This window comes from Nicotiana tomentosiformis, chromosome 7 (genome assembly GCF_000390325.3).
Source record: "Nicotiana tomentosiformis chromosome 7, ASM39032v3, whole genome shotgun sequence".
Lineage (NCBI taxonomy): Eukaryota > Viridiplantae > Streptophyta > Magnoliopsida > Solanales > Solanaceae > Nicotiana > Nicotiana tomentosiformis.
This window is the reverse complement of record NC_090818.1, coordinates 123,122,067-123,194,155: the sequence shown is the minus strand read 5'-3', so window position 1 is coordinate 123,194,155 and position 72,089 is coordinate 123,122,067. Positions and strand designations below refer to the sequence as shown.

At 38.6% G+C, this 72,089-nt stretch overlaps 1 protein-coding gene, 1 non-coding gene and 1 pseudogene across 2 annotated transcripts; 1 reads left to right on the top strand and 2 right to left on the bottom strand.

The window, feature by feature from the left end:
* Nucleotides 1-31,016: 31,016 nt before the first annotated feature.
* Nucleotides 31,017-37,654, bottom strand: LOC104109878 (uncharacterized; annotated as a pseudogene).
* A 9,277-nt stretch (nucleotides 37,655-46,931) lies between these two features.
* TRNAA-AGC (transfer RNA alanine (anticodon AGC)) lies at nucleotides 46,932-47,004 on the bottom strand. The gene has a single exon. It is a non-coding gene; the product is annotated as a tRNA-Ala (tRNA).
* Nucleotides 47,005-55,086: 8,082 nt separating this feature from the next.
* On the top strand, nucleotides 55,087-56,725 carry LOC138896303 (uncharacterized). The gene is made up of 4 exons (XM_070181102.1): nucleotides 55,087-55,168; nucleotides 55,250-55,378; nucleotides 55,468-55,769; nucleotides 56,369-56,725. The coding sequence occupies exons 1-4, from the start codon at nucleotides 55,087-55,089 to the stop codon at nucleotides 56,723-56,725; spliced, it is 870 nt and encodes a 289-aa protein (XP_070037203.1).
* Nucleotides 56,726-72,089: the final 15,364 nt, after the last annotated feature.

The following is a 72,089-nucleotide window of genomic DNA, read 5'->3' as shown; positions in this document are numbered from 1 at the left end:
CGGACCTTTTTCCATTGAAAGGCGCATCGGGAAATCCACATACCAGCTGAACACACCAGCCTGGTGGAAATTCCATCCAGTCTTCCATGTCAGCCGCCTCAGGCTATTTCAGAAATGCATGGAAGATCATTCAGAAAGACATCTCACAGGACCAAGGGGAACAGACCTCCCAGCCATCAAGAGCCTGACCAACCATCATCATCCTGCAGGTAAGGCTCCGAGGACGTCGCCAACTCAAGGGAGAATGTCATGGGCTGCTTTCCATCATCGACCCATGACCCCTTGGACGCGCCCCGTGGCGTCCCGGCAAGCCTCCCAACGCCTAGCTCCACGGTCGGCCCCGTGGTCTCGGCAGCGCCAAGTGACAAGCGAGCATGCGCCTCTGTCGCCCCACCGATATTTAATGCCAGCGCCCAGCGGCTGGCCAATGCCATCAGTGCCGCGTGCACCGACAATACCACGCGCACAAATCATCATGTTGCCATCAGCGCTGCACACCCAGACAGTGCCCCGCGCGCAGACCCAATGCCAAGCACCAGCGCCCAGCCGCTGGCAGATCCAAATAGTGCCGCGCGCGCCCACAGCAATGCGCGCGCAGACCCTGCTGCTCAAGATAAAGTTGCTGCCATCGGACTTGCTTCCAAGAAGACTAAGTCCTTTTCATTGTAATTATAGAGTATTTTTACTTCATTCCGACTCTCATCTTGTTAACTGACTTAACCGCAATACTTATCCAAAGATAGGACAAGTTGAAAGAGCTTCGGTAGTTACACTTTCTGTCTCACGTCATTTTCAGTGTGCTTCTACAGCTTTCTTAGGTCAACTCATGTAACTTTGGTTTATTTTTTTTAAGCATTATTAAGGGGGACCAAAGCATTCAAACATTCAAGCATTCAAACAATTCTCTGTACTGGTGTATCTCTCCCCCGACACCGCATTTCATCTTGTAATAGCTTTCATCATCATCAATGCAATCATCAACTTTCATCATCAATTGCTCATTTTCCGCTACTCAATTGCTCACGATATTGGTTTTCCCGTACGGCACTGACAATCTAGTCTAGCGTACGGCGAGGGCCTCAGTTGGCGCATAGCAACTGCACTGACATCGGTTGCTTAGCCTTACGTCGCCCTTTCAAGGAACTTCAGGAAGGCGCCGCGTAACAAAAGCAACGACCTCTGGCCTGGCAGGCAAAGCATAACATTAAGCATGCCCGCCACCTGATCGGCCTCCCCCTCTAGGGTGACCTCTAGCTACCTGAGCCCCACCCCGAGCTGGCTGAGCGGGCGGTGAAGTAACTATTGTAGAAGTCATAGCATGGGATCTCTGCTGTGGAACCCTACTCAATAATCTGGGGCAATCTCTCTTGGGATAACTCAAATCCCCGCACTCGTAGTTATCCCTCCTATTAGGCTGCTGACCGTGATAACCTAAGGAACCACATGTAGAAACCTGGGAAGACGAACCATGGTAAGAACTCTGTGCTGGTAATGCACTGAATGATGACTGGCCCGAACGAACACTGTAGGAACCATGTCTAACTAATGCACCATGATGAACCAGACAAGCTATCTGAGCACGCCTATAAGAACGACCCCTGCTGTGATGGGACTGTCCTTTTGAAGAAACACTGCTGAAACCACCTAAACCATGAGGCCTCTTGGCCTCCCTCTCCTCGTGCTCCTGGCTACAAATCTGCTCTAGACGCCTAGCAATATCAACCACCTCGTTGAACCTAACACCTGATGCAATCTCCCGAGTCATGATGAAACATAGTTCATAGTTGAGGCCATCAATGAACATCCTGATCCTCTTCCTCTCAGTGGGAACTAACCATATCACGTGATGAGCCAACTCTAAAAATCTCATCTCATACTGGGACACTGACATACCCTCCTGGCGTAGTTGCTAAAATTGCCTACGTAACTCCTCTCTGCAGGTCTATGGAACAAACTTCTCGATGAAGTGAACTGAGAACTCATGCCACGTAAGTGGTGCAATGCCGGCTGGCCTGCTCAACTCATAGGCCTCTTACTATCTAAAGGCTTCCCCCGATAGCTAAAAAGTAGTGAATGAGACTCCACTAGTCTCCAGAATACCCGCCGTGTGAATGATCCGCTAGCATCTGTCTAAGAAATCCTGAGCATCCTCTGACTCAGCCTGGCTGAAAGCTGGAGGCCTGATCCTCCCAAACTTCTCTAGCCTTATCTGCTCCTCTTCACTCATAGGTGGACCCACTTGGGCCTGAGCAACTGCAACCGGTTGGGCTGGTAGGACCCCAAGTCCCTGAACCACCTGCTCTGGAGTACGGGCGGCGGGAGTTCGAGCACCTCCCCCGACCTAGGAAGTGGCTGGTGCGGCCTGAACTGAAACCGCCGGAGCAAGGCAAGTGCATACAGTCAATATCTGGGCCAAAGCTTCCTGAATGCCTAGAATCACAATGGGCATAACTGGTCCTACCAGCTCAACCACATCTGGTATCTGCCTGAGCTGGAGCAACTGGTGGCTCCAAAGGTGTTGCTCTAGCTATTGTACAAGATGCACCTCGGCCTTTACCATGGTCCCGCCCTCTCGCGGCCCTAGCTGGTGGTACTGGTGGCCATTCGCTTGATCCGGTCGCACGTGTCCTCACCATATGTGAGAGAATAGAATAATAAAAGTTTAGTTTCCAGAATCAACAAATCCGCACGACAAGAATACAAGAAAGTGAAGTTTCCTAATGGTTCGATAGCCTCTCGAAGATAAATACAAACGTCTCTATACCGATTCGCAAGACTCTACTAAACCTACTCATGACTCGTAATACGTAGGGCTCTGATACCAACTTGTCACGACCCAAAATCCCTACCCGTCATGATGTCTTCTAACACACCGGATAGGCAAGCTGAAACATGATAACGAAGACAAATAAAATAACAGAATTTATGGAAATAGCATAAGTCTGAAGTTTGAATACAATATAACTGCTAATTCAAAGTAAATCCCCAGAAATTAGTAAATACGGAGTCATGAGATTCTACAATAGAACACAAGTATTAAACTGAACAATAAATACACTGTCTTAACGGTAACAATAGTATGAAAGGAAAAGACAAGTCAAACTGTGACCAAGGATGCAATTCTACCTCGCCTCTAGCAAATAGTCCAACAAGCTAGCCTGTTGCTGATAACTGGTCCCCACACCAGGATCTGCACAATTAAGTGCAGAGTCTAGTATGATAACAACCGACCCAATACACTTAATAAGTATCGTAAATAAACACGGCGAGGTAAGAGAAGCACAAAATGATACTAGCTATCACCTGTGTAGTTTCATCTTTTAAACTAGTAGAGAACAATAATGGAATCAAATCATATAATTTAGTAAGAAAACATATGTGTGTGTATGTGTACAATTTCTCAAATACCCTGCTCAGTCAATACTCAACATATAGAGATGATTAGCAGTTAGGGGATCGCATCACGACCCTAGAAGAGACGGTTGATGCATTATGGCCCATCGTGGATACGTTGCCTGATCTAAAAACTAGCCTAGTGCAAAGGTTGGACGACCTGGACCGCAGAATGCGGCAAGCCAAAAATGACATAGCAAACATCAGTCAAGACTCTGAGGAAGACCGACAAACGGCTGCCGTCGAGCCAACCAAAATTCATGGACAATTCGAGGACCTCTAACAGGAGCGTGCCGAGGATTTAGCCCATCGGGAACTAGAGGCAGACTGACTGACAGTCATGCAGCAAACCATAGACAACTTGACAGGCCAGCTCAATGTTGTCAATGCTACCCTCCAAAGCCTGCTCAAAGGAGGCAAAAACCATATCAGGGGTGCCATGAACATTGCCCCCATGCCACAAAAGCTGAAAATTCCGGAGCCCAAGCCATACAACGGAGCCCGGGATGCTAAAGAAGTGGAAAACTTCATCTTCGACATCGAACAATACTTCGATGCCGTTGGACATTTGGAAGAATCCAAAAAGGTAGCAACTGCTGCCATGTATCTTCAAGGCGATGCAAAACTCTGGTGGCGAGTCAAATATGAAGCCATCAGGGCCGGTGAAGATACTCTCCAGACATGGGCAGAACTGAAGGCCGCCATACGCCTGCAGTTCTTCCCCCAAAACGTGGAATACAATGCACGGAGAAAGTTGCGTGAACTCCGCCACACCAGGTCGGTGCGGACTACGTGCGTGAATTCTCCGCACTCATGCTAAACATACGGGATATGGGGGACAAAGACAAACTGTTCGCATTCATAGAAGGTTTGAAACCTCATGCTCGTATGGAACTGCAAAGACAACGGGCAGATACCCTGCCCAAGGCCATTCAAGCTGCAGAGTGCCTTGGGGATTATCAGTTGGAAACTCAGAAGGATAGGCCCCAGCCGCCTGTCCGAGAGGGATACAACGGGAGCCAACCTAGCAATGGTGGCCCCAACAGAAACGGAGGAGATCGAGGTACATCCAAATCCAAGACTCCTTCCTCAAGCAATAACACTACTGCATCAGTCAACAATCCTCAGGGGAGAAAGCCCCTATCAGAATGCCGTCATTGCGGCGGGGAACATTGGAACAATCAATGCCCCAATACACAAGTCAATGCTCAACAAACTGTTGACGATGATGGGTCAGATACCGACGACTCAGACGGAACCGATCCAGTAGGTGCCTTCAACGCATTTGTCGGCTCCATTCATGATACCTTGGCAGGAACTAGTGATGGCAACCCCAAGAAGAAGGCATTCCCAATCGACAAGAAAGGGAAAGGAAAGGCGGACGAGAGGCCTCCCAAATCACAAAAGAGGAACTTAATGTTCGTTGATATGAAAGTAAACGGCAGACCTATTCGGGCATTGATAGACACGGGTGCTAGCCACAACTACCTGGCCTCAACTCAGGTGCAACGCCTCGGTCTAGCAGTGCAAAAATGCAAGGGTCGTGTCAAGGCTATCAACTCTCCATCTCAGCAAGTGAGTGGAATAGCCAAAGAAGCGCCAATCCAGCTTGGCCCATACAAGGGAATATTCGACCTACGCATAGCTATCATCGATGACTTCGAACTGATAGTGGGATTGGAATTCCTCAGGCAGACCAATACCATCCCGGTACCATATGCCAACATGCTCCTGATGATGGGAGACAACGGGGCCAAACCCCACACCATACCGTGCATATCCAAGAAGATGGCCGCTGGAAACATCACGGCCATGCAGTTTAAGGAGGGAACCAACAGACCTAAACCCACAGTTCCGGCTGCCCTCAACATCATCAAACAGGCATCACATCATCGGGGTCCAACAGCTCATGGCGCCCCTCCTTGTGTGAAGACTTGTCAAGCATTCCCAAAGGACAAGTCGGATCACCCAGCACAAGCGGGACTCTTGGAGCCGCTACCTGTCCCACAGAGACCTTGGGAAAGCATTTTCCTGAATTTCATCACAGGATTACCCAAGGTCGGAAATCATGCAACCATCATGGTGGTAGTAGACCTGTTTTCCAAGTATGCTACCTTCATCGCAGCCCCACAGAACATATCAGCAGAAGATACAGCTCGGCTCTTCTTCTCTCATGTTGTCAAACATTGGGGTATGCCCAGCAACATCATTAGTGACTGCGACCCATGCTTCACTAGCAAGTTTTGGACCCAACTCTTCAGTTGCCTCGGATCCAAATTGCGTTACAACTCAAACCATATAATTTGACCTTGGTTCCACTTATTCATATCTATCATTGTATTTTGCTCATTATTTGGATAAACCTCGTGAGTCCTTAGTTTTGCCTGTTCATGTATCTACATCAGTGGGTGATTCTATTATTGTGGATTGTGTGTATCGGTCGTGTGTGGTGACCATTGGGGGATTGGAGACAAGAGTTGATCTCTTATTGCTTAGTATGGTTTATTTCGACGTGATTCTGGGCATTGATTGGTTGTCCCCATGTCATGCTATTCTGGATTGTCTCACTAAGATCGTGACATTTGCGATGCCGGGGTTACCTAGGATCGAGTAGAGAGGTTCTCTGGACTATGTTCCCAGTATGTTGATTTCATATCTAAAGGCCCAAAGGATGGTTGGGAAGGGGTGTTTGGCATATTTGGCTTTTATGAGGGATGTTGGTACTGCTACTCATCGCGAACGCGAAGAAGGCCTGACCCTTGTGACTTAAAACAGAACCAAAATGGGATTTTTCCCATTTTTCACAAACCCTCAATTATAACTCGGCTTATGGTGATTTCAAAGGAGTTTTTCACGATTTCGAACTGGGTAAGTGTTTGCATTCATAGAAGGTTTGAAACCTCATGCTCGTATGGAACTGCAAAGACAACGGGTAGATACCCTGCCCAACGCCATTCAAGCTGCAAAGTGCCTTGGGGATTATCAGTTGGAAACTCAGAAGGATAGGCCCCAGCCGCCTGTCCAAGGGGGATACAACGGGAGCCAACCTAGCAACGGTGGCCCCAACAGAAACGGAGGAGATCGAGGTACATCCAAATCCAAGACTCCTTCCTCAAGCAATAACACTACTGCATCAGTCAACAATCCTCAGGGGAGAAAGCCCCCATCAGAATGCCGTCATTGCGGCGGGGAACATTGGAACAATCAATGCCCCAATACACAAGTCAATGCTCAACAAACTGTTGACGATGATGGGTCAGATACCGACGACTCAGACGGAATCGATCCAGTAGGTGCCTTCAACGCATTTGTCGGCTCCATTCATGATACCTTGGCAGGAACTAGTGATGGTAACCCCAAGAAGAAGGCATTCCCAATCGACAAGAAAGGGAAAGGAAAGGCGGACGAGAGGCCTCCCAAATCACAAAAGAGGAACTTAATGTTCGTTGATATGAAAGTAAACGGCTGACCTATTCGGGCATTGATAGACACGGGTGCTAGCCACAACTACCTGGCCTCAACTCAGGTGCAACGCCTCGGTCTAGCAGTGCAAAAATGCAAGGGTCGTGTCAAGGCTATCAACTCTCCATCTCAGCAAGTGAGTGGAATAGCCAAAGAAGCGCCAATCCAGCTTGGCCCATACAAGGGAATATTCGACCTACGCATAGCTATCATCGATGACTTCGAACTGATAGTGGGATTGGAATTCCTCAGGCAGACCAATACCATCCCGGTACCATATGCCAACATGCTCCTGATGATGGGAGACAACGGGGCCAAACCCCACACCATACCGTGCATATCCAAGAAGATGGCCGCTAGAAACATCACGGCCAAGCAGTTTAAGGAGGGAACCAACAGACCTGAACCCACAGTTCCGGCTGCCCTCAACATCATCAAACAGGCATCACATCATCGGGGTCCAACAGCTCATGGCGCCCCTCATTGTGTGAAGACTTGTCAAGCATTCCCAAAGGACAAGTCGGATCACCCAGCACAAGCGGGACTCTTGGAGCCGCTACCTGTCCCACAGAGACCTTGGGAAAGCATTTTCCTGAATTTCATCACAGGATTACCCAAGGTCGGAAATCATGCAACCATCATGGTGGTAGTAGACCTATTTTCCAAGTATGCTACCTTCATCGCAGCCCCACAGAACATATCAGCAGAAGATACAGCTCGGCTCTTCTTCTCTCATGTTGTCAAACATTGGGGTATGCCCAGCAACATCATTAGTGACTGCGACCCATGCTTCACTAGCAAGTTTTGGACCCAACTCTTCAGTTGCCTCGGATCCAAATTGAGTTACAACTCAAACCATATAATTTGACCTTGGTTCCACTTATTCATATCTATCATTGTATTTTGCTCATTATTTGGATAAACCCCGTGAGTCCTTAGTTTTGCCTGTTCATGTATCTACATCGGTGGGTGATTCTATTATTGTGGATTGTGTGTATCGGTCGTGTGTGGTGACCATTGGGGGATTGGAGACAAGAGTTGATCTCTTATTGCTTAGTATGGTTTATTTCGACGTGATTCTGGGCATTGATTGGTTGTCCCCATGTCATGCTATTCTGGATTGTCTCACTAAGATCGTGACATTTGCGATGCCGGGGTTACCTAGGATCGATTAGAGAGGTTCTCTGGACTATGTTCCCAGTATGTTGATTTCATATCTAAAGGCCCAAAGGATGGTTGGGAAGGGGTGTTTGGCATATTTGGCTTTTATGAGGGATGTTGGTACTGCTACTCATCGCGAACGCGAAGAAGGCCTGACCTTTGTGACTTAACACAGAACCAAAATGGGATTTTTCCCATTTTTCACAAACCCTCAATTATAACTCGGCTTATGGTGATTTCAAAGGAGTTTTTCACGATTTCGAACTGGGTAAGTGTTCGCATTCATAGAAGGTTTGAAACCTCATGCTCGTATGGAACTGCAAAGACAACGGGTAGATACCCTGCCCAAGGCCATTCAAGCTGCAGAGTGCCTTGGGGATTATCAGTTGGAAACTCAGAAGGATAGGCCCCAGCCGCCTGTCCGAGGGGGATACAACGGGAGCCAACCTAGCAACGGTGGCCCCAACAGAAACGGAAGAGATCGAGGTATATCCAAATCCAAGACTCCTTCCTCAAGCAATAACACTACTGCATCAGTCAACAATCCTCAGGGGAGAAAGCCCCCATCAGAATGCCGTCATTGCGGCGGGGAACATTGGAACAATCAATGCCCCAATACACAAGTCAATGCTCAACAAACTGTTGACGATGATGGGTCAGATACCGACGACTCAGACGGAACCGATCCAGTAGGTGCCTTCAACGCATTTGTCGGCTCCATTCATGATACCTTGGCAGGAACTAGTGATGGCAACCCCAAGAAGAAGGCATTCCCAATCGACAAGAAAGGGAAAGGAAAGGCGGACGAGAGGCCTCCCAAATCATAAAAGAGAAACTTAATGTTCGTTGATATGAAAGTAAACGGCAGACCTATTCGGGCATTGATAGACACGGGTGCTAGCCACAACTACCTGGCCTCAACTCAGGTGCAACGCCTCGGTCTAGCAGTGCAAAAATGCAAGGGTCGTGTCAAGGCTATCAACTCTCCATCTCAGCAAGTGAGTGGAATAGCCAAAGAAGCGCCAATCCAGCTTGGCCCATACAAGGGAATATTCGACCTACGCATAGCTATCATCGATGACTTCGAACTGATAGTGGGATTGGAATTCCTCAGGCAGACCAATACCATCCCGGTACCATATGCCAACATGCTCCTGATGATGGGAGACAACGGGGCCAAACCCCACACCATACCGTGCATATCCAAGAAGATGGCCGCTGGAAACATCACGGCCATGCAGTTTAAGGAGGGAACCAACAGACCTGAACCCACAGTTCCGGCTGCCCTCAACATCATCAAACATGCATCACATCATCGGGGTCCAACAGCTCATGGCGCCCCTCATTGTGTGAAGACTTGTCAAGCATTCCCAAAGGACAAGTCAGATCACCCAGCACAAGCGGGACTCTTGGAGCCGCTACCTGTCCCACAGAGACCTTGGGAAAGCATTTTCCTGAATTTCATCACAGGATTACCCAAGGTCGGAAATCATGCAACCATCATGGTGGTAGTAGACCTGTTTTCCAAGTATGCTACCTTCATCGCAGCCCCACAGAACATATCAGCAGAAGATACAGCTCGGCTCTTCTTCTCTCATGTTGTCAAACATTGGGGTATGCCCAGCAACATCATTAGTGACTGCGACCCATGCTTCACTAGCAAGTTTTGGACCCAACTCTTCAGTTGCCTCGGATCCAAATTGAGTTACAACTCAAACCATATAATTTGACCTTGGTTCCACTTATTCATATCTATCATTGTATTTTGCTCATTATTTGGATAAACCCCGTGAGTCCTTAGTTTTGCCTGTTCATGTATCTACATCGGTGGGTGATTCTATTATTGTGGATTGTGTGTATCGGTCGTGTGTGGTGACCATTGGGGGATTGGAGACAAGAGTTGATCTCTTATTGCTTAGTATGGTTTATTTCGACGTGATTCTGGGCATTGATTGGTTGTCCCCATGTCATGCTATTCTGGATTTTCTCACTAAGATCGTGACATTTGCGATGCCGGGGTTACCTAGGATCGATTAGAGAGGTTCTCTGGACTATGTTCCCAGTATGTTGATTTCATATCTAAAGGCCCAAAGGATGGTTGGGAAGGGGTGTTTGGCATATTTGGCTTTTATGAGGGATGTTGGTACTGCTACTCATCGCGAACGCGAAGAAGGCCTGACCTTTGTGACTTAACACAGAACCAAAATGGGATTTTTCCCATTTTTCACAAACCCTCAATTATAACTCGGCTTATGGTGATTTCAAAGGAGTTTTTCACGATTTCGAACTGGGTAAGTGTTCGCATTCATAGAAGGTTTGAAACCTCATGCTCGTATGGAACTGCAAAGACAACGGGTAGATACCCTGCCCAAGGCCATTCAAGCTGCAGAGTGCCTTGGGGATTATCAGTTGGAAACTCAGAAGGATAGGCCCCAGCCGCCTGTCCGAGGGGGATACAACGGGAGCCAACCTAGCAACGGTGGCCCCAACAGAAACGGAGGAGATCGAGGTATATCCAAATCCAAGACTCCTTCCTCAAGCAATAACACTACTGCATCAGTCAACAATCCTCAGGGGAGAAAGCCCCCATCAGAATGCCGTCATTGCGGCGGGGAACATTGGAACAATCAATGCCCCAATACACAAGTCAATGCTCAACAAACTGTTGACGATGATGGGTCAGATACCGACGACTCAGACGGAACCGATCCAGTAGGTGCCTTCAACGCATTTGTCGGCTCCATTCATGATACCTTGGCAGGAACTAGTGATGGCAACCCCAAGAAGAAGGCATTCCCAATCGACAAGAAAGGGAAAGGAAAGGCGGACGAGAGGCCTCCCAAATCATAAAAGAGAAACTTAATGTTCGTTGATATGAAAGTAAACGGCAGACCTATTCGGGCATTGATAGACACGGGTGCTAGCCACAACTACCTGGCCTCAACTCAGGTGCAACGCCTCGGTCTAGCAGTGCAAAAATGCAAGGGTCGTGTCAAGGCTATCAACTCTCCATCTCAGCAAGTGAGTGGAATAGCCAAAGAAGCGCCAATCCAGCTTGGCCCATACAAGGGAATATTCGACCTACGCATAGCTATCATCGATGACTTCGAACTGATAGTGGGATTGGAATTCCTCAGGCAGACCAATACCATCCCGGTACCATATGCCAACATGCTCCTGATGATGGGAGACAACGGGGCCAAACCCCACACCATACCGTGCATATCCAAGAAGATGGCCGCTGGAAACATCACGGCCATGCAGTTTAAGGAGGGAACCAACAGACCTGAACCCACAGTTCCGGCTGCCCTCAACATCATCAAACATGCATCACATCATCGGGGTCCAACAGCTCATGGCGCCCCTCATTGTGTGAAGACTTGTCAAGCATTCCCAAAGGACAAGTCAGATCACCCAGCACAAGCGGGACTCTTGGAGCCGCTACCTGTCCCACAGAGACCTTGGGAAAGCATTTTCCTGAATTTCATCACAGGATTACCCAAGGTCGGAAATCATGCAACCATCATGGTGGTAGTAGACCTGTTTTCCAAGTATGCTACCTTCATCGCAGCCCCACAGAACATATCAGCAGAAGATACAGCTCGGCTCTTCTTCTCTCATGTTGTCAAACATTGGGGTATGCCCAGCAACATCATTAGTGACTGCGACCCATGCTTCACTAGCAAGTTTTGGACCCAACTCTTCAGTTGCCTCGGATCCAAATTGAGTTACAACTCAAACCATATAATTTGACCTTGGTTCCACTTATTCATATCTATCATTGTATTTTGCTCATTATTTGGATAAACCCCGTGAGTCCTTAGTTTTGCCTGTTCATGTATCTACATCGGTGGGTGATTCTATTATTGTGGATTGTGTGTATCGGTCGTGTGTGGTGACCATTGGGGGATTGGAGACAAGAGTTGATCTCTTATTGCTTAGTATGATTTATTTCGACGTGATTCTGGGCATTGATTGGTTGTCCCCATGTCATGCTATTCTGGATTGTCTCACTAAGATCGTGACATTTGCGATGCCGGGGTTACCTAGGATCGAGTAGAGAGGTTCTCTGGACTATGTTCCCAGTATGTTGATTTCATATCTAAAGGCCCAAAGGATGGTTGGGAAGGGGTGTTTGGCATATTTGGCTTTTATGAGGGATGTTGGTACTGCTACTCATCGCGAACGCGAAGAAGGCCTGACCCTTGTGACTTAAAACAGAACCAAAATGGGATTTTTCCCATTTTTCACAAACCCTCAATTATAACTCGGCTTATGGTGATTTCAAAGGAGTTTTTCACGATTTCGAACTGGGTAAGTGTTCTTTATCATATACTGATTGTATTTCATAAATCTAAGCCTACATTCATCATTTATTTCGGATTTAGATGGAAGAAATTGGAATTTTTGTAAAACTTTCCAAAAATAAAAAATTAAGATTTGAAGATCCATTTGATATCGGAATTGGACAAATTTTATATGGTTGAACTCGTATCGGAATGGGTGTTCGGATTTCGCAAGTTTTTTGGGATTTGAGATATGGGTCCCACTGCCGAATATTTTAATAAATTTCGAATATTTATCCGGAAAATTTGTAAATTCATATGGAATTAATTTCTATGATTCGTATTGAATATATCAAATTGTTTGTGAATAGATTTGAAGCTTTTGGAGGCAAATTTAAAAGAAAAAGTTGTGGTTGAATAATTGATTGGAATTTCCAAAGCGAGGTAAGTGTCAGGATTAACCTTGACTTGAGGGAATAGAACCCTTAAATTATTTGTTATGTGAAATGCATGTGAACGACGTATAGGCGAGGTGACGAGTGTCTATACGTCGTCAAATTGATTGTTTGCCTACTTACTTGAAAAATCATAAATTGTTTTAAATCATGAATTAATTATTATAATAATTGTTTCTCTCCTATTCTTTGTCAAACATTAATCCTTGAATTCTTGCATTAATTGTTACATGCTATTTGAATTATGTGTCTTAATTGTTATTTGACATTTAGCATATTAAATATTAAACTGCCTATTTTCTCCCTGATTTCCATAATAATTTGCTATTTGTCATTATTTGTTTCATAATTATTGTATGCTTATTGTCTTATAGTTTTATATTAATTGTTGCATTTATCGGGAAAATTTCTTCTATAAGAGTTGGTAAATGAATATGTTGGAGGAGCGGGTTGCACGCCGCAACAGAATTGATTGAAATGGATATATATTGGAGGATCGAGTTGCATGCCGCAACAGACTTATTAAAAAGTTAATATTGGAGGATCGGGTTGCACGTCGCAACAGACTTATTAAAAGTCAATATTGGAGAATCGGGTTGCACGCCACAATAGACTTATTAAAAAGTCAATATTTGGGGATCGGGTTACACGCCGCAACAGACTTATTTAAAAGTCTATATATATACTTTATTGAAATAAAAACATGACAGACTTGATTAAAAGGAATATATTGGGACAGCGGGTTGCACGCTGCAACAGAATTGAATGTGAATATATTGTGAGAGCGGATTGTACGCTGCAACAGAATTGGTTGAAATAATAATGGATTATGACTGCTGAGTTGGCTTCAATTATTATAAATGAGTTACTTGATTTATTTTTATTATTTATTGTTGTTATCAATATTGCGTACAGGTTAATATAAGTGAATCACCTTAGCCTCGTCACTACTTCGTCGAGGTTAGGCTCAGCACTTACCAGTACATGGGGTCAATTGTACTGATACTACACTCTGCACTTCTTGTGTAGATTTTGGAGTTGGTCTCAGCGGCGTACCATAGACTTGCTCGGATTTCAGCTACTCAGAGAAAACTTGAGGTATAACTGCACGACGTTCGCAGTTCTGAAGTCCCCGTCTATTTTACTTTAGCTGTGTATTTATTTTCAGAGAGCTTTATTTTATTTCAGACCTTTATTTGTATAATTCTAGAAGCTCGTGCACTTGTGACACTAATTCTGGGATAGTATTTAGACACCGTTATTTTTATGAATTATTCACTATATTTCAGACGTTACATCCACAATTGTTCTCTGTTATTAATAAATTTAAAAATTATTTTAAAAATAGATAATATTATTCTAACGTTGGCTTGCCTAGCAAGTGAAATATTAGGCATCATCACGGTCTAAAGGTGAAAATTTCGGGTCGTGACAGTTTATATCATATATTCATGCATACTGTGTATCCAGCTGTATTAAAAAATACAGACCTTCAAAATATATAAACACAAGCAAAAAAAATATTTATACAAAAATACAATGTGTTTGAGTGAATTTGTGAGAATATAGTGTATTTGTATTATTGTATGTGACTAAATAGCAAAGAAGTGAAGAAAGTTCATCGGAGATGGCATTTTTCGGCCAAGACTACTACTTGTATCGCTTCACTACCTCTTCCATTTCAATTTACAACTCTTCCAATTCGACCGCTTTTTCCTCTTTTCTCTCTTACTTACCGCGCTAAGAATCCCTCTCTTCAATCTCTCTGTCACCCAAGGTTTCTCCGCTTCTTTTTATTTATTATAGGTTTCCTTTCATGTTTTTGATTTTGAGGCTTTCTTTCATGATTCGTTTCTCTTTTGTGTATTTATGATTCGGCCTATATTGCTCGGAGAGAGAGAGAGAAGAACGAGAGAGAAAGAAGAAATATTCTGAGAGAGAATCGTGTGTTAATTGAAAGAAAGAGAGGAAAACATAAATAGCGTATTTCATGCCTCAATGGTAGTATATACCATAAATACATATTTTGCTATAAAATATAAAAGGTAGTTGTAGAAAATAATATTTAAAATAATTTTGGTTTATAATAAATAAAGTGTATACCTTTGCTATAGGAGGTAAAATTTCATTCTTTTAATTCCTAAATTATATCCAAAGTCTTCAATAATCTACTAACATGTGTATTTGACTTTTTTAGCCCATTAATCACTTATTTAATCCCTATATCATCTATCTATACTATATTAAAAGCACGAATGCATTTACAAAATATTATTCGTCTTTTTATCCTATAAATATAACTTTTACATTGGACATAATTGTAATTTAAGTTACTTTCCTAATATTTAGGGTATTTAAATCACCTAAAATTTTGGACATTAAATATTTCCTTATTGAACTAAGTAAGAAGTCTTAATTTTTAGCCTTTGGCCATCATAACATATTAATCAATAAGAAAACATTAGTTTTTTTACAACCAATAGAATACTATTTAATAATACTTTACATGAGTTCTTTATGTTAAATATTATTAGAAACACTTCATTTAATAGTTATTTAATTATATTTTTAATATTTACTAGCTTAAAATTAATTAAAATTTATTTATTAATTTATTTCTTATTTTAAACCATGGAGAAAGTTAAAATTTTGTTTTTATTTTTATTTCTAACTTTGAATAAGTCTTACACATAAATTATATATAATTTATAGAAAACATAAAATAAAGGAAAAATAAAAATATTTAAGAAAGAAGAAGTATGGGTTCTTGGACAATAGCGTAGATAGTTTACTGTTTCAAAATATTGTATACAAGACTAGCACTAATAATATTATTCAATATCATACTTTTAACTTTTAAAAATTTTAAATGCACTACTATAATTATGAGCAATATTGAGCAAAAATCAATAAAGGCACAAAATTAACAAGATAATTTATGTGATTCTTTAATTTTTAATCCACAATACATTTAGCTAAATATGAGTGGGTTTATTAGCTTGCTTTCAATTGTAGATTTTCTAACTAGCTTGCTTTATTTCTTCTTTTTTAATTTCATTTTTTGTTTATTATTGCACTTTAATTTTGTGTTTGTTTAAAGTTCGTGGATTATTAGTTACCTGCTTATATGTTTTAAGTTGTATCCTTCAAGATTATTTAGATTACTAAGGTTCTTGCCCGTGAAACTAAAATTCTGAAATTATAAACTTGGAACAAATTTTAAGTTAAATTATTGATGTTGAGGACTTCTAAGATAGTTTATTTAATTATTTAGTTAGTTATACACAGTCAATATTCATGATCATCTTTAGGAACTTACACTTTTATTTTATAACTTAATACTATTTTTTAAATAAATTTATATTCATTGAAACAGGATTCACGCGCATCGCGCGTACCCTAAGTCTAGTATAATAAAGTAAATTACTTTTTACTCGCTAGTTATATGACCAATAGCTACAATCAAAATTAATTCTCTAATTCCCTAATTAGTAAGTATATAAAAAATAAATCCGAGTTATTACAATTTACGCATGGTAATTAGGCTAAACTATAGTGCTTTACTTCAATGGTACTTGTCTCTTATCAAAGCCAAGTTTAACCGAATATGGTTTAATTTGTAGTTTGTACTTCAATTATATTACTAAATAACGTTATTATGAAAATAAATATTGTTGACCCTTAAAAATGGATAACAATTGAATTTGTACGCGATTTTAAGGATACACGGTTTAATTCGATACGAGTGATTAATGCTCAGACAAAAGATAGAGTAAATAGCCAAACCAATAATGATAATGAATCCGGACTCGGTTAAAGACTTGACAAGAAGCTCGCCTTCGGTTCCGAACCAATGTTGATGAAGAATCTATGAACCAAAACAAGAACTTTCAACCACCTTTAGAAACAGAGAAAAATAGATGTATATTGCCTTGGTATGCGTGTAACAAAAAAATGCTTAATAGATAATCAACTTTCCCTTTATATAGTAGGAGAGTTTTACCCTAAGTGTCATTGGTTGGGCACGGATATCACGTCCCTTTATTAATCGTGCACGGTTGTTTGGCAATGCTTTCTGAGGTCTCGTTATTCAAATCAGGTCCGGGGCCATGATCTCGATGGCTCTGGGGCAGGTGTTTTGTTCGGGCTTTGATACGGGCGGCTCCCGGCATTGATCTCGTTTACACGCAGTTATGTCCTCTCTTCGTTCGTCCCACGGGGAAATCGGGGTGCTCATTACCCTGGTTTTACCCGTATACAGATGCATTATATGCTTTTGACTTTTTTGTTACCTATTTTGCCATAACTTGCAAAAACTTAAGCAATATATTCAAGTTGATGTTTTGCGATAAAGATTTGAGATTAGAACTTAAACATTAAGAGAGAATTATTTCAAGCTGAAACGGGGGTTTGGAAGTGTATTGTCAAGTGAAGTTTTTGTTTTTCCTTTTAAATCTTCAACATACATTCAACTAATTATTTATGCAACTTTTGGAGTTTTTACTTGTAAATTTCCATAAAATACATTCTTAAAATTTTAGTAATTGTAAACTTGTTTAAACAATTCTAGATACTTGTAAAATATTATGTCAGTATATTTTAGAATATAATCCCTTTTTTTTTTGTAAAAGGAATTCTTTAGTTCTTCCTTTAAGAAGTAGGAAAGGCCTTATGACGTCTCCTCTAGTATAATGACTTGCATCCCATGAAAAGATTTTGTTTACAGGCTTATTTACAGTATAACTACGAAAACAATAATAACGAACAAAACCACAAAGAGAAATTCAACAGTTGGAATTGGACGCCAAAATATGTTATTATAAGAAAACTATATATCCTCAACAATAAAGACAAGAACCTTAAAATCAAACAAATTGATCAACTGCATTTGGATGAAGCAATATTTAACCACTAAAACCACGAGCTTGTCTTGCTAACATGTGGACAATGGAGGGATACCGATATACTCTGTTTCAAGATTGAAAACGTAAAGACAATCAGTGAAGTAGATGGAATCTCTCTTAAGATTAGTGCCTCTTGTGGAGCAAGTCCTCCCCCAGGAATTACATAGAAAAATTGCAGTTTTACCAATATTTTTCATCTTTACCCACGTTTTTTTTAACAAAATCAAACCGAAATATAAGAAATCCGTATACCTCCTGCATGAGCCTTCCATAATATAACTTGTGAACATATAACAACATATCATCGTCGTCGTCACATGAGGAATGAATGAGATATCCTCTAGAGCATGGCATGTCTAAGAATTGCCTATAATCATAAACAGGCTGGTTAATTATTGGTGTAACTAATACTATTCCCGAGTCATTATCTAGATCCAAAAGTACTAGAATTAGTCTTTGAAATGTTAATCCGTAGATTTTTTTCTTGAAACTTGTCCAGAGATGCAAATTGTCATCTCCAGCAATTGGTTCCAAATCTTGTCTATGAAATTCTTGATTATAACCCGGTTTGCAGAAGTATAGTGTAGGCTGCTTCACATTCATGTCATAAGGAATCTCAACATCTGTGTCATCAATTAGGAACACAATGCGACATTCAGGATCATAGGGTGGTGCGGATAAGAGGCACTTCAAATTGCCGTATTTAGGGACCGGTGGGAGCTGAATTTTGTCCTTTGAAGTAGGATTCCAAAGGCAACAATCACGAGAATCAAAATCTAGTAACACCAGCCACTCATGCACAAATTCTTTTATTTTGAAGCTCTGGTATAGTGTACACATAATACCGATCCTCCGATATGCTAAAAAATGTTAGCTTTTGCATGTTATTTCCATGAAAAATAACAAGCCAAGGATGTGGTTGTGCAATAAAAGGAGGTCGACCATATTTTGACTCTTCGTTTTTGTATTCTTCCAACCCCATCTTTTATTTTCTCTGCAAAAGAAAAGATAATAATACTGAATGTTCTAAGCCAATCACTAAATATTAGCAAGGAATTTTAATGTTACAAACTTTAACAAATTAAACTCAAATTGTTTTATTGTACATGCTAACAGTCGCTTAGATGGAATATTTCTCTATTTTAAGAAGAGAAAAAAAAGAAGACGAAAGGGTAAACTCAAATCTAGTACAAATTTACTATTTTATTTTAGAATATCAATAGATTTAATTTCTAGAACCGATGTCTTTCAAAATAAAAGATTATTGAAACAAAATTTTGATCTACTACGGGCATGAAGCTGCTAATTTAGAGTTTAAAAGGGGAAAACGTTACATTAGATTTTACTCAAAAGGTAAAAAATCACGTTTAGATTCCACGCAAAACATTAGATTGAAACTTGTAAATACCTCTAAAGAGTTGCTAGGAAGTTAAAGAAAACTAACAAACATCTAGAAATTAACAGCTTGTTTGGATTGTTATTACATGACGTTTCATAATGTATCATATTATATTGTACTGCATTGTATTGCATTGTTTAATAAATACAATGTTTGGATAGATTGTATCATTTGAGGTCGTTTTATGATGTCACACACCAATAATATGAAGAACGGGATACAAAGTAGAATTACTATATAAAAAGTTTGGTAAATGATAAAATATGATTATTTAAATAAGAAAAGACAAGATGAGAGAAAAAATCAAGGAAACAACGCCCTACACCAAATGCGTCGTTCCATAAAGTGATACTTTAACGATGGATTTAACGATACGATATAATAAAATTTAAGTAACAATCAAAACAAATATCGTATTTAAAGTAACAATATGATACAACACAATAGGTAACAACCATCCAAACAAGCTGTAAAGCAAACTCTTTTATTATTGGTCTGCAAAAATAAAATCCGGGTAAGAAATTCTGTTGACCGAGGAGAAAGTGTAAGGCATTCTCCAAGTCCCTGGTTCCAACACGGATGCTTTATTGACTACAACTTGGCTTGAATTAATTTTGGATAAATTGTGATTTATTGGTTTTCATGTTTTATCTATCCGCTTTTAATTATTCAAATATGGAATTATCTTTAAAACGAATCACGTGTATGAATCCGTTTTGTTTATTATGCCAAAATCTTGTCACGCGTACGTGTACACAATTAATAGCATTTTATTATTAAGATTTTTTTGGCCAAATTTAGCACATACTTCGATTTTATTTTTTAAAAATTACAATTATGCCACATGAACGCATACACAATCGCGATAAACTAATTAAAGGCGTGCCTAAAGCATTCTATCGGTGTTCATTTTTTTTCTTGTATTTTTGAGATTATTGTAAGTTCATGAATTATGGAATTACTTGTGGAAGAAGTATATAATTTTAGATATTTAAATAAATAAACCATCATATACCAACACCCTACAATCCAACAATTGAAGCCCAAACTTATTAGGGTCCAAATCTTCCCAATTTTAAAGCAAGTTTGAATACCATATTTCTAGAAACATGATTAAGTATATAGCATTGAAGACTAATTTATATTATTATTTATAAAATTTAAAGGCAAATAAATAAAATCACATGAAATAAGATTAAAAAAATAGAGGAAAGAATAAACCTTTAATGCAAAATTTCTAATTAAATGAGTTTCCAAGAACAGGTACAGTAACTCAAACGAACGCCGAACAAGCATAAGCGAAGAAGAACATCAAAGCTAGTGAACCGAGCTCCAACGGAATCCTCGACCTCGACTATTGACTTCACTTTTTGGCGTGTATAAAGGGATGTTATGAAGTAATTTTGTTGTGTTTTGGTTGATGAATAGCTAGATTTTTCGAAAAGAAGAGACGAATAAAGAATGACACGAATAGAAATTCCCTTAGCATAGAAGAAGTAAACAAAATTCTCTCAATTCCCTCCTCTCTTTTGTTTTCTTCTCCTTCTCCCTCCTTTCTCCTCACATTTCTCTTCTATTTATAGAAAAACTTTCGAAATATTTTCAGATTTCTTTTAATTTATTTTATTATTTTACTATTCTTTAATTAAAAACAATTCCAACTACCGTGTTTTAAAAAACAATACCCACTTTCCTTTACTTTTAGTTTTAAATTTTCTATTTTTCTACTTTTATTATATTTAAATTTCCACTTTTTTTTACTTTTCTTTTTTTATTTTTCACTAATTTTACTTTTCTTTTTTTTAATTTCCACTTACTTTTACTTTTTTTTTAAAACAAAATTCAGCTAACTTTACTTTTCTTTTTTAATTCCAACTTTCTTTTACTTTTCATTTTTTAAATTTCCACTCTTTTACTTTTATTTTTTTAATTTTCCACTTTATTTTACTTTTTTTTTTAAAGAATATTTTCCACCTACTTTTACTTTTACTTTATTATTACATACTTTTAATTTTCCTATTATTTTATTCCCATCCAAAAATTTAAAAAATATTTAATTTTTTCGGATTTTTTTAATTTATTTTATTTTAAAAGAAAACAAAATAAAAATAATAGTAATAGTAATAATTTGACCTTTTAAATTATTTTTAATTCTTACCCTATATAAAAAAAAATTAACAAAGCTAAAAAAAATATATTAAATTTCTAAATATTTAAATAGTAGAAGGTGGTAAAACTTCAAATATAGTCAAAAATTAGGTGCTCACAGCTGCCCCTCTTTGCTTAGAAACATGAAGAGTTTTCAGGCAAAGATTAGGTGAGCCATGTGACTAATTCTTTGACCAAACCGTTATTCAAAAGTAAAAGAAATAAAAGATAGTGTGCAACCGAGCCCTGGTTTTGGACAACCTATATATCCCGGATTATAGGGGAATCATATCGCGTGTAGTTCAAGAAGAATGGTGGAATGATGAGTTGAGGAGTCGAGTGAAGTTCCGTCGAGGCTCCGGTCTGCGGTCCTGCTATTATATCAAAATAAAAAAGAAACTAAACAAGCCTATCAGCTATGAGTTACAAGATTCCTATCTATGAGTCTTCTGAAACTTGATCTTGAGTCTTGACTGGTTCTTCATACAGACTCTGATCTAAACCTTGATGCTCACTAGTTGTAGGTGCTAGTTCATTGTTCTATAGCTTTTTCTAATCAAAAGGGACTCCAATGCTTGTGGCTTCATTCATGTCTTGAGCATTCCACATCTTTCAACTGCTTTTGCATTTTGGATTCACCTATTTTTTCTTTTCTTTTATTCTGAATTGAGACTTCTTCTTTTGGCCATCTCGAACCCTGTGCCTCGAGGTAAAACCTACTCAGACACCAAAACAAACAAACGAACGAATTTTTTCTTCCCCAGTTTGCACTAGGAAAATTTTGTGAGTTATTGTAACAAAATTCTAAACTACTTCTTTATTGAAAGCAATAAAAGGTTGGGAATGGTGTACCCCAAAAATAAATAAAGACTAGGGAATGGAGACCCTATGTCTAAAATGAAAGAAACTAGGGAGTGGAGACCCTATGTTAAAAAAGTGACTAGGGATTGGTGTATCCTGATACTAGTAAGGAAATGTAACCAGGGGTTGGTACCCTGTATTACGGAAAAAGAATGTAATCAGGGGTCGGTACCCTGTATTATTGAAAAGAATATAATCATGGGATGTCGTCCTGTATTACTGAAAGAAAATGTAATCAGGGGATGTCACCCTGTATTACGAAAAAAAAATATAACCAGGGGTTGTTGCCCTGTATTACTGAAATGAAAATGAATCTCCTAGGTGAAAAAGGTTCTACCTTGGTTAAATTGTGAAAAGAGAGCCTGGGTGAAGAGTACTTCTATCCGGAATATGAGATGGATCCCCCTAGGCGAAAAAGTTCTACCTGGGTTAAGCTACGTAATACAACCTGAGCGAAGAGAACTTCTACCCGAAACTATGAGCTGGATCCCCCTAGGCGAAAAGGTTCTACCTTGGTTAAGCTACATAAAATAACCTGAGTGAATAGTACTTCTACCCGGAACTATGAGCTGGATCCCCCTAGGCGAAAAGGTTCTACCTTGGTTAAGCTAAGTAAAACATCATGGGAGAAGAGTACTTCTACACGGAACTATAAGCTGGACCCCCTAGGCGAAAAGGTTCTACCTGAGTTAAGCTACGTAAAACATCTTGGGTGAAGAGTACTTCTACCCGGAACTATGAGCTAGATCCCCCTAGACAAAAAGGTTCGGCCTAGGTTAAGCTACAAAAAACAACCTGAGCGAAGAGTACTTCTATCCGAAACTATAAGCTGGATCCCACTAGGCGAAACGGTTCTACCTGGGTTAAGCTACATAAAACAACCTGAGCGAAGAGTACATCTACCCTGAACTATGAGCTGGATCCCCCTAGGCGAAAAGGTTCTACCTGGGTTAAGCTACGTAAAACAACCTGGGCGAAGAGTACTTCTACCCGGAACTATGAGTTGGATCCCCCTAGGAGAAAAGGTTCTACCTGGGTTAAGCTACGTAAAACATCCTAAACGAAGAGTACTTCTACCCGGAATTATGAGCTGGATCCCCCTAGGCAAAGAAGTTCTATCGGGGATAAGCTACGAAAAATAAGCCTAAGCGAAGAGTACTTCTACCCGGAACTATGAGATGGATCCCCCTAGGAGAAAAGGTTCTACCTAGGTTAAGCTACGTAAAACAACCTGGGTGAAGAGTACTTCTACCCGGAACTATGAGCTGGATCCCCTTACGTGAAAAGGTTCTACCTGGGTTAAGCTCAGAACTATGAGTTGGATCCCCCTAAGCGAAAAGGTTCTACCTGGGTTAAGCTACGTAAAACATCCTGAGCGAAGAGTACTTCTACCCGAAACTTTGAGCTGGATCCCCCTAGGCGAAAAGGTTCTACCTGGGATAAGCTACGAAAAATAAGCCTAGGCAAAGAGTACTTCTACCCGGAACTATGAGCTGGATCCCCCTAGGCGAAAATATTCTACCTGGGTTAAACTACCTAAAACAACCTGAGCGAAGAGTACTTCTATTCGGAACTATGAGTTGGATCCCCCTAGGAGAAAAGGTTCTACCTGGGTTAAGCTACGAAAAATAAGCACGGGCGAAGAGTACTTCTACTCGAAAATATGAGCTAGATCCCCCTAGGCGAAAAAGGTTCTACCTGGGTTAAGCTACGAAAAACAAGCTTGGGCGAAGAGTACTTCTACCCGAAAATATGAGCTAGATCCCCCTAGGTGAAAAAGGTTCTACCTGGGTTAAGCTACGTAAAACAAACTGGGTGAAGAGTACTTCTACTCGGAACTATGAGCTGGATCCCCCTAGGCGAAAAGGTTCTACCTGGGTTAAGCTACGAAAAATAAGCCTGGGTGAAGACTACCTCTACCCAGAAATATGAGCTAGATCCCCATAGGCGAAAAAGGTTCTACTTGGGTTAAGCTATGTAAAATAACTTGAGCGAAGAGTACTTCTACTCGGAACTATGAGTTGGATCCTCCTAGGCGAAAAACAATTCTACCTGGGTTAAGCTACGTAAAACAATCTGAGCGAAGAGTACTTCTACTCAGAACTATGAGCTGGATCCTCCTAGGCGAAAAAGTTCTACATGGGTTACGTTACGAAAATGATTTGTATGAATAATAGTGATGCATGATTAAAATAAAAGAAAATGGAGATTTTGTGGAAACCTACCTTTGGTGACATTCGTCCTTTAGGAATCGCCATTCTGCACTGCTTTGTTCCTGTTGTAAACAAAGAAAAATTGTAAGTTTTAAAAGTAGTGGTCGGTTTATGGCCTTGATGTCTTTGGCAGCTTGGCTTTGTGCCCATCTTCTTTTGATGATGATTTCAACATGCCACCAGATGTTTTGTGAATACCACTTGCATTTCTGGCCCCAGAGAGCCTTTAACTTTTCAAACTTTTACATGATGGTTGGTCGCGTGGGACTTAACCTTTTCAACTTTATTTTGCCTTTGTGGCATTTCACTTTCGACTTCTTTCCTCCAAAACTTTCAATTTCAGAGTATTGGAGAACATTTGGCTTTTCAAACTTTGCCAAAACGGTTAGCCACTTGGTACTTAACCTATTCAACTTCATTTTGCCTTGTAGGCACTTTCAATTTGATTTCCTCCTTTCTAGATTTTTTAATTTCAAAGCATCAGCTACCACGGCCAATCGGGGTTGACTTGATGCCCCTGCCAAGGTTGGGTGCCTCTTGAATATTAGCTTATATCAAACGAAAGCCCTGTAAATCAGTCTTGTTATCCCTTCTTTGCCTTAGTTTTGGAACAGAGTTAGACCGAAAGGGATTCAAAGAGAAACAAACAATGGAATGGATAATGAATTTAGACAAGAGGTATCCCTTTCGAGGGGAAGGAAAGAAGGACTTATCTGGAGTACATGCAGACTTCAATCTTCAATGAACATGACATGCCTTTTGGACTGGATGCCTGATCTGTATAAACCGTCCGACTCTTAGAAATTTATCACAACTTTTGCCTCGAAACCGAGAAACCTTACCCAAGACTGTCAATACTAATGGCTGTGAAGATCCTATTTTCGATCAATAGTGCCCTTTGCGCGTTTTCACTAGCTAATCTCTCTCGTTTCTCTTCTCACCATCGCCTTATAGTGCCATTTGAGGGTTTTCACCAAAAAGACTCTCATTTTAGTTTCTTTACTCACTATTGCCTTACGATGTCCATGAGGGTTTTCACCAATAAGACTCTCTCATTTTATTTCTCTCATTTTGGTTTCACCATATCCAAGTGACTGTATCCTCCAATTTTGACATTCTCGTTGATTGATTAGAAGGACTTGAAAAGGATTTGAGTAAAAAGGATTTGGATTGAATTACAACTTTGGAACCTCTCAGCCGAGACCATCGTCGAACCATTATAACATCTGCCCCAGTTTCAACTTTTGGGGGAATGCAAATTTTTGTTTTGGTGTGACTGAACCCTAGAGAAAGGCTACCTACGTTTTCTTTCGGAATCAAGTCGAACGTAGTTCAATTAACAAGAACTTGTTTGGATTTTTGTTTTGTTTTCTTTTTCTTTTTCTTTTTCCTTTTCCTTTCCTTTTCCTTTTTTCTCTCATTTTTTATTTCATTTTCTTTTGTCTCTATATTTTTCCTTTTTTTTATTCTTCTATTTTTTTTTTCAATAACACTTTCAGGTTCCAAAGAGGGTAATCAAAGAAAAGGTAACTGGCTCAAAGGGTTTGCAAAGGGTTGATAGTGTTTGGGTAGCGAGAACGAAAGCCTTCGTCATCCCAATCAGAGAGCATTAAAGCTGCATAAAAGGGTTAAACATAATACCTTTTGACCGCGTCTGTATTAACAACTGGCACGGATACATTTTCTTCAATATCTCCCAAATACAAAGCTCCATTTTGGAAGTACTCTTGTTACAATGTATGGACCTTTCCAATCTGGAGCAAATTTTTCTTTAGCTGTTCCGATTCTTAGTTTTATTTCCTTAAACTTATCTTCATTGCGTCCTGACTCTTGAATCATTATATCAAAGTCTGACAGCCTTTTAGGATCTGGGCATGAAGTCCACAAGCATTTCATGTCATTAAAATCTGCATTAACAGAACTGAAAAGAGAATAAGAAAAGTAACAAGATTAAGAAAAGAGACATTCCTCGACAACGAAATATTAATTTCATTTGATTTTTATTTTATTTTTTTGATTTGATTTTTCTTTTGAATTTTAAAGATATAAGAGTTTACATTGGAAAGTAAGAAAATAAAGTAAAACATCCGGATCACACCCTGAGATAATCCGAACACAGAAAGGATAGCAAGACTGGCTACCGAGACTCCCGTATGATGGGGGACTTTCAGGCTTAGCGACCGTTTTTGGCTTTTCTTTTGTCTCGGCAATGGTTGCAATGGCCTTTAGTGCCGGATCAAATTCCTCATCTTCAAAGATCATTCCGACTACTGGTCCATTGGTGTGAGTAGGCAGAGGATTATTCATCATAATATGGGCCTCTTCATCCCTAAGCATTATTGCCTTGACCTCGATGAGGTATTCCACTGCTCTCTTAAGAGTCCAACAGTATTATGTATCATGTCCCTCTGCTCCAGAGTGGTATTCACATCTAGCATTAGCCCGGTGCGAGGGGGACTCAGGGTTTAGCCGGTTCAGGGCTACTGGCTACAGACCTAGCCAAACTAGCTTTTGGAACAAGCTCGAGTATGATTCACCAACAGGGGTGAACTGATTCCTTCTAGGGAGGCTCTTTTTTTTTTCTTTTTTGTTTTTGAACTTTTTTTTCATACCTTGATTTCTTTTTTCTTTTTTTTTTGTTGTTTTTCGCTCTTTGTTTTTCTTTGTTATTTTTTTGTCACTCTTTTCTTTCTTCTTCTCTAAATTTTTTTCTTCTTTTTTCTGGTTTATTTTTTCACTCAATTTGTTTATGTCTATGATCGAATCCGATAGGGATTGCCTACGTATCATGACGCCACATGAATCAGATCATTACGTAGTCCAGAAATATCAAAAATAAAGTAAATAAGGTAACTCTTTTTCTAATTTATTTATCAATCTTTATTTTTGAAAATCATACCACAAAAGCTCCTAACAAGGAAAATATTTTAGATTTTGAATTTTCTCTATTTGTTTATTCGAAATTTTTGAAAGAAAGAGTACTAAACAAGAAAGAAAATATTTTTGAATTTTTATTTTATATTTTTATATTTTTTGATAATTTTCCAAAGAAAGAAAATATTTTTTTGAATTTTGAATTTATTTTTCTTAAAAATCTTTTTTTTAGAGAAAGACTTTTGAAAAGGGAAGAAAATATTTTTGAATTTTTGGATTTGACGTCTAAAAGAAAGACTTCTAAAGAAGGAATTAAAGGAGAATAGTTTTGGATTTTTTTAAAATAACTGGGGCCGGAACCGATGAGGTTTACCCACGTATCTCACATCCGGTGAGAATCAGACCCACGTAGTTCGATCAATATTTCAGGAATGGATGGCACTTTTATTTTTGGGAAAAATCAATCTTATTTTGTAATAATCATTTTGGGGTAAAATTTTGACAGGGTTTTTGGAATTTCAAATACCGAGTTTTTTTTAAAAAATAAAATGGGTAAATCTTATCTCCTATTTTCTTCCTTCTGGTTTTCTCTCAATTCTTATTTTTTATGTTTTAGAAGACGGTCAACATGCACAAATCGAATCAAACATAATGTACATGTAGCACATAAGATGCATCACGATGGTCTTGTAATTATCGGGTACACCTGTCCTAGATGGACCCAGCCCATGTGTTAAGTTCTCAAAGTCAAATGCACGTGATGCAAACAAATAATTCTACTAGGGATCCGGCATGAGACTATGTTATTCTAGGTTTAAAATCCTGGGGAGTCTTTTAGATGTGGCTTACCCAAGCGGACAGCTCGAGCCGAGGTGGGAGGTAACGTACCAGGAGCACGAAAGTCTACCCGGTCTAGTTACTAATCCAACCTCGTTCTATTTAGTATGACCTCTAACAGAAAAGTGGGCCACGTTCACGGGTGCACCATAAATTCAGAAGACTCAGAAGGGAGGCGTAAGAAGGCGCAAACAAATAATTCTACTAGGGATCCGGCATGAGACTATGTTATTCTAGGTTTAAAATCCTGGGGAGTATTTTAGACGTGGCTTACCCAAGCGGACAGCTCGAGCCGAGGTGGGAGGCAACGTACCAGGAGCACGAAAGTCTACCCGGTCTAGTTACTAATCCAACCTCGTTCTATTTAGTATGACCTCTAACAGAAAAGTGGGCCACGTGCACGTGTGCACCATAAATTCAGAAGACTCAGAAGGGAGGCGTAAGAAGGCAGTTTATATAGTTCAAGTAATATCAAAGCGGTAAATGAGCGGCAATTAGCACATTAGGCTCACAAACATAGTAATATCAACAATCAAGAAAAAGTATATATCACATTAAAAGCTCGAAACCATAATACCTTATCCCTCTGGGCTTTTTTCCCCAACAGAGTCGCTAGAGCTGTCACACCCCTTTTATACCCCCCCTCCCCTCCCCCCTCCCAAAAAAAATAAAGATATGTGTATGGATTGTTGTGGGTTAAAGAGTTTTTCCAATTAAAGTGATAAATTTGAGTAGGAATTATTTTATTTACAGAGCCGCCACTTGGAATTGATTTTTTGGGTGTTCCAACTCACATTTTATTTGAATCCATATTCAAAAGAAGATTTAACTCTTTTATTATTGGTCTGCGAAAATAAAGTCCGGGTAAGAAATTCTATTGACCGGGGAGAAGGTGTAAGGCATTCCCCAAGTCCCGTGGTTCCAGCACGGTTGCTTTATTGACTACAACTTGGCTTGAATTAATTTTGGATAAATTGTGATTTATTAGTTTCCATAATTTATCTATCCGCTTTTAATTATTCAAATATGGAATTATCTTTGAAACGAATCACGTGTATGAATCCGTTTTATTTATTATGCCAAAATTTTGTCACGCGTATGTGTACACAATTAATAACATTTTATTATTAAGATTGTTTTGGCCAAAGTTAACACATACTTCGATTTTATTTTTTGAAAATTACAATCATGCCACGTGAACGTATACATAGTAGCGATAAACTAATTAAAGGCGTGCCTAAAGCACTCTATCGGTGTTCATTATCCTTCCTATATTTTTGAGATTATTGTAAGGTCATGAATTATGGAATTACTTGTGAAAGAAGTATATGATTTTAGATATTTGAATAAATAAACCATCATATCCAACGCCCTACAATCCAACAATTGAAGCCCAAACTTATTAGGGTCCAAATCTTCCCAACTTTAAAGCAGGTTTGAATACCATATTTCTAGAAACATGATTAAGTATATAGCTTTTAAGGACTAATTTATATTATTATTTATAAAATTTAAAGGCAAATAAATAAAATCACATGAAATAAGATTAAAAGAATAGAGGAAAGAATAAACCTTTAATACAAAATTTCCAATTAAATGAGTTTCCAAGAACAGGTACAGTAACTCAGACGAACGTCGAACAAGCATAAGCAAAGAAGAACATCAAAGCTAGTGAACGGAGCTCCAACGGAATCCTCGGCCTCGACTATTGACTTCACTTTTTGGCGTGTATAAAGGGATATTATGAAGCATTTTTGTTGTGTTTTGGTTGATGAATAGCTAGATCTTTCGAAAAGAAGAGACGAAAAAGAATAACACGAACATAAATTCCCTTAGCATAGAAGAAGAAAATAAAATTCTCTCAATTCCCTCCTCTCTTTTTTTTCTTTTCATTCTCCCTCCTTTCTCCTCACATTTCTCTACTATTTGTAGAAAAAAATTCGAATTTGTTTCAAATTTATTTTATTTTATTATTTTACTATTTTTTTAATTAAAAACAATTCCCACTTCCCTTTTTTAAAAATATAAAAAAATTCCCCTCTTTCCTTTACTTTTAGTTTTTAATTTTCCATTTTTTAAATTTTATTATATTTAAATTCCTACTTTTATTTTCCCCTTATTTTACTTACTTTTTTTTTTAATTTCCACTTACTTTTACTTTTTTTTAAAACAAAATTCAGCTAACTTTACTTTTATTTTTTAATTCCAACTTTCTTTTACTTTTCATTTTAAAAATTTCCACATTCTTTTATTTTTATTTTTTTTATTTTACTTTTTTTAAAAAATAATTTCCACCTACTTTTACTTTTATTTTTTTATTCCATACTTTTAATTTTCCTATTATTTTATTCCCATCCGAAAATTTAAAAAAATATTTAATTTTTTCGGTTTTTGTTTAATTTATTTTATTTTAAAAGAAAGAAAAAAATAAAAATAATACTAATAGTAATAATTTGACATTTTAAATTATTTTTAATTCTTACCCTATATAAAAAAAAAATGTAACAAAGCTAAAAAAATATATTAAATTTTTAAAAATATTTACATAGTAGAAGGTGGTAAAAATTCAAATATAGTCAAAATTTAGGTGCTCACAGAAGCGATGATTATTGTTCATCAGGTCGTTTCCGGTTATGGAATGCTTTTCTTAAGGAACTTTACCCCTCAATGTGAGACTTTCCGATACAAATCCGAATTTAGTCAAGCCTCAAAGCGGGTGCCGGACATCGGATCGGAAACCAAAAAAAGGATTCTCAAGTTACTTAATATACTAGTATTAGAATGATTATATAATGATATTCAAAATTAAGGCACTCAACTCATATTAACAAGGTTAGATGGTTCAATGTTTCACATGATATCAGAGCTAACGACGTTCGATATGTCCGTATTCATGTTCATGTACCCAAAATCAAAGTCCAGAGGGTGTGCGAGAAAATAAAATTCTACATCATCAAGCATTCATTTAAGAACATCCAAATAGATTCATAAGAGTTTAAAACGATTTCCATTGGATGCTCAAATTATTTCACAAAGTGTCCAACAACAGTTAAATAACTTCTCTCTGGTAAAGGATTTGGGCACATGAAGAATGTCAATGTAGATTATGTATGAGTATTATTATCCTCATGGGAAGCACATTGAGTCTGAACAAAATTTGACTATAACAATACTCTAGTTGAAAGAATAAAAGGGCATTCTGGTACCCTAAGCTCCCGCTATGCGCAGGATCCGGGGAAGGGCCGGACCACAAAGATCTATTGTACGTAGTCTTACCCTGCAATTCTGCAAGAGGCTGTTTTCATGGCTCGAACCCGTGACCTCCTGGTCACATGGCAGCAACTTTAGCAGTTACCCCAAGGTCCCCTTCACTAGTTGAAAAAAAAAAAAGCAAGGTGAACTGGTTGCTCCCTCTAAATTCCTCAACCATGCTAGTATTTGTAACCTTAGGACTAATTTTATCAGACTTTCCATTGCTCTTAACACCAGTATAACAGTCGCTACAAGTTCGTCTGTCTTCCCGTTAATCTTAGCTTTTGTGACAACAGGGATGGTTTCGCTTTCCCTCCTGTTGCTCTTCGCAGAAACTTCATAGTTTCTTTCTCTAAAGCTTTTTGAGATGTGCCCCTCCTTGCCACAATTATACCACTGCTTTGTCAACCCCTTTGTCGTGCTCCAACTCTCTTCTCATGATTATCATTTCTGCAGCGATTGCGACAATCGTCTTCCACTCTTAGAGGATGCTTTAACATGTCAAGAGACAGAACATTTTCATGCATTAACATTGCACGACAGTACATCCAAGAGGGGGGAAGTTTTGCGATAATAACACTAATATGGAAGTTCTCATTTATCCAGATTCCTGATGCCATGAGAGAATCAGCAATCTTGTGAAGCTCTTGAACCTGCTCAAGCATCGATACGCCATCAACCATTTGCAACTGCAAATATTCATTAACTTCGAAACTCTTCGTTCCAAAATCCTCATCAAAAGTTGATCTAAGCTCTTCCCACAGTGCCAAATTCTTTGGTACTGTAGTTATTCTTTGAGTATTCTTCAAAAAGCTTGTCGGATAGAGAGTTCAAATATGTTGTGAGAGCAAAGGAAGTCATCAATCATCATCAACCATTTCTGTCAGTTTTCAAGAATGTTCGGGCAAGGCTCATTGAGCACATATGCAATATTCAATTGCTTTAGGAAAACTTCTATCTGATGCTTCCAGCAGTAATAATTTTTTCCATCAAGACGAATAGTCTTAACAGGAACAAGGCTCTGGGCAAGGGAAGTTGTAACGAGAACTCAGTTGTATTTGTCCCTGAGGGGCGCAATTCGAAATATCAGTTTGACAGTTTCTGTTTGTTGTCTCTCAACAGGCATCTGAACCTGAGTTTGTAATTATTGCCGAATTACAGACATCATCTCCATTTTCTTTTCTGTCGGCAGGCATCTTCCCCTTTTGATGGTCAACTGACTGGGAAATACTGGTCTGAATTTGTTCTTTTCGTCGAGCAGCCACCTCTGCTACAATTTGCTTTTCACCGGTTGTTAATCTAGAAAAGATAAATTGGATCATCCACGCCAATAGAATAAGAATAACCAAAATCTACGGGAAAGGAGATAGCCAGGGAGATATAACAAACACAATTAATCAGTAGAATAATTTTTATATCTTTATTTATAAAATAAAGATATCAAGATATTAAAAGGAAACACTGGCGACAATTCAAAAAGGAGGTGATAGCAGCTATTAGGGGTGCTCTGTGATAGATATATCATACATGGAAAAGTAGGAATTGGAAGCTGTTTAAGGGAATAACTGTACATAGTGAGGTGGTTCTTGCACGGATAAAACAGGAAATTGTAGAAAGAATTGGTATACTTAAGATGTCTAGGAAAGCTCGCAAATGTATGCAGGCATTACTGTGTAATTAGATATGTTTTCTTGAGAACTCCCATTGCATTCTGTTGAATACACAATGAACTAAGTCAGAAGTATGTAAGGTTTTAGATGATTCGAGCGAGTTAAAGATGGTTTCCAATGAAAAATGGTTGTTAATTCACACAACAATACACATATTTTTAACAGCTCAAAAACCGCTACAGAAGCATGCTTGCTCAGACTTCATCCAAAGTAAATGGCCCCTATTTACTCCCACCTTATTCCCAACAAATAAAAATCTATTTAGTCTCTAACTAAATTTACTAGATTGAGCCATATCAAATCAAAGCTCCATTATTTGGGTACTTCTGTCAAGGAAAAGGTAAAAGAAATGTAACACATGCTATCTCACTATTAACTATAAAGTACAATTAGTGGACATACATGACATTGGAACAAAAACAAATCTCTAAGAAGAGGACTGGACTTTACAGTCTAAAACCTATAATCCCCTTATATGATACAAATCGGGGGGGGGGGGGGGGGGTCATCTTCCCTTATCCAATCTGATGTACTAGATTATTTTTTGATAAGGTAAATAATGTTATTGATAATGGGAAAATCTCCGGTATACAAGCAGTACACCAAGAAGTTAAGAATCTACAACATAATATGATCCTCTACGAACGACAACAGATCTACTATACACGTTAAACCTCATGGGTGCACCAAGTTGACTAATTAATGAGGTTGAACTAATTAGAAGTCAAACTTTACAAATTTAACTATCTATATAACTTCTTCATCAAAAATATTATCTCTATATAACTTAAATATCAATTACAAACCGACTCAAGTTGTTAAAAAATGCCTTGAGTTATCTTATGACAAATCTCAAACATGTGTTTAGTCAATATCATACCGCTTGTTAGTTAGCTTTGTATGCTCCCATAGTCCTTGCTTTCTAACTATAGCTATGACCATCTCAAATCACTAAAATACCTCGATAACGTTTATATATGTACCCCGAAAAGGTCTACATCAGACTGTAGATAAGACTTGAGCAGAGGCGAAGCTAGGATTTTGAGTATATGGGTTCTGGAGTTTAGATCAGAATAACTTACTGGGTTCGGACTAGATTATCTCATATTAAATAAGATTTCTTAACACAAATACAAGGTATGAGCCGAAGTACTGGGTTATCGAATCCGTAGCTACATTTGTACCTCCTCCACTGGACTTGAGGATCAGTAAAAGCTTATTTTAAGTGGTTGTCTGCTAAGTTTTCTTCTCCAAATTCAGAAAAAGGTTCAAGAAAATTATGAAAATAGTGTCTTTCTTCCTTAAATCCTTTCAGTTAAAGGGGAAAGGAAATCACTCATCTGGGGTTCAGTAACAAACAACTAACAACACGTGAATGAAAAATGGCATAGCATAATGCAAATGTCATGTCTGTGTTCAAGAACTATTGGAATATGTCGCAAGCATTTTAACCACATACAATAAATCCAGCATATCCTTTGCTAATTCTTTATTCTTTTTCATTTGTTATCCCTTTGATTTGACCGGATATGTATTTTTTTCACGTGCAAACAGCTAATATAATAGCTAGAGTTGAGAATGGAAATGCAGTGACCATGATTTGCTGAATGAATCGCTGCAACTACAACAAGCAAACGACATAGGATTCTGCAATTTTATGGATACTTCATATTCCACTTGCAAAATGGGTAGTTACAATCAAAGACGTAATATATGCTTTAGACAATGAGCTTTCTTCTTTGGTGAACAAAAATCTCAGCTTTCTCATTGCATTTTTTAGAAAAGAAAAACATAACTTCACTTGCCAGAGAAATCTCAAAGGAAGCATATCAAAACCCTTTTCTTTTCAGTAATCTTTATCAAAATCAATCAATCAACTACCACTCAATCCAAAACTAGTTGCGGCTGGATAAATATATCCTCTATCAATATAATCCTATTTGATCCCATAGGGGATCTCTTCTCGTAGATCTTTTTTTCCTAGATTTTGTCCCATTAGGATCAATTGTATCAAATACAAGTTTTACATTATTAGTCCTCTCTTTTGAATTCACTCTTCCCTAATCGCAGGCCTCATTTGTTTGCACTTAATGGAGGTATGAATCTTAATTATTCTAATCTCAGACTTAAACAGACATTAAGTGCGTTGTTTTAAAGTTTAAATCTTAATTATTCAAATCTTAATCATTAAGTGTGTTTGTTTTTTTTCTTCACAACTACTTAACTAGTCTGAATAGGCCTGTATGATTAAGATCTATAACAGAGACTTAATTTCATTAAGATGCTATCATTCATATTCAATTTTAATTGTCGCCGCCGCATACCATTATCAACTATTACCATGATGCCACCACCACCACTATCATCATCAATCATAGCCGCCACCATTATCGACTACCACCACGATCCCCACCACTCCCACCACCATCATTCTCAACCACAACAAACACTCATCCTCCTCAACTATCACAATCTACCACCCTATCACCATCAATAACCATAGTCGGCACTGCCCATCATTATAAACCACCACCACCTTCCTCAATCACAACTACCACCACCACCCGCTATTATTAATTATCACCACCCACCACCTAACACCACCATCCTCAATCATAATCACCACCACTACTAATCACTACTAGCTACTACGCTGAACCACCACCATCAACCAAAACCACCACCAACCACCGCCTCTAGTTGGCATTCACAAGCACCATCATTAGCCATCACCACCAGCAACTACCATATTTTTAAAAATATATATATATTATTGATAGAATATTTAGACTAATAGGATTTCATTTAAATTTTATGTTTATTAATTTTCAAATAAAGAATTTATACATTCAAATAGTAAAAATTAAACAATCTTAATCCTTAAGTATTCAGATCTTAATACACATCTTAATATTCAGATGTCTTAATCTTAATACGCATCTTAATATTCAGATGTGTATTCAGATTCAGACATCTTAATCTTTAAAAACACAAATGAGGCCCACACTGAAAATAGAGAAAATTTCTTTCAAACTTACCCTTGATTTTGTTTCGTTACAAAATTCACCAACTTAAAGTTATGAAACTCATCAAATTTCTACTGATAATAGATTTTATCGCGGAGTATCTATTCACCTGAAACTACTCAGCTCCTCTTTTTTTCGTAAGCCAAAAAATGAGCTTTTTCGAGTTGTGCAATAGGCTAAAAAGATTCTCTAATTTTGCACAATAAGGATTTTACTCTGCAAGATTCCATACATAACAAAGACTTAATTTTTAAATTATCCATTAAAAAACAAAACTAACATTAGGCTTACTGTGCAGAGTTAGGCACCCTCAATTGTTGACCAGTTTGCATGCACCTGAACTATTCTACTTGCTATCTCCCACCAGCACACATTACCTAGTGTTTTTTTTGCTTAAAACACCACTATTATAACAAAAGAAAAATTAGTTGATATTCACTAACCTTACAAATAATTCGACCATTATTCTCGTTGAAATCAACAAAACGGCCATTAGGCAATGAACCCTTTGCTTTTCTTGTTGTTGAGTAGGTGGTTGGTCTGCTGACAATTGTTCTTCAGCTACAAAATCTGTATTAGTCCCTTTTTCTGCTGTACTGGTTCTTTTATTATTATCCAATGTGGGTTGTTCAACTATTAAGACTTGAGAGTCAAAAAGACTCAATAAAATGCCTTGTAAAGTGCTTCTCTTGGATGTTCAAAATCTCAGTACCAAGCTGCTGTGCTGCAGTGGTTCGAACACCTACCCTGTCGCTGTTTCTAAGTCAGTTGTTTTAAGGATGTCCAAGACAACTTCTCGGATCTTTCGGCGTTTAGGTTCTTCTATTATTCAGTGTGTGTGTGTGTGTGTGTGTGTGTGTGTGTGTGTGTGAAGGGAGTGAAAGAAGAAGAATAATAGTGAATTAGTAAGATTGATTAGGGGATCAGGGATAAGAGTTTGGATACATTTAGTATAAAGAAAGATAGAGTAAAAGTAAAGTAGTAAGATTGATTCGAAGAGCGAAAGGTAAAGGGGAAACCAAAAAGAAAGGGAAAAAAGGAGAGGGAAAAGGTTCCACCAAAATTTGAACTCGGGTTACCAAATCCGTAGCTACATTTGTAGCTCCGCCACTGGACTTGAGGATCTGTAAAAGCTTATTTTAAGTGGTTGTGTGCTAAGTTTTCGTCTCCAAATTCAGAAAAAGGTTCAAGAAAATTATGAAAACAATGTCTTTCTTCCTTAAATAGGGAAAGGAAATTAAGGTAATAGCTACAATTTGACGAGATATTTAAGAAACAGCATGAGGAAATTGAAGGAACTCTGGCATAAGTAGTTCGTGTGGATTAAGAGTAAACAATCAACTAGATAACAAAATCAAGCAATACATAGTTAGCTAAGTAAACTCATCTCTGGCAAAGTCACGTATTGACACAAAGGACTTCCCCTGAATGTCAAGAATCCCGACATTCCTCTTGTCCGAAAGCTACACATGAGCAACCAGCAAACTTAGGGAAAAAGAGAACATATGGATTCCTTCTAAGTTCTAACACAATTTAAATCCATTCAGTTAAAGGGAAAAGGAAGTCACTCATCTGGGATTCAGTCATACAAGCTACAATTAGGTCAGGCAATAACGCAAAAAATGAAAAATGGTATAGCAGAATGCAAATGTCATGTCTGTGTTCAAGAACTAACAGAATATGTCACAAGCATTTTAACCACATACACTAAATCCAGCATATCCTTTGCTAATTCTTTATTCTTTTTCATTTGTTATCCCTTTGATTTGAGCGAATATGTACTTATTTTTTCACGTGCAAGCTCTTGCGGAAGCCAAATGTATATAATGTGAATGAGTCACAACTACTATACCAAAAATTATGACAACCACTAAATAATAAACAAGACAATAAGACAACAATAAAAGAATACCAGAATTTACGAGGTTCGGCCAATTTTGCCTACTTCCTCGGACACAATCAATATTTTATTCCACTCCAAAATTACAAGTGAAATAATACTATAGAGAGAAGATACAAATGTCTTAAGAAGATAAAAAAGGCAAATGAAAGGTGTATTTAAATCCTAAACATTAGACCTCCTTTTATAGGGTGAAATTCTCATTCAAAATTGTCATCCACCGATGTGGGACTTTTGACAATTTCAACAAATCTCCACCTTGGCAAAATTCCACATCTTTAATTTTCTCTCAATAACAAATTTTGGTTGTGTCTTCATCTTCAATCTTTAGTGTTCAACAATGTTGATCAAATCCAAATAATGTTGAAACTTGACCGCAGTCACCACCTTTGTCAGCATATCAACAGGGTTCTCCGTAGTATGAATTTTCTTCACAGTGACTCCACATTCTTTTATGATTTCTCGTACGAAATGATACCGAACATCAATGTGCTTCGTCCTTGCATGATAAACTTGGTTCTTCGCTAATTGAATAGCACTTTGACTATCACAAAAAAATGTAATATTTTTTTGTTCAATACCAAGCTCCTTTAGCAACCCCTGAAGCCAAATTGCCTCCTTCACAGCCTCTGTAATAGCCATGTACTCTGCCTCTGTTGTAGACAAAGCAACTGTTGACTGCAAAGTAGACTTCCAACTAACTGGTGCCTTTGCAAAAGTAAACACATAACCAGTAGTTGACCTTCGTTTGTCCAGATCACCCGCAAAATCTGAGTCACAATATCCAACTACAGACCGATTGCCTTCCTGCTCAAAAACTAACCCAACATCTACAGTACTATGAATATACCGTAGAATCCATTTCACAGCTTGCCAATGCTCCTTTCCTGGATTATGCATATATCTGCTAATAACTCCAACGGCTTGTGAAATGTCAGGTCTCGTACAAACCATTGCATACATCAAGCTACCAACAACATTTGCGTATGGTACCCTTGACATATACTCCTGTTCAGTTTCATCCTTTGGCGACATAGTAGTACTTAGCTTAAAATGGGGAGCAAGTGGCGTACTAATTGGCTTAGTCTTCTTATCTATGCCAAAACGCTTTAGTACTCTCTTCAAATATTCTTTCTGAGATAAACAGAGTTTCTTTGTACGTCTATCTCTTATTATCTCCATGCCAAGAATTTTCTTTGCCTCACCCAGATCCTTCATCTCGAACTCCTCCTTCAGTTGAATCTTCAACTTATCAATTTCTTCCGAATTCTTGGAAGTTATCAACATATCATCAACATATAGGAGAAGATATACAAAGGAACCATCATTAAGTTTGCGCCAATACACACAATAATCGTATTTGCTTCTCTTGTACCCTTGCCGCAACATAAACTTATCAAATCACTTGTACCATTATCTAGAAGATTATTTCAATCCGTACAACGATTTTTTAAGTTTGCATACCATATTTTCTTTTTCAGCAACTTTGAATCCTTCTGGCTGATTCATATAGATTTCCTCCTCCAAGTTTTCATGTAAAAACGCAGTTTTTACATCCATCTGAACTAGTTCCAAATCCAATTGTGCTACCAAAGCCAACATAATTCTAATGGAGGAATGTTTTACAACTGGAGAAAATACTTTATTGTAATCAATTCTCTCTTTCTGAGCATATCCTTTGGCCACCAATCTTGCTTTGTAGCGAACATCTTCTTGGTTAGGAAATCCTTCTTTCTTTGCAAATACCCATTTGCACCCAATTATTTTTTTCCCTTCGGGAGATTGGCCAATTTCCATGTATGATTCTGATGAAGGGACTGCATTTCTTCATTCATGAAAATCCTCCACTTATCTTCTTCTGAACTTTGGATTGCGTCTTTATAAGTGGTAGGAACACCATCAGCTACAATTGAGGTTGCGCAAGCAACCGTCTCTATGAGACGAACAGGTTTCGTTATTATCCTTTTTGGCCTGCTGGTTGCTATTGATTCAAGTTGTTGTCGAGGTTCCTGAGTTGGAATCTCCCTCTCTACTGGCTCTTCTTCCAGAGGGTAATCTTCATGAGTTTCCTCCTCTGCTTCTTGTGTAGGAAAAATAAATTTTTCCTCAAATTCCATCTACTTTGATGCACCACCAGTTTGTTTGACATCTTCAACTGTCACCTTATCTGTTATGGCAGATTCATCAAAGGTAACATCTCTGCTGAATATAATATTCCTTGTCTCTGAATACCATAAGCGGTATCCTTTGACTCCAGAAGTAATCCCCATAAATATAGCCTTCTTTACTCTCGGATCCAATTTTGACTCTTTCACATGATAGTATGCAATTGAGCCAAACACGTGCAAAGAGTCATAATCTACAGCAAGGTTTTCCATACCATTTTTCAAATGGTGTCTTGCCATCAATAGCAGCAGATGGTAGACGATTAATGAGGTGGCATGCATATGTAATTGCCTCAACCCAAAATTCTTTGCCCAAGCCAGCATTGGACAATATACACCGTACCTTCTCCAGTAAAGTCCGGTTCATACGTTCTGCCACTCCATTCTGTTGTGGTATATGTCTGACAGTGAAGTGTCGGACGATGCCATCATTTTCACAGACCTTATTGAAATGATCATTTTTGTATTCACCTCCATTGTCTGTGCGAATATACTTGATCCTCCTGCCTGTTTGATTCTCCACCATCGTCTTCCATTTGAGAAAAATTCTCAACACTTCATCTTTCCTCTTCATTGTATACACCCGTACTCTTCAGGAAAAATCATCAACAAAGGTTACAAAATAGTGATTCCCACCCAATGAAGGTGTTTTGGAAGAACCCCAAACATCAGAGTGTACATAATCCAAAATACCTTTAGTATTATGGATCGTTGTACCAAATTTAACCCTTGTCTGTTTCTCTTTGACACAATGCCCGCAAAACTCCAAGTTGCAAGTCTTTACGCCTTTTAACAATCCTTGATTAGATAGAGCTTTCAAGGATTTTCCTTCAGCATGTCCCAAGCGCATGTGCCATAGCTTGGTTGCTTCTGCCTCTTTGTCATCACTGGATGTCACTGTTGCTGTCCCAATAACTGTACTACCACGATAGCGGTACATGTTATTGTTCTTCCGATTGGCCTTCATTACCACTAGTGCACCGGAGCATATTCTCATCACTCTATTTTCTGCAATGATTTTGAACCCTTTTGATTCTAGGGCTCCCACAGAGATGAGATTCTTCTTCAAACTCGGTACATATCGAACATCTGTTAATGTTCTGATCATTCCATCATGGCTCCTTAATCTTATTGAACCAATGCCATATGAGGTAAGAGGGTTGTTATCCGCTGTGTGGATGACTCCATATTCTCCTTCTTGAAAATTCACGAACCAGTCCTTGTTGGGACACATATGATAGCTACAAGTCGAGTCCATCAACCATATGTCTGATGATGTTGATAACTCTGTTGTAACTAATGAGAAGTCTGAATCATCACAATCAGCTACATTTGAATCCATAATGGCCTTTCCATTGTTATGTCTGGCCTTATTCTTCAACTTCGGACAGTCTTTCTTCCAGTGCCCCTTTTCTCGACAAAAGGCACATTCATCTTTGTTGGGTCTAGATCTCGACTTGGATCTTCCCTTCTTAGTCCTCGTTTGATTTTGAGGACGATCCCTCACAATTAGTGCTTCTCCTTCTCCGCCCTTCTGTTTTTCTCCCTTTCTTTGTTCATAGCTGTACAAAGCCGAACAAACTTCTCTGAGAGAAATTTCTGTCATTTCCATGGAGTAGAGTAGTTTCAAGGTGCTCGTACTCATTAGGAAGTGACCCCAACAACATCAAGGCCAAGTCACCATCATCAAAAGTTGCATCCATATTTTGCAAATCTGTGACCAACATATTGAAACTGATAATATGTTCATTCATTGTGGTACCAGGAACATAGGTGAAGCGAAACAGTCTCTTCTTCATGTATAATTTATTTTGACTGTTTTTCTTCAAAAATTTATCCTCCAGTACTTTCCATAATTTACTTGCTGAAGTTTCCTTTGTGTATGGATATTTCTACTCTCAAGCAAGGTAGGATCGAATGGTACTGCAAGCAACATGATTGATAATTTTCCAATCTTCTTCTCCAATAACATCTGACTTCTTTTCTTCAATGGCAAGATCTAGCCCTTGTTGAAAAAGAACATCTAGAACCTCGCCTTGCCACATCCCAAAATATTCTGACCCGTCAAAAAATTTTACCGCAAATTTTGCATTTGACACAATTCTTGTCATAAGTGAAGATGTCAACGATGACGTATTATTGACACTTGATGTAGATTCTTCTTGTTTATTGTCTCCCATTTTGACACAAATATTATTTAGTAGCTGACAACACAAATCAAGATTATTTTCTTTCTGGTGTGAAAGATCAGACTAAGCTGCAACCACAGAGCATACTCAGACAGAACCTTGACTCAGTTACCAAGATAGATCTTTTCTGATGTGGAAGATCAGACTATGCTGCAACCACAGAGCATACTCAGACAGAACCTTGACTCAGTTGCCAAGATAGATCTTTTCTGATGTGAAAGATCAGACTATGCTGCAACCACAGAGCATACTTAGACAGTAACCTGGCTCTGATACCAATTGTTGCGAAAGCCAAATGTATATAGTGTGAATGAGTCACAACTATTATACCAAAAATTATGACAACCACTAAATAATAAACAAGACAATAAGACAATAATAAAAGAACACCAGAATTTACGAGGTTCGACCAATTTTGCCTACTTTCTCGGACACAATCAATATTTTATTTCACTCCAAAATTACAAGTGAAATAATACTAAAGAGAGAAGATACAAATGTCTTAAGAAGATAAAAAAGGCAAATGAGAGGTGTATTTAAATCCTAAACATTAGGCCTCCTTTTATAGGGTAAAATTCCCATTCAAAATTGTCATCCACCGATGTGGAACTTTTGACAATTTCAACACAAGCAGCTAATATTCTAGCTAAAGTTGAGAATGGAAATGCAATGATCATGGATTGCCACATGAATCGTCGCAACCACATCCAGCAAAGGCTACAAGTTTCTGCATTTTTATTGTGAATTCATATTCCACTTGCACATTGGGACAGTTGCAAGCAAAGACACAATGTATGCTTTTCGACAAAGAGCTCAGAATTCACATTTCCTGATCAAAAAAAGACAATGAGCTCATAATAACCTCCACAATTATTTTTGTCAATGAACAAAAATCTCAGCTTTCTCATTGCTATTTTCATAAACTAAACAAAACTTTGCTTGCTAGAGAAATCCCATAGGAAGCATATCAATACCCTTTCCTCTTCATACATAAGAAAGACTTAATTTTTAAATTATCCATCCAAATAAAAATATATCAGTAGGTTTAACATTGCTGATTTAACCCCGATAGGTGGCCTAAAATACCACTAAAATTTCAACTGAAATTAAATTCTGAACTCATAATTTCAACAGTACAATGTGCTTAGGCTAAATCTCTCAAAGATTTTGAATCGCCAAGTTTAAATCATGTATCCGCAAGCAAAGTTATCCTATACACATGGAGCTGTGGCGGAGCTAAGTGTGTTGAAGGGGATTCGTCCAACAATTACGCTGTACAAATAGGGTAATAATAAACTTTGTTTTTATATATACAAATAGCAGTGTTTAAAAAAGCACCCGCTTCCTCGCTTTAAGCGAGAAGCGAGGCGAAGCGTGAAGGGCAGCGCTTCAACAAGGTGAAGTGAATCAGGTCAGTAAAAGCGACCGCTTCTCTGTAAAAAGCGAGAAGCGGGGAAAGCGAAGCGAAGAAGCGTCTGCTTCTCTGTTTTAAAATACCCCACCCTATTTTATTAAAAATGAGTTTTTTGGATTAAACACTGGTCTGGACTTCTTCAACAGCAGCGACTAGGGTTCTTCAACTTCCAACAGCAGCGACTTCTTCTTCTTCTTCTTCATCTACTTCTGATTTCTGAAAGAATCTCAAAGCATCAACTAGGGTTGTTCTTCTTCTTCTTCAACTTCAAGTTCAAGACTTCAACAGGTATGTTCTGAACTTCTGATTTTCATTCATTCTTCTTCTTCTTCTTCTTCTTCTTTTTTTTCTTTCTAAACGTCCAAAGAGCGACGAAATGCTCGCGAATTTTTTCCAGAAAATTACTGCCCAATTTTTCTAGTTTTTAATAGAGAAATCCTCTAATTTTTTATATCTTTTATTCTTAGTTCTTATTGCTTTTCGTATGTGTTATGTAGTTGTTCTTTTAATGGCGCCAAAAGAAGATAGGAAAGACCCGACTTGGGCTTACTCTGAAAGAGTTAGCGAGACCAACAAGATGGCCATTAGATGTCTTTTTTATGATAAGATTTCAAATGGGGGAATCTATCGTCAAAAATCGCATATAATCGGTAGTATTTATAGGAATGCTGAGCAACTTTTTGGAAAGAACATGGCGATTACACAAAGAAAGACGAAGTCACCAGGTAAGCGAGTGCTTTTATGTTATTTTATAGTTAATAAATTATTTCTTTATCAATATTATATTTTGAAAATTTGTTCTACTTCTACAGTTGAATGGTGGAAGCAACATGGCTATCCCACTCTAGATTTACAAAAGTTTGTCATCAAGGTTCTAAGTCTAACATGTAGCTCATCCGGGTGTGAAAGAAATTGGAGCGTGTTTTAGCCGGGGGCGGCTCAATAAATATGGAGGCCTAAAGCAAAACTTCAATGAGGGGCTTTTTTTTTTTAATATATAGAAGAAAAAATTCATATATAATTTTATTTAAATTCTATATTTCTAGCTTTTCATAAAGTTATTAATAATTTTATCTAATCCATTTAATTTCTCTTGAGATATAGACGTTGTGGGACTGTATTAAGGTTTTAACCTTTTTTGAGTTATGAATTAATAATCGAATCCTTTCTCAATTTATGGTCTAGAGAGTGATTCCCAAAAAGATATTTTTTCTCAATTTATGATCAACAATTTAATCCTACTTTTTTACTATAAAAAATTGTACTTTCTCATTCAAAATACTACTAAATATTCTTCTAAAAATAAATTAATATATAACCTATTAGAAAAATTTGGGGCCCCAAAAATTATAAGGCCCAAAGCAGCTGCTTTAGCAGCCTTACCCTTGGGCCGGCACTAAATTGAGCATGTAAGAACTAAGAAGAAATATTTAGTATATTGAGATAATTAAATTATATCTCAATTGTCCTAATCTTACTAATTACTTATTATTTGCAGATTCATATCAAAAAGAGGAATAAACTAACCTCGAAGCGTCTCAATAATCTAGTCTTCATTAAGTACAATAGAACATTGAGGCGTCGTTACAACTCTCGCAATGTAATTGATCCAATTAGTTTGGATAACATCGATGATGCTAATGAATGGCTAACTGGAGTCCCAGAAGATCATGCAGATAAAAAAGTATTTGAGGATACTTCTGATTTCACTTGGGGTGATGTTGCGGAGGCGCGTGGAATTGGGGAGAGGATTTATGGTTTGAGGGGGAGTACCTCAACTTTAAGTTCACGGAGGAAGGGAAAAGAGGCAGCTACTTTGTCCCTAGTTGATGAAGAAGAGGAAGTTGAAGAAGATAACGAGGAATATTATAATGATAGTGGAGTACAAGAACTTGACAATCTTGTAGAAGAATATGATGCTCATTTTGTGCTTTAATTGATGTTACTCTTTAGTTTTTTAATTGAAGTATTGAACATTTGCTTACAATTACATGTGTTGTCTATGCAGTATTATTTTATTTTTATTTTTTAAAATTTCGCTTCACTTCAAAAAAGCGAGCGCTTCGCTTCTCGCTTCTCGTGAAATGGGGGTTGTCGCTTTTCCTCGCTTCACGCTCTTCACAACACTGACAAATAGTGTATTCACTCAAATTTGCATTGACACCCTGTTGATTTGTCTATGTGCACGCATGCTGGCCTAGACATCAATTCTAAGTTGCTCGGACTCGGGTGCAGATGTCTGATACGAGTGCGGATCTAGAGATTGGACCTTTCATGATCTAAATTTTAGGTATCTAGGTACGGATATGAGTGCAGTGATTCTCCTAAAAATAATTCAAATATCTAAAAATGGATTTATAAAAATATGCCTAAATTAAAATTTCACCATAGCTTTTGTTTTGATTTAAGAAATCATTGTATCTGTCTCGAATTCCTCGTCGATGTTGGTCAGAGTACCCAAAATCAATTGGCGAAATCTAGTACGGATCTCACACCCACACACACGTGTCGATACGGTGCGACATAAAAAATGAAGAGTTCGAGCAATTTAGGATATCATAGCTATACAAAATAAAAACAAAAAACAAATAGCTGAATTTACACTAATCTTACAAATAACCCGAGTATTATTCGATGAAATCAACAAAACGCCCATTAGAAAATGAACCCTCTGCTTCTTGTTGTTGAGGAGATGGGTTGTCTCCTCACCACTAGACCATGGAACCATTTTTGTTTAGTTGCTGCTTTATTTAAATGGTGGGAAAAAAATTAGCGCACCTCGTATAAAATTTAAACGAGGTGCTTTAAAATATAACCACTCTACCAACAGTGAACCCGCCGGCTATTTATGTAAGGATATCTTTATAAAATGGCCTATATTGGTCTTGAGCTTCAATCTATCTTACCAATTGGTATAGACGAAGGCACCACTATATCTGCAAAACATCAGGTTAATTTTTCTCTTTAATTTCTCGCTTCGTACATTAATCCCTCAACGTATTCAGCTATAATTCTCAAAATTATCAAACACCCATTTCGGACTTTTTTCACTTGTTTAGTATTACCAAATGACAATTATCAAAGTATTTGTAAATATGCCTCCATGTAAGTTGTTAACTTAACGTCGAAATTTTACTGCTGGCCATAATATATCCAAAGCTATTTTCGAGCTCAATCAGGTATATATTCCTACCTTTCCATATACCGTCAATTCCATTTTATCTGACCGGATAAATCAATTTAAAGAAAAATATAATCTACACCATCTTTAAAAGAGAAAAAAAATATAGATATAAAAACGTCAGGTTAGATTATTCAAAAGTGGAGATGCAGGGTATCGATCCCCGTACCTCTCGCATGCTAAGCGAGCGCTCTACCATCTGAGCTACATCCCCTTGTCAATACTATTTTTGCCTAGCGTGTAGACATAGATTTAATTGAAACTTGAAAAAATGAGTTTTTGAAGATGAGATTAAAAAATAGTTTTTTAAAGTTGAAATTGTGTTTGGACATATATTTTACTTGAAAAGAATTTAAAGTTTTGTGAGTAGAAAACTTCAAAAACTTCTCTAGAGATGTTTTTGGGATTTGAAGATTTTGTTTTCAAAATCTGCCAAAAAATAATTAAAATATATAAACAAACAGATATTTGAAAACAACATTTGAAAAAAAGATCGCAAATTTTATGGCCAAATAGGAGCTTATATTTGGCCTATGCAGAAGAGAGCTTGACTGCAAGATCCACCCATCGAGCAGGGACAAAAGTTCTTAGTAATCCGACAGTGCCGAGTGGAAGGGCCCTTCTGTTAATAGGAGTGGGACTTATTCTTTTTCTAACAAAAAGTTTCCGTCGTACGTGTGCTTTTTGAAGTATTTTATTGTTAAGTATAGTTATGATTTCTTTAATTTGCTTGTCTATTAAGCAAATAAATTAAATTGCAGTTCTTTTTATGAATAATTATCTTTCTTTATACTTCAGTTTTTTGAGTGATTAATAAAGGAAAATATTGAAAAATCAAAAGTAGCTTATTTATGGTTAGATGAATGAACCGCCGGAAGCTCGAATGAAAGTTGGTGTAATCGACGGTGTATAGAAATTTTGGAAAACTTGTTGCCTTGTTGGAACTATTTCAAGTGAAATAAATAAATTTTATTGACAAATTCTCAACCTTTTTAACCAAGTTCATGTCAACTTCAACTTCTAAATAATCTTTTTCAGTTTATTTTTTTTTAATTTTAACTTCAACCAAATATTATCCAAATACCTAATAAGGCTCTCAAAGAGTGAGTTCCTACACGAGTCAAGCTAAGCTACATGTTTGTATGGTTCAATTTGATTTTATATTTTAGCCAGTCTTAAAATCCTATTCAGGATAATATTTGAGAAATCACGGTTTAAAGAAACTAGTGAAAAGAAACTAGTGAAAAATAATCGTCAAAACAAAAAAGGAGGAATGATAATTAGTTTAACAAATTAATCATTCTTTGCTTCAATCGTGAGGTGCTCATATCTTGTTCAATCCAAATGCAGGATCTTGGTTGGACGACCAAGAGTTGTAACAATTTGGACTTGAGAAAACTCTATTGAGATGGTAATCCAAAGAGTAATATTTGCGCCAAACAATAGAAAACGCTCTTGTTGTTTTCGTGAAACATTGGAAAATATATCTTAGGCGGACGTGAGGCCTCCCACATCACAAAAAGGACCCAAGATCCTCGCCTATTGCAAAACTACATTGGGCCTTTTTTTTCATTGAAAGGCGCATCGGGAAATCCACATACAAGCTGAACACATCAACCTGGTGAAAAATTCATCCGACCAAAGCATTCAAACATTCAAGCATTCAAACAATTCTCTGTACTGGTGTCTCTCCCCCCGACACCGCATTGCATCTTGTAATAGCTTTCATCATCATCAATACAATCATCAGCTTTCATCATCAATTACTCATTTTCCGCTGCTCAATTGCTCACGACATTGGTTTTCCCGTACGGCACTGACAATCTAGTCTAGCGTACGGCGAGGACCTCAGTTGGCGCATAGCAACCGCACTGACATCGGTTGCTTAGCCTTACGTCGCCCTTCCAAGGAACTTTTCCTAATCCTTGTGCAACACATGGTTTCAAGTAGGAAGCTCCAAAGCTCACAAACAGCATTTTATTATCCAAACTTTTTATTTGTTCCCTCTCCAAAACCCCTCCATTCACGTTGTACCTTCAAACCTCTACTTTTCTTTCGTCGTGAGTTAGCAATACAGCTAATATTCCTCCATTATCGACATCTTCTGCCGTGTAAATATGTCGAATTGAGCTTTGTTTTTCACATGACAAGGGCTTCCCATAAAATTCCCACGTAGGTGTCTCTAAAGCTGAGTTTCACTTGATACTTAGTATTCCCAGATTCTCATTAAAGAATTCTACAATGTCAGTTTCTCCTTTTAATGTCATCAAACAAGGCGACGAGGAATCGATCAGACCAAAATTCATCATAATCTGCACCCTCCTTTCACTTTAAATTTAGTCTTTTGAGAAGAAGAATAGCGTGAGAAAGATTTGCTTAGACTTCAAAGCTTAAATAAAGTGAAAGTTATACCAGTCCAACTAGAAATGGCAAAGGACTTCCTTTCCTTAGTTAAACTGTAATTGGAAAAGGACTACTTAATTAACTTATTTAAAAGTTACTACATACCCAAAGTGTAAAAATGTTTTTAACGTTATTTATTACTTCGAGATAAGAGGAAGTCCTAATTATTTATGAGAAAGGATTCAAGTAATAACGTCTTTCCTTGTATTTGAGCTAATTCTAACTCCTTTGCCTTATTGTAATTGGAGTCCATTACTTATTCTATTTGATGAACTATGACTGACTCATACAAAACTCGAGCCGAACTAAAAAAATTGGTATTTTGTTTTGTTTTTCAATTTATTAGGTCTGTATACTGTAAAACTTTTAACAAGTTTTGTTCTTGGTTCGTTACTCGATTTAATTATGTCTTTATTTCGGTATAATTTTTGCTAATTTGCACATTCATTTCATTTTAACTAGTTAAGTCTCTTACTATTGTCGCATACAATCGCACGGTTTTTTTTAACAAGTTAAGTAATAATATAATTCGATAGTACATGTTTTAATTTGCTTCTTAGATGTTTAAAGTTCCATTTGTCTTCTACTTATAATTATTGCTCAATCTCCAGAAAAATAATATTATCACTAGCTAATACTCTTGTTATCCAAATTAAATAAGAATATTAGTAATTCCTTTATATCGTGTGTACCTTAATGTGGTATTAATTCAACGTACTGCATAGTTTCAGGCATTGTTTTTTCTTCAAGCATTATTCGAATTACGCAAATTAAACCTTTCTTTTTTTATATAACTATAGATATTTTTGCTTAGTAATATTTAACTAGAGAAAAAAAAAAGGTTTGATTTCCTTTTGGTTTTTGCCTCTTCCTGCCAAAACCTTTAAGCCATCTACGCCTTCATTACCAAGATAAAGAGAAACAACCCCTCCCAAACCCCACCCCCACCGCAACCACCCCCCCCCCCCTCCCCCAAAAAAAAAAAAATTAAAACTTTTTGTTTTTTTCATACTATGTATTTACTATCCAAGGTATCTGATTGGAGATTACTAAGATAATTATCGAAAGGTTTTTCATAAAATACGTGACTAGAAAAGTAATAATTTTGGTCGAACGAACTTCATAATTTGAGCACAAAGAGCTGATAAAGTTAATTCTGTTTTGTGGGTGCAAGTCCCGTAGAATGGTATTTCCAGTTGGATCAGGTTTCGGAGATAAGTCTAGTAAGGAGAAATGACACCACATCGCCATCCGGTTAACTAGCTAATTGGCACAAAATTGTCCAAATCCATGACAATGTGAACGAGTCAAAACTTGAATTTAAAAAAGAATTAACCCAAATAGCACCCCACCTAATTTCTTAAACTAAAAATAGTCAACGAATATATATATAAACAATATATAATCTATGTATACTGACTAAAAAAGTAAATAGTAAATCTAAGCGCGTAACAAAGCTAGTATTTAAGCTCCAATGTACGAAGGAACTGGGAAAGGCAGTAGAAAAGTGCGCGACGCAAAGGGAAATCGGTCACATAGCGCGTGAAGCATCACACGCCATGTGAACTGATCAATGCATCACCCACAACATAAACAAGCTCTACATAATAATCTATGTATTATTATTCTCCGCATAAAAACTATGTCATTATTATTTAATTTGCGCATAACCATCCTTATTATTCACCTGCTAAACAATTCATGATAGTCCCCGTACAATTAAGCCATAAGGGAAACCCTAGATTGTTAATTTCATTTTTTTCGTTTTCCAATACTCTTGTAGACAAGCAATAAAAACACTAACTGATAAGAAATACTATATAATATAACTATCAAAGAAAGGGAACAAGTGGAGTTTTTTTTTGGCGATGTGAAAAATGTCAGAAAATAATTAGAAAATTGAAAGTAAGAACTACTTTCCTTAAAAGAAGGAATTGCCTGTATACAATCGACTCTCACGTCTAAGTATCTGTTTGTTCGGATTTTTTATATTTGAAATGCCAAAGTCGAAGAATTTAATTTAATAATATTTATACAAGTATTAAAACACATGCTTGATATGCTTGACTGTGTGTATTTTTAATCAAATATTTATAATGGACAAGAACTTAAGAGGCCCATAAAATTGCTTTAGGCCACCGATGTGGGACTTTTCCACATTCCCCACAAGGATAACAAACTAATTCTTACAAGAAATTCCAATACAAAGGATGAGGAGGAGCAAGTTAATTAGCAACATAGTAGGAGAGAATAACTTGTTGAATGTGGTGGGAACTTAGGTCCATTTGTTTGTTTTTCATCCAACTTTGTGGAAGAAATTCAGGCTTGGGTGAATATCCATCAATTCAAAAAATCATATAAATTATTTTGTACCAATATATATTTATACTTTTACACAAACTAATCTAATGAGAGGATATAATATAAATGTCAATAATCATACTAAAATAATCTAAATAAATGGTTATTGCGTACAATTTTATAGGGAGAATTGAACTTTCATAATTGTTTCTATGGCCCGTTAGTGTTACTGCGTGTGTATCTTTTAAGTGTTTGATAACAAGAGTTAACAGAAAACATGCTAGTCTTGTTACCAAAAATATGTCATATCCATTAGCAGTTCCCAAATAACATATCCAAATTTTTTACTTTTTCTCTTCTCGAATATTATGCATGAAATTACTCGTTTATCCTCATTATTTAGGATCTTTAACCAATATTTTGAATCTTTGACAAAAAAAAGAAAAAGAAAATGAAATGCTTTAAATATGGGGATAGAAATTCCCATATTTACTAAACTTTGATTCGGGTGATTGTTACGTTTGGAATCATACTTTAATGGACAAAATTCAACTCTCACCACTTCCTGAGTACGGCAATTTGATGTACCTTTTATCCGCACCACCTCATGATCCTGAATGTCGCATACTTTTCCTAATTGATGAGACTCGTGATGATGACACGGATGTTGAAGCCACCTACATTTTACTTCTGCAGGCCAGGTTATAATCAAGAATTTCATAACAAAGATTTATAAAATAATTTGTGACAGTTTTCAAAGGAGAATTTTACGGATTAACATTACAAGGATCAATACTAGTACATTTGGATCTAGATAATGACTCGGGAATAGTAAGAGTTACACCAATGGTTAATCAACCCGTGTATGATCACACGGAATGCTTAGACATGCCACAGTTTGAGAGATACCTCGAGCTTTTGTGATCACGATAGTGATATGTTGTTAGATCACGATAGTGATATGTTGTTATATGTTCACATATTCTATCATGGAAAGCACTTGAAGGATATTTTCGGTTTTCTAGTGTTTCAGTTTGATTTTATAGAAAAAGTGTGGGTAAAGGTAAAAAGCTTGGCAAAACTACAATCTTTTTAGGTCATTCCTACGGGGACAATTTGCTTAACAAGAGGTACTAATGTTAAGAGAGAATCCATCTATGTAATTGAGGGCCTTCATCTTTATATCTTCAAGATGGAAACACATAGCATATCGGTATCCCTACCTTGCCCACATGCTAGCAAGACAAACGCATGGTTTCACTGGTTAACGTTTCCTTCCCAACACAATTAATTTGTTTGATTTGGTTCTCTGAGCATCAAGACCGGTTGTTTTCATTGTTGAAGATTGTTTTTTTATTAAGTTATTATAACTTTTTTGCTTCAGTTCCAACTTCTCGCATATTCTTGTGCTTTCATTCATTGTATTGTTCTTTTTGTTAGTTGAATTGAGGTGATTTAACATATATAATAATTTAACTCGTTGAGTAATAATATACTAATTCGATATTAGAAGTAATCTGCTTCTTAGAAGTATAAAGATCGATTTATCTTGCCCAAAATATATGTATACCATTATTGCTCACTCTTCAGAAAAATAATTTACTGGTAGCTAATATTTTTGTTATTCCATCTCCGAATATCTTTTCTTCAGTTTCAATGTCATTTTACTTGTTATCTCTGTAAAACAATTCCCTCTGCCAGACCATAAACTCCAATTTAACGTAAGAATACTACTGTAGTACTTCCTTTGTATCGTGTTTAGCTTAACTTAAGTGATATTAGTCCAATGTATCAAGATTCAAGCATAATTTATTTATTTTTTTCTTCAAGCATAAATCCAATAACGCAAATCAATTAATCAACCCTTTTCTTTTTAATTAGTTATAACATTTTTGCTTAGTAGTAAAATTTTACTTGATGAAAAAAAAAAACAGTTTGATTTCCATTAGGTTTGTTTACCCTAAAAATCGGATAACAATTGAATTTATACGCGGTTTTAAGGATACGTGATGTAACTTGATACGAATTAAGGAAATAAATTAGAATTGAAATTGATGATAAAAGAATAAATGCAAACCACACAAATCGAATAGCCTTACGCCAAACTGTTTACCAAATCGAACAGCCTTGGCCCTCGAGTTCGATCACCCTTGAACCAAGAGATGTCTCCACTGATATATGAACAGAATAACAAGATGAATAAAAGCTAGAAAATGACAGTATATTGCTTTATGTTGCGTAATGTGTATTTTTACAAATGATCAGACCCTTTTATATAGTAGGGGAGTCCTACTCTTGATACAATTCTATACAAGGTAATCTCATGATTTGCTAATCATTCGGCCTATCCTTGATATGTGCCGAGATATCCACCGTGATCTACAACCGATCGCGGATATTTTGTCATTCTGTTATTCAACTTGGCAAATTTTCCTCGATCTCGTCTGATCTCGATTTTGTTCGATGACATGGTCTCGAGCTTAATGATATAACTTCGCACCTCGGTTCAATATAATTCGTGGTCGAACTTTAACCTACCATATTTCAGTCTTGATTAGTCACACAAGAGGCGAACCAGATTTAAACCGTATACAGATAGTCCCCTCGTTTCTAGGAGAGAAGATGGCGAAAAATGATATGAACTTCCGAATCCCCTCTCGATGGGACATGACGTAAGCGACAAACGACCACTGAGACACCCAACTATGACGTAAGCGACAAACAGATACCGAAATATCCTGTCGGTCTAGTTACCAAGGCATTAAATACCTGTCAGTTGCTGGTCGGCCACCACGAGTTTTGAACCGTCATCAACAAGCTATAAATACCCTAACTTTCATTTATTCAAACTTTACGTTCAAAGTTCCTCCTATTCTTGTTCTTCAAAATTCCCTTTGCTCTCCAACTCTTCCACCCAAATTTCTTGAACTTTTAGCAAACCGCTAAACATACCTTCTTAATTTCCTTTTCTTCTGTTCTATAATGGCAAAAACTTCTAAGACTATCCTGCAAAAAGAGGTCGCCTCTTCATCACGACCCGCCGGCGACGGGGCTGCGGCGGAACTACACCCTAAGGAGTTTGTTCCTCCAGGGTGCTCGACAGTTGCCGATTTTAAGATTTAAAAAACTTCTTCGGTACCGGGTCGATGCGAACCAGTCTTGAGGTACATATGTACGATCACCGATGATCTCCTCACCAAGGCTAAAGAAGACTGAAACTGGGCCAATAAACATGTGGTGGTGCCTTCGTCTGAGGAATCAATCAATACGCACGTGGAGTGTGTTTTAAGTGTTTATACTTACCCCTTCACGTTGGGTCCCTTAGACCCGATCATTATTTCCTGCAAGAGGTACGACATGACTCTTGGCCAGATTCACCCTTCATTCTGGAGAATGGTGATTCTCCTTCGATTCTTTGTAAACAAAATCGAGGGGTGTCCCTTTACCCGCGATCACCTTATGCGCCTCTTCAATCCCTGACCTTATGCGCCTCTTCAATCCCTGACTCTATCGAGGGGGGCTAATCAAGCTTGCTCGTTGGACCAGTAGAGCCCCGTTCTCGAGTATAGATGAGGCTCGGGACCGAGGTTGGATGGGCCATTTTGTTCGAATAAAGACTTCAGATTTGATCCCCGTCGAGGACATGCCATTTCCCAAGAAATTGAACATGAAACGTAAGTATTACTTTGCCTTGAAGATTTAATCTATTGTTTCTCCTTTTATCTCATTTCTTATGGGTGTTTCTGGTGTTGCAGTTGTGGCTCAGATACCGGATGTGGTTCCTCAACTCAAGGAATGGGTTGAGGACCTTGTGTCACAGAAACCATACTCCGAGCGTGCTTGGATGAAATTATCAAAGGGTCGGTGGGAGGCCCGTAATCATGGTAAGTTTCCTTTTCTGGTTCGATAAGGTTTTGACTTTCTCCTTGTGTTGTCGAATTCTTATCGGCTAAATTTTTTATTTTTTTTGTAGGTCTCCCCAAGGATGTTACTATAAGGCCTCCATCTGAGGGTGAGGATATGCCTCTCGAGTCCCTTGCTCTGAAGCAAGGTGACGAGAAGAAGAGGAAAAGGGCCCCGAGCTCTCTGAACTCGGAGAAGAAAACAACAAAGAGGAGGCTGGCACGTAAAGCTAAGGAAAGTACCAGCGCCCTCCCATCGAACTCGATCCGTCATCTGAGGGATGAGTTCGAAGAAGAAAAAGATACCTCCGAGCTAGTGGCTCGAGTGCGGACCGCTTTGTCTCGAACTGAGGAGGTTTTTGAGAAGGCATTGGTCGGTACCTGCGAACCGGAACGGGGTGCGGCTGCTTTGCCCTAGGCCGGGGAGATCAAGAGAGTGACCGAGGCCAACACTTCTCGGGCAGAGGAAGGTGCCCCGAGGGACATGATTGGGGCGATCGACCTTACGCGAGGTCGGTATGCTAGAAGGTCGTTCTTACAAGGGGCCTCAGAGGGTGACTGATATCCACAACTTCATGGATGGGTTAGAGTTCGCTGCCTCAGAAGATGTCACCGGGCTTGGTGACTTGCCGGTGCTAAGGAAGGTACTGTCATCGGGTGCCAGAGGGTCTTCATCGAGCCCAAAGCTGGTGGATCGGTTCCTGGCCCCAAGTGTTAATCCTGACCGCAGGCGGTCAATAGTTTTCTCTGTCCCGGAGGATGCCCGGATTTTCTCTTCCCCCGTGGAGGTTGCTAGCTACCTTAGTTTCTTGGTGACCGAAGAGGACAAAGCCGTTATGGACGCAGTGGAAGCGCCTTGCATATTCAATGAGGCCTAACATACTTTGAATCAGGTAACTTCGAGTGTCACTTCATTATTTATTTTAAATATTAAGTTGTAAATAATCCTAACACCTTTCTTTACACTTGCAGGCCTCGGTATTTCACCATGAGGCTTTCCTCCAAATCCGGGAAGAGTTAACCCAGCACGAGGCTGAGATTCAGGAGCTCACCGAGAAGAGGGATACTTATAAGATTCTGAGTGAGAAGCTTCAGACCGAGTTAGAAGCGGCACGGAAGGAGCATACCGAGTGGGTCGAGCAGGTAAATCGAGTACTTGAAGATAGTGACGGTGAATTGGACTCAGTGGCTAACGATCTGATCCTGCATGTTCGACAAAGGCTTGAAAAAATCGGGCAGCTCCAGGCACATGTAGACGCGATGCAAACTGAGACCGAGGAGTTCAAGAAAAACATGGACCTCATAACCTCGCAAAAGGAAGTTGTCTAAGCTCAACTGGCGTCGGTCAAAACTCAGCTTCGGGCTGCAAAGGAGAAGACTTTGGTGCATGCCAAGAGGATCGAGGAGCTCCAATATGAGCTTAATTCGGCCATTTCTGGCCAAGAGAGCCTGGCCACGGAGCTCGAGGCTGCCAAATCTTAGGTGGCCATGGCAAATACCAAGGCCGATGCTAAAGTGGCCCAATTCAAAGTTGACGTCGAGGCTATTCAGGCACAGGCCAAGAGCATGGTGGATCATGCAAGGTGGGAAGCTCGAAGGAAAGCCCTCGAGGGAGTTCATGCTCAGAGCTTTGACATACTGGCGGAAATCGAGAATGCCAAGGTAGAAGAAGCATGGGCTCGGAAGCTGGCTTTTCATGAGGAAGGCTCCGAGAGCTTAACAGAATTTTAAGGTGGGGAAGACCCCGAGGATGAAGTCGCTGCCCCCGATGAGGACCATACCACTTAAGCCACTCAGGCCATTATACATTTCTATATCGGGCCATTCTGGCCTTTGTAAAAATATTATATATACAAGGCATTCTTTCCCTTTTGCCTTTCAAATTTTTCCTTCGCTTTATTACTTGAATTCATAAGGGCCGAAATGCCTTAACATAAAGTAATTTAGGTTGTGTTCGAAAATTCAAACAAACCTTGCCTTTGCCCTACTTAGTTTTAAGGCATCTTGAGGGTTCGGAGTTACCGGAACCTTTTTCGTAAGTAGGAATCCGAGATTGTAGTTTGCCGAGGGTAGCCTTTAGAACCGGTTGTGAAAAAATATATTTTTCGAAGGCCTAATTTTTGTTACGGGTTTCGGACGTCTTCGAGCCGTGTTAATTTGGCCGTAGCCTTTTAGTTCGAGAGTTGCTCAATGGACTTGTTTTCCCGAGTCATCCAGGCTTGCCCAAGATAATAGTCCCCGAGTGGAGTGGTCATGGCCTTTAAAAACCGGGGAGTTGCCTAATAGGTCTTATTCCCTGAGGTTTAGTGACTTGGGCATGTTCGAGTTTTTCGAACGACAGTCCCCGAGTGAGGGAGTGATCGTTCGTATTCTGGTTATAGACTGCCCTTGAGCTCGTTATTTTCAGGAGATCGGAAGTACGAAACTCTTTAATGGATGTAAAGAGGAAAATTTTTAAAACATAAGATGATTGCAAGGAAAGTACTTCTCTTTATTCTTGTGCAAAGCAGTCATACATACGTACATGTTTTATGCTAGGGATCGAGTAATCTATGTGGGCACGGTTCGTTTGACCGTTTGGCCCTTACAATAAATTCTACTTGTCGAGACCCTTCCTTTACGAAGTAATTTCCTCACTAAAGCTAATATCCAAAGGTAATGTATGTCTGAGGGTAATACCCCTCCCCTAGTATTCGAGGTTGATTGTAGAGGGACCTCAGATATTGTTGAATTGATCTTTGATACCGATTCATGATCGGACTTGATTCTAAGTTAGCACGATCCATTGTTGTCTCGTTAAAAACTTTGCTGAAAAACTCATTTGGGACAAAACCGGTCTATGGAAAAAGAGTGCAACACATACTTTCAGACCTAAAAACTTCATACCTCTTCTTGTTGATCACCTACAAGGGTTAGTCCGAAATAAAAAGGAAATGAAATGGGGTCGTACCTTAGCAGTAATATCGTTTTAGATGGGATATATTCCAATTGCTCGGTAGTTGTTCTCCGTTCATCATTCCGAGCTTATAGAATCTTTTCCCGGTGACCTCGAGAATCTGGTACGGTCCTTCCCAGTTCGGACCCAATTTCCCTTCGTTCTGATTCCGGGTATTTAGGATGACTTTCCTTAGCACTAAGTCCCCGACATTAAAGTATCGAATGTTAGACCTTCGATTATAGTACCTCTTGATCCTTTATTTTTGGTCATCCAATCGAACAAGGGCGGTCTCACGCCTTTCATCCAATAGTTCCAAGCTCGTATTCATGGCCTCATCATTTGACTCCTTTGTTGCATATCTGTATCTGATACTAGGTTCCTCGACTTCGACTGGTATTAAGGCTTCGGCACCATAAACCAATAAAAATAGGGTAGCTCCGGTATTGGATTTCGTAGTCGTGCGGTATGCCCAAAGGACTTCGGGTAGGATCTCCTTCCATTTTCCTTTGGCATCGGTTAACCTCTTATTAAGGTTTTGGATTATGGTTTTGTTGGTCGATTCGGCTTGCCCGTTCCCACTAGGGTGATAAGGTGTCGATAAGATTCTTTTGATCTTATGATCTTCGAGAAACTTTGTCACTTTGTTGCGGATAAACTGTTTCACGTTGTCATACACAATTTCGGATAGCATCCCGAACCGACATATGATGTGGTCCCAAATGAAGTCGATGACTTCCTTCTCCCTAACCTTCTCGTATGCCTGTGCTTCAACCCACTTAGAAAAATAGCCAGTCATAAATAAGATAAATTGAGCCTTACTTGATGCCCATGGAAGAGGGCCAACAATGTCCATTCCTCACTTCATGAATGGCCATGGTGACAAGACTGAATGCAGCAGCTCCTCGAGTCTATGAATCATTAGAGCATATCTTTGGCATTTGTCACATTTTCAAACAAACTCTTTTGCATCTTTTTCTATGTCGATCCAGTAATAGCCGGCTCTGATTACCTTTTGAACCAATGATTAGGCACCTGAATGATTTTCGCAAGTGCCTTCGTGAACATCCCTCAAAATATACTCGGTGTCTCCCGGTCCCAGACATATTGCTGGTGGGCCATCGAACATTCTTCTAAATAAGGTTCCATTTTTGGACAAGGTGAATCGGTCTGCCTTTGTGCGCAGGGCCCTCGATTCTTTTGGATCTGAAGGAAGTTCATCGGCCTTCAAATATTCTACGTATTTATTTCTCCAATCCCAGGTTAAGCTTGTGAAATTTATCTCGGCATGACCTTCTTCGACTACTGACCTCGTAAGTTGCACAACGGCCCCTAAGTTGAGCTCGTTGTCCTCGACCAACGACCCTAAGTTTGCAAGGGCATCGACCTCGCTATTTTGATCTCGAGAAACGTGCTACAAAGTCCATTCTTTAAATCAATGTAATGTTACTTGTAACTTATCTAGGTACCTTTGCATTTGTTCTTCTCTGACTTCGAACGTTTCGTCAACCTGATTCACCACAAGGAGGGAGTCGCACTTATCTTCGATCACCTCCGCCCCCAAGCTTTTGGCTAGCTCGAGACCTGCAATCATGACCTCATATTCGGCATCGTTATTAGTTAACTTCAAAGTTCTAATGGATTGTCTAACCACGTTGCTCGTGGGTGGCTTCAGTATGATGCCAAGTCCGGACCCCTTTGCGTTCGATGCACCGTCCGTAAAGAGGGTCCAGATTCCCGAGGACATTTTCGAGTTTACCAACAACTCTCTTCCGACCTCGGGTATTAGGGCCGGCGTAAATTCGGCCATGAAATTTGCCAAGATTTGAGATTTAATGGATGTTCGGGGTCGATATTCGATATCGTACCCGCTTATTTTCACGACCCATTTGGCCAATCGTCCCGAGAGTTCGAGTATATGCATTATATTTCGCAATGGGTAAGTTGTCATAACACATATATGGGGCATTGAAATTATGGTTTCAGTTTCCTAGAGGCGCTTAACAAAGCGAGCGCTAATTTTCTAGGTGGGGGTATCTTGTTTCGGCCTCACACAAGGTCCAGCTAACATAATAAATCCAAAATTGCGTACCTTATTCTTTCCGAACTAGGACTCCACTTACCGCTATCTCCGATACTGCCAAATATAAGTACAGTTGTTCATCTGCCCTCGACGTGTGAAGCAGTGGCGGGCTCGAAAAGTATCTCTTAAGTTCTTCCAGGGCCCGTTGGCATTTCGAAGTCCATGTGAAGTTATTTTTCTTCTTCAGCAACGAGAAAAATCGATGACTCTTATCGGAGGACCTCAAGATGAATTTCTCCAGGGCGGCTATGCACTCAGTTAGCCTCTGCATGACCTTCACATTATCTACTACAATGATATCCTCGATAACTTTGATCTTATCGGGGTTGATCTCGATTCCTCGGTTGGATACCATCAATACGAGAAATTTACCTGACCCGACTCCGAATACGCATTTTTCTGGATTCAATTTCATGTTGTGCTTCCTTAATATACTGAAGGTTTCCTGCAAATGCTTCAAATGGTCCTCTGCTCGCAGGGACTTAACTAATATGTCATCAATGTAAACTTACATAGATTTCCCTATTTATTCTTCGAGCATCTGGTTTACTAGGCGTTGGTAAGTGGCTCCAGCATTTTTTAATCCAAATGGCATTACGTTATAGAAGTATGTGCCATAATTAGTGATGAAGGAGGTTTTTTCCTGATCATCCGGGTTCATTTGTATTTGGTTGTACCCGGAATAAGCATCGAGAAAACTGAGGATCTCGTGGCCGGCCGTGGCATCTATCATGTGATCGATGTTAGGCAAAGGAAAAAGTCCTTGGGGCATGCCTTATTTAAATATTTGTAATCCACATACATTCTTAGTTTGTTCCCTTTCTTAGGGACTACTATGTTTGCTAGCCAGTCGAGGTATTTGACTTCCCCGATGGACCTTATTTTAATGAGCTTAGTTACCTCGTATTTGATGAAGGCATGCTTGGTCTCGGACTGGGGTCTCCTTTTCTGCTTCACCAGATGGAACTTCGGGTCTAAGCTCAGTTTATGAGTGGTGACCTCTGGTGGGATTCCTTTCATGTCGAGATGGGACCAAGTAAAACAATCTATGTTAGCTATAAGAAATTGAATAAGTTTTTTTCTGAGCTCGGGAGTTAATCTTGTGCCCATGTATAACATTCGATCGGGCAGATGTTCGATCAGTATGACCTGCTCCAGCTCTTCGGCCATTGATTTGGTAGCGTCGGAATCATAAGGGACTATAAAGGATCGAGGAACCCCATAATCATCATCTTCGTCAATCCCCTGCTTATCTAGTTGGGTCGAGGCCGGCGTCTGTGATTGCTATTCGGCTTCATGTTTTGCTTTCGAATCTGACTCTTTGTCGATGAGAGTGTCGATATTGGAATCACTTCATCGACGGCAAACATTTCCTTCGCGGCGGGCTACTCCCCGTAGATTGTTTTAACCCCTTCTGGTCTAGGGAAGTTTAGCACCTAATGAAGGGTCGAGGGCACATCCCTCATGTTGTGGATCCATGGTCTCCCGAACAGAGCGTTATATCTCATGTCCCCTTCAATCACATTAAACTTGGTCTCATGGATGGTCCCGGCTGCGTTCACTGGTAATGTTATTTCTCCCTTAGTAGTTTCACAAGCCATGTTGAATCTGTTTAGCACTCGAGCCGCGAGCACGATTTTGTCTTGTAGGCCGAGTTTTTCTACGACTCTTGATCGAATGATATTGCCCAAACTACCTGGATCAATTTACACACGTTTAACTCGAGTTTTATTCATTAGTACAGATATTATCAGTGCATCATTATGGGGTTGTATGATTCCTTCTGCATCCTCGTCGTTGAAAGATAAGTCTCTTCTGGTGTGTAGTCCCGAGTTCGTTTCCCCCTCATGATTGACACCTTGGTGTGTAGTCCCGAGGCCGACGTCTTTGATTGCTATTCAGCTTCCTATTTTGCTTTCGAATCTGACTCATTTGTCGATGAGAGTGTCGATATTGGAATCACTTCATCGATGGTAAACATTTCCTTCGCGGCAGGCTGCTCCCCGTAGATTGTTTTAACCCTTTTTGGTCTAGGGAAGTTTAGCACCTAGTGAAGGGTCAAGGGCACATCCTTCATGTTGTGGATCCACGGTCTCTCGAACAGAGCGTTATATCTCATGTCCCCTTCAATCACATAAAACTTGGTCTCATGGATGGTCCTGGTTGCGTTCACTGGTAATGTTATTTCTCCCTTAGTAGTTTCACAAGCCATGTTGAATCTGTTTAGCACTCGAGCCGCGGAAAAGATTTTGTCTTATAGGCCGAGTTGTTCTACGGCTCTTGATCGAATGATATTGGCCAAACTACCTGGATCAATTAACACACGTTTAACTCGAGTTTTATTCATCATTACAGATATTACCAGTGCATCATTATGGGGTTGTATGATTCCTTTTGTATCCTCGTCGTTGAAAGATAAGGTCCCTTCTCGTGTGTAGTCCCGAGTTCGTTTCTCCATCGTGATTGACACCTTGGTATGTAGTCCCGAGGCCGACGTCTTTGATTGCTATTCAGATTCCTATAATGCTTTCGAATTTGACTCATTTGTCGATGAGAGTGTCGATATTGGAATCACTTCATCCACGGCAAACATTTCCTTCATGGAGGGCTGCTCTCCGTAGATTGTTTTAACCCCTTCTGGTGTAGGGAATTTTAGCACCTGGTGAAGGGTCGAGGGCACAACCCTCATGTTGTGGATCCACGATCACCCGAATAGAGCGTTATATCTCATGTCCCCTTCGATCACATAAAAGTTGGTCTCCTGGATGGTCCTGGCTGCGATCACCGGTACTGTTATTTCTCCCTTAGTAGTTTCACAAGCCATGTTGAATCTGTTTAGCACTCGAGCCGCGGGCAAGATTTTGTCTTGTAGGCCGAGTTGTTCTACGACTCTTGATCGAATGATATTGTCCAAACTACCCGGATCAATTAACACACGTTTAACTCGAGTTTTATTCATCAGTACAGATATTACCAGTGCATCATTATGGGGTTGTATGATTCCTTCTGCATCCTCGTCGTTGAAAGATAAGGTCCCTTCTGGTGTGTAGTCCCGAGTTCGTTTCTCCCTCGTGATTGACAACTTAGTGCGTTTTAACATCGAACCTTGGGGAACATCGACCCCTCCGATAATCATATGAATGATGTGTTTAGTTTCTTATTATTCGTTTTGTTTATTCAAATCCCTGTTTCTGAAATGATTCTTGGCTCTATCACTCAGAAACTCCTGAAGGTTCCCCTCGTTGAATAACCCAGATACTTCTTCTATCAACTGTCAACAATCTTCCATTCTGTGGCCATGGGTGCCATGATATTTGTACATTTGGTTGGGATTTCTCTGGGCTGGATCGGTTTGTAAAGGCCGAGGCTATTTGGTATCTTTGATGCGTCCAATAGCCGATACGATGGCGGTTGTGTCAACATTAAAGTTATATTCTGATAATTGTGGTGCCTCTTTAGGTCCGATAAGCCTGTCGAAGCCGTTCTTACTCATAAGCCCTCGAGAGCTCTGGCCTCGATCACTCTTCATTTCATTTCGTATAGGATTTCGCCCAGATCCATTGCTCATACGATCTCCTTTATATGGCTGGTACCGATCCTTATTCAACCTCGGTTCTCGGTCAATGTCCCTCTTGATTCTATCAACGGGCCTGATAGGATAAACGGACCCGGAAGGAGCCCCAAGCTGGTCATCTTCGACCCTGATCTTTGATTGATACCGATTGTGCACATCGACCCAAGTAACAGCTAGGTATTCTATCAAATTCTGCTTCAACTACTCCAAAACCACTGAACTTCGAACATTGAGTCCTTGGGTGAAAGCTTGAACAGCCCAATCATCGGCAACCGATGGCAGATCCATTCGTTCCATTTGGAATCGATACACGAATTCTCTAAGCATTTTGTTGTCCTTTTGCCATAGCTTGAAAAGGTCCAGCTTCCTGGTTTCGACCTTGATGTCCCCCAGCGTGTGCCTTTACAAAAGAATCTGCAAGCATAGCAAACGGATCAATAGAGTTAGGTGGTAAATTGTAGTACCATATCATAGCTCCCTTTGACAGGGTTTCTCCAAAGTTCTTTAGCAAGACAGGTTTGATCTCATCATCCTCTAGATCATTCCCTTTGATAAAACATGTGTAAGAGGTGGCATGCTCGTTTGGGTCGGTCGTTCCATTGTATTTAGGAACCTCGGGCATGCGTAACTTCTTTGGAATAGGTTTGGGAGCCGCGCTTGGGGGAAAGGGTTTTTGCACGAACCTTTTGGAATCCAGACCCTTCAATATTGGTGGTTCCCCCAGGATTTGATCGACCCTGGAGTTGTAAGTTTCCACCTTCTTGTCGTTTGCCTCGATCTTCTTTTCCCCCAACTCAACTCTTTTTATCAGTTCTTCGAGCATCTTCATGATTGCAGGATCAACCCCCGATTCCTTCTTTTCGATTGTCTTAAAACCGATCCGGCCCTATGGACAACTTCCTGGGACGGCTCGGGCTCGATCCTGCTTGGTGGGTGATTCTGGTTTTGGAGCTGGGCTATCGCTGCTTGTTGAGCCTGCAACATTTCGAAGATCACCCGCAGGCTGATCCTGCCCTCTTCGCCACCATGTGTGCTTTGAACGGCTGATCGAACGTCTCTACGGATGTTGCTCTCGGGATCAACGACCAAATTTGCATTGATGGCTACATGCGAGCTGACATCAATTGGATCTACAGCTGGAACTCCATCGAGGCCAACTGGAGGTACGTTGTTCCCTAGTGCTATGTTATCATTTTCGTCGTGGTGACTGAAATCATTGTCCACGTGTAGGGATGTTGACTGAGAGTTCGACATTTTGATCCTGGAATCAAAGATACTCTAAAGAACAAGTGTAAAATAGTGTGCGTTATAAAAGTTTGTACCATGTATGGCTGTCCAACGGGACGGGACGAGACAAAACTAACGGGACGGTAGGCACATCCCGTCCCGCTAACAAACGAGATGGGACGGGACAGGACGGGTTCGCGGGCCTTAAGTGCCGTTTTAAAAAAAAATATTTAAGCATTGAGTTTGGTAACGGCTATTCTTTTGACAATGACTAAGTTTTTAAAGTTTACAACATCTAATTTTTTGACTTATTTAATAAACTTAAAAATTAAATGGAAATTAGGAAACTAAGTAAAGAATTATAAAATATTAAAATAAAAGACTTGTAATGAAATATTCTAGTAATTATAAATTTATAATAGAGTTATAATTTATTTAATATAATTTCAAGCCATTAAGTAACTAAGTAAGAGTGTAAGACAATTCATAAAAAAAAATTCAACGCTTAGAGTATTTTATTTTATTAATAGAACTTTCAATTATCACATACAAATATAATTATTTTGAAGAGCACCTAATCTACGCAGCCACCTTCTAGGAAGGGTTCTGTTTGAACTAGGCCTCTTAGTAGCCAATTATAAATAATCATACTAATATTTGTAAGCTCCTATATAATTTCGTTGTAACTTATCTATAATTTCTCTCGGACATTGTTCTGAAATTTGCAATGTTGATTGATGTTCCATGAGTTCCATGCCGTCATCGCTCCCAGTTCTAAGTATCTCATTGTATTCTTCTTCTTCCCTAGTGGTTAATTTTTCAAAACCAAGATTTCTTCTGAATTAATCCAATCTCTGAATAATACGGAAATCTCTAGGCTGTCCTCCGCTAATGAATGTCTATGATCTCCGATTTGAAATCTTGTCGCGCTAAAAGCACTCTCCGATGCTACTGATGATGCTTGAATAGCAAGGATATCTCGGGCCATTATTAAAAGTATTGAAAAAGCCTTGCCACGCTCCCTTCACCATGCCAAAAGTTGTTCGTTGCTTTCTTCGTCTTTAATACTTTCTAATCCTTGATTAAGATAAGAATCAAGCTCATCATCAATAGAGGAATCAAAACCTATTATATCATCCATATCTTCCCATAGAACTTCTACTCTAGACTTAGAAGTAGAAGGAGCAGTTTCACCACCTGTTGTTTCCATAGATTTATATTTATCAAACATTGATCTAACATAAGAATATATGTTATCTTGGCAGTCTTCGAGAGATGGTTGTTCATTTTTTTGTATTGCTAAATTCTCATAAATTTTACGAACAAGTCCCTTTGCACCTCTTAATTTTAAAGATGGGTTAAGTATAGTAGAAATTAAATAAACTTAGGGAATAGGGGAAAAATACTTTTTAAATTTTGCAATCATTTCATTAATGGCCGGTGCATAAGTTGGATTAGTTTTATACTTACCAAATACAATAGAAATTCCACAAATATATCATAATATTTGTGTAATGGTAGGATAATATATACCAGAAAATTATTTTGTAGCATAATTTTTTTCTAAAAATTTAGTAAGCTCTTTGATCTGATCCCAATCAGAATCAACAATTTGATCAGCGGGGATACCATTATGCATATTAAATACCTTTTGTATAGGCATCCGATAATCATAAGCAACTTTAAGCATTTCATAAGTAGAATTCCACCTAGTACAAACATCTTTTCGAACTTTTATATATGGAAAGTTAGCACTAGCACATTGTTGAGCAAATTCACGAATTCTACTTGCTTTATTAGCACGAAAAATATAGCCGCAAGCATGTTGTACTTTACTACAAGCATCAGAAAATAAATTAATACCATCTTTTACAACCAAGTTAAAAATATGGCATGCACTTCTAACATGAAAAATTACCGAATTAATTGGACAAAGTCTAGTTCTTAAGCTAGTTGCTGCAGTTGTGTTAGCAGAAGCATTATCTAAGGTGATAGTTAAAACTTTATCAATGAGTCCATAAAAATTAAGTATTTGTAGAACAGTAGTTGCAATATATGCTCCAGTGTGTTTTGAATCAACAAATTTATAACCAATAATATATTTTTGCATGTTCAAGTGATGATCAACCCAATGACATGTAACAGTTAAATAATCACAACCATTAGGACTACGACCTATATCATATGTGATAGACACTTTACAATCTAAGTGAAAAAATACACAACGAATATACTTAAGATATTCGGTTTGAAATTTAAAAACATCATTTCTAATTGTAGTCTTAGGAAAAACTTGAAAAGCATGATTATAAGTTTCTTGTATATAATGCACAAAAGCAGAGTGAGAAAGAAAAGTAAAAGGTAAGCCACAAACAGCCACCATTTTTGCTAAGTTCTCACGATCTCTATCTTTGTTATAGGGGCGTAAAATAGTACCAGAAGCAGGGTCAAGCTGTTGTTGTAAAAAATTAGAACCCCCGCCAGATCCACTAGGAGTGCTAGTACCGGTGCTAGGATCCGGTATTTGTCCGGCTTTTATTTTAGCTTGTATCCATAAAGCTTTATGGTCCCTACCTAAGTGCCTAGATAAACCCCCCTCCCCCCCCCCCGGTCCCACCACCTTTGGTGTGCGCAAATCGTTGCTTACATATTTCACATGTAGCACGTTGATTGACTTTATCATGTTTAAAACATTTCCATACAAGTGATGTTCTGGGACGTTCATCCTTAGGCTTACCCCTTACAGGAGGTACATGGGGTAAAGCTCCACACCGAGATTGACTCTGAGTTGGAGCTTGTGTTGCGGGACTAGTGGGTGTTTCATCTAATTCTTCTTCCTCATTTTCTTCGTCCTCAATAAAAATATCATTGCCAAATTGTCTTTGTAAAGTTTCATGATCTAGTTGTTCTCCGAAATTAATATTATAACATGGCAGGGGATTGAAAAAATGAAGTTTCATCAACATGAGTCATTTCATCTATATGTTTTCTAATTCTAGGAGAAGGGCTAGGATTAGGATTACTACTACTTTCACCTTTACTACTTTTTTTACTAATTTTTTAAAATGCGCCAAATATATTTTTAGGTGCCATAATTTAAATACGAAATTAAATTTAAAAAGTTAACACAAAAATTAAAAACACAAATGAAATATGAAAATAGAACACGTAAAGTAAACACAAAAATTAAGTACTAAAATAATGCGCAAAAAATATATATTAAAATTAGGAGATGGAACGAGTGCACCGTGATTAAATATTGAAACTTGAAGAAATTGCCCAAAATATTGCTCCAAATACTTGACGAATTAATTTGAAGCTTGAAAATTGCTCCAAAAATTTTCCCAAATACTTGAAACTTATCACTTGATTGCGAGAAAATTGAGAGAATAATATAGATAGAATGTAAGAGCTTTGAAAGAGAATGATATATTTTTGTGAGAAAAAATAAAAAAGAATTGGGGTATCTATAGAAAATAGGGCCAAAGTATAATTTAATAAACTTAGAGATTATATTAAAAGTTTGGGGGGTAGGGGTGCTTTGGGGGGAGGAGCAAATATGGCCGTTTTTGGCCTTTGGGAACGACTATTTTGCAATTATAGCCGTTGCCCAACGGCTATAATTCAAAAAAAAAAAAAGACGCGGAATGGGACGGAACGGGACGGGACAGGCGGGACGGGTGGGACGGGAAGAAAGGGGATGAAAAGGGACGGGATAAACGGGACGAAATGGCCATCTCGTCCCATCCCGTGTCCCGTTTAACATGGCCCCATCCCATTTAGAATTAAGTGGGACAGGACGGGACGCGAAACGGAATCGGGACGGGACAGGACGGGACGGCCCGTCCCGTTGGACAGCCTTAGTACCAGGTAACCACTATTATCCTTAGTCCCATGGTGGGCGCCAAACTGTTTACCCTAAAAATAGGATAACAATTGAATTTATGCGCGGTTTTAAGGATACGTAATATAACTTGATACGAATTAAGGAAACAGATTAGAATTGGAATTGACGATAAAAGAATAAATGCAAACCACACAAATTGAATAGCCTTACGCTAAACTGTTTACCAAATCAAACAGCCTTAGCCCTCGAGTTCGATCACCCTTGAACCAAAAGATGTCTCCACTGATGTATGAACAGAATAACAAGATGAATAAAAGCTAGAAAATGATAGTATATTGCTTTATATTACGCAATGTATTTTTTAACAAATGATCAGACCCCCTTTATATAGTAGGGGAGTCCTACTCTTGATACATTTCTATACAAGGTAAAAAATCTCATGGTTTGCTAATCAATCGGCATATCCTTGATGCGTGCCGAGATTTCCGCCGTGCTCTACAACCGATCGTGGATATTTCGCCTCTCTGTTATTCGGCTCGGCAAATTTTCCTCGATCTCGTCTGATCTCAATTTTGTTCGATGACATGGTCTCGAGCTTAATGATATAACTTCGCACCTCGGTTCGATATAATTCGAGGTCGAACTTTAACCTATCATATTTCAGTCTTGATAAGTTACACAAGAGGCAAACCCAGTTTTGACCGTATACAAGGTTTCCATTTTCCTGCAACAATCTTTAAGTCATTTGCGCTTTCGTACCAACAGACAACCCGGTGTACAAAGTATCCCGCGTTCAAACAGGGTCAGGGAAGGGCGCGCAACCCTCCAAGGGATGTGATGTACCCTACATACCAAGACAAAGAGAAACAACCCTCCCCCTTCCCCCAAACTATCTTATGAATACAAGGTATCTGATTCGGAGATAGTAAGATAATTATCGAAAGGTTTTTTTATGTATGAAACTTTTACATCATCCAATACGTGATTAGAAGTGTAATTACAAATTAGTTTGGTCGAACTTCATAATTTTAGCACAAAGAGCTGCTGGAGTTTCATATTTTTGTGATTAGAAAAGTAATAAGTTTGGGGTATTGTTAACATATTAATACCTAAAAAGTTTTTCACATTAGAATTACGCAACTCAGCTGGTGGACTTTCATATTTTTCAAATTACAAACCGTCGTGTAATTGTTTTCATAAAATTTTATTGGGGTGGCTATATAGTTTCCACCCTGATATGTAAGCTACATCCAATTTTTTCAAATTACTTAATTTGTAAACAGTGTTGACAAACTTCATAGAAAATATAGTTTTGCATCTTATTTAGATGCTTGGATGTTCCTTAATAAGAGGCTTAAAGAGGTAGATTAATTAGGCATAAATATGTGAACTTTCATAGCGTATATCTAAAGTTCAGAATTTTCGCAAACGTTTTTCTAAAGTTATTTTTGAAGTGGCTAAACTTTTGTAGGCCTTCGTGATATGTAGTTCCAAACCAGGCTCTCACTCACAATCTGCTAATCTTTTGGGAATTTTTTACACGGCTGCTTCTTTTTAAAAAATTATGCTCAAAAAATAATACTTTATTTGTCCCAATTTATTTGATATAGTTCGAATTTTGAGAGTTTAACTACTTGCCAATGACGCCTACATTAATACAAAAGGGAGTTCAACTTGTGCGAATCACCCATTGATCATCATGCTCCTCACTGCCCATCTCTCGAGCAATTAAAGTCCATACTCCATAACAACCAAGTATTTTTATCCAAAACATGGATCTATCCAAAAAAAAAAAAGTACAAACTAAGAACATTCAACCTAAAAATATTTTACTACTTTCATTGAATTTCCAAAAAGGGGGAAACTAATCATAGGAAATAAGTTTGTATACGGGTAAACCGAGCTCGATGCTCGACCGAGATTCTAGAACGACGATTGAATGAGAATCGAAGTCACGAGTGAAATCGGTCCCGATATCGAAATTCAGAGATCCGACATGATCGGCCGAGATCGAAATCAAAAGTGCTATCGAAGCCAGTCATCAAGACCATCAGACATGCCTTCGAGTTTATTGAAGGCGTAACCAGTCCCGTTCATAATGGCCTCGAAGAAAGCTCCGCCAGCTCGGCCGACAAGGGTCCATAACTTTTGCCACTAGCTGATTATTATAGCATAAATCGCGGTATTAGTAGAGAAGGTGGCCAACGGTTAGAAAGGCCCATGCTTTTCTATAGAATAATGCCAAAAAGGGGAGATTTCCCCCTATAAATAGAAGAGACTAAGTTATTGATAGGGACGGTAATACACTCATTCATTTTTTACTTTGTCTCTCCAAATTTTATTATTATTAGCTAAAGAGAAATCAATCTCATAAGGCTCAAGGTTTTCTCAATTTGCGAAGGTTGTATCTATTTTTTTATTACTCATTTCTACATTAATCTAATTTTCTCGTCTTTGCATCAAATCATACTACGTATCCTTAGAACTACGTATAAATTCAACTCTATTCATTTTTCGGGTAAACAGTTTGGTACCCATCATGGGGCTAAAGATAATAGTGGTTATTTGGTACGAATATCTGCAAAACACATCATTTTACACTTGCTCGTAGAAGTGTCTTTGATTTCAGGTTAAAAATGGCGAACTCTCAATCAATGGCCCTACCTATTGATAACGAAGTGGGCCTTCGAGATGAGAACAACAACCTGACGACCGGAGATGAAATGCCACTCGTCGATCCTATTGGAACTCGAGCCGCAGATCCAATCGACGTTAATTCACATGTGGCCATTGAAGCGAACCAACGTTCTGACCCCGAAAACAACATCCATGGTGGAACTCGACCTGCAGTTCGAAATACCCAAAATATTAGAGAAGACGGGATCAACCTGCATATAATTTTTGAAATGTTACAAGCTCAACAGGTAACAATAGCTCAGTTGCAGAGCCAAACCGAGACACCAAGCAGGTCCAAGCTCGGTCCATCCCGAGAAATCACCCACGAAACGGGCCTAGCTATAGTAAGAT

Excerpts from the sequence above, each read along its gene's own strand:
- LOC138896303 (XM_070181102.1), top strand. The coding sequence starts at position 55,087 with ATGGGCCATTTTGTTCGAATAAAGACTTCAGATTTGATCCCCGTCGAG. Across the intron at positions 55,379-55,467 it reads GTGGGAGGCCCGTAATCATG|GTCTCCCCAAGGATGTTACT; the intron begins GTAAGTTTCCTT and ends TTTTTTTTGTAG. Across the intron at positions 55,770-56,368 it reads AGGTTTTTGAGAAGGCATTG|GCCTCGGTATTTCACCATGA; the intron begins GTCGGTACCTGC and ends TTACACTTGCAG.